Genomic DNA, 71,483 nt, shown 5'->3' on the forward strand with positions numbered 1-71,483 from the left:
TCTCTCTGTGGGAACTTTTTTTTTTTACCCCATAAAACAGTTTTCTTAACCACTAATTAGAAACCACAGGTCTTTATCACCTCGCAACACTATTGTATGAGGGAGCTGTAATCTGGAAGTTACTTGTGTGATCCATTATTCTTTCTGAAAGGTAATCTGACTTGTAGCTGTCCATCTGAATACTGAATAAACTTCCACACACAGGTTTTCAATGAGTGTATATCACCATTCTACAACACAATATCAACTTCAGTGCTTCCAAATATTTCATCATAAGCATTTTTTAATATTTTCTAAAGCTATCATAGAATGTAGACCAAATGTGGTATCTCTTTGTGCAAGTGGAATTGTTTAAGCTCCATACAGGGAGGTTGTACTTAAGGAGGTTCTTTTACTCAATATCAATATAAAAACACATTATTTTAAAATTGCATTTTTTTTTAATATTCTGTGCTATTATTGCCTTTGTTCTTTTTAATTTCACTTGTTAAATGGCTCTTGTAATCTTAATTATTTGGTTTTTAATCACACTTTACATATAATGATTTTGTGTCTTGTGTGAAGCACTTCGTAATTAAAAATGCTAGAAAATAAATAAAGTTATTAGCTTCAGGAACCGAAATTGGGTTCACCACTAAATGACATGCAAGTCACTTTGTTACCGTTTTGCCTTTACAAAGAAACCGCTATGGATAAAAAGCCGTCTCAATATTTCACTTTGGTTATTACAAATATACACAGAGAAATTGGCTGATCCATAGTCAACGGTCTCTAAAAAAATAGTTCTCCACTGACCAAAGCTGGCTTAAAATCAATGTTTTTTTTTTCCTTCTGTGAAAAAAGAAGTTTTACAAAAAGATTTTGGAAGGAAAAAGTTTTAGGTCTTCAAAAGCCAACATGAGTCAAATCGGGGTCTAGAGCCTTGAGTGGACTCATTTCCTGACTGACGGACTGACCTGGCACTGAGGGCAGGCTTGGTGCAGCTCTGGTCGAACACTGCAGAGCTCAGGGTGAGGAAGGCTGAGTCCGGGGATGCCACTGAGTCTCCTCGCATTCTCCTCTGCGGTCTCCAGAGCTCGTAAGCAGTACTCACAGGCTACAAAAAGGACACAGGAGAGCATGTAAGCAGGGGTAAAACATTACTGCAGACCTGGTTGCTTTTAAAATATTCACACACACACACACACACACACACGCGCGTCATATAATTAGAATATCATCAAAAAGTTGATTTATTTCAGTAATTCCATTCAAAAAGTGAAACTTGTATAATGTCTACATTCATTCCACACAGACTGATATATTTCAAGTGTTCATTCCTTTTAATTTTGATGATTATAACTGACAACTAATGAAAACCCCCAAATCAGTATCTCAGAAAATTAGAATATTGTGAAAAGGTCACATATTGAAGACACCTGGTGCCACACTCTAATCAGCTAATTAACTCAAAACACCTGCAAAGGCCTTTAAATGGTCTCTCAGTCTAGTTCTGTAGGCTACACAATCATGGGGAAGACTGCTGACTTGACAGCAGTCAAAAGACGACCATTGACACCTTGCACAAGGAGGGCAAGACACAAAAGGTCATTGCTAAAGAGGCTGGCTGTTCACAGAGCTCTGTGTCCAAGCACATTAATAGAGAGGCAAAGGGAAGGAAAAAATGTGGTAGAAAAAAAGTGTACAAGCAATAGGGATAACCGCACCCTGGAGAGGATTGTGAAACAAAACCCATTCAAAAATGTGGGGGAGATTCACAAAGAGTGGACTGCAGCTGGAGTCAGTGCTTCAAGAACCACCACGCACAGACGTATGCAAGACATGGGTTTCAGCTGTCGCATTCCTTGTGTCAAGCCACTCTTGGACAAGACACAGCGTCAGAAGCGTCTCGCCTGGGCTAAAGACAAAAAGAACTGGACTGCTGCTGAGTGGTCCAAAGTTATGTTCTCTGATGAAAGTAAATTTTGCATTTCCTTTGGAAATCAAGGTCCCACAGTCAGTGATGGTTTGGGGTGCCATGTCATCTGCTGGTGTTGGTCCACTGTGTTTTCTGAGGTCCAAGGTGAACGCAGCCGTCTACCAGGAAGTTTTAGAGCACTTCATGCTTCCTGCTGCTGACCAACTTTATGGAGATGCAGATTTCATTTTCCAACAGGACTTGGCACCTGCACACAGTGCCAAAGCTACCAGTACCTGGTTTAAGGACCATGGTATCCCTGTTCTTAATTGGCCAGCAAACTCGCCTGACCTTTACCCTATAGGAAATCTACGGGGTGTTGTGAAGAGGAAGATGCGATACACCAGACCCAACAATGCAGAAGAGCTGAAGGCCACTATCAGAGCAACCTGGGCTCTCATAACACCTGAGCAGTGCCACAGACTGATCGACTCCATGCAACACAGCATTGCTGCAGTAATTCAGGCAAAAGGAGCCCCAACTAAGTATTGAGTGCTGCACATGCTCATAATTTTCATGTTCATACTTTTCAGTTGGCCAACATTTCTAAAAATCCTTTTTTTGTATTGGTCTTAAGTAATTTTCAAATTTTCGGAGATACTAAATTTGGGATTTTCATTAGTTGTCAGTTTTAATCATCACAATTAAATGAAATAAACATTTGAAATATATCAGTCTGTGTGTAATGAATGAAGATAATATACAAGTTTCACTTTTTGAATGGAATTACTGAAATAAATCAACTTTTTAATGATATTCTAATTATATGACCAGCACATGTATATTCAAACTCCTCCTAAAACACAGATTATTCCAGTAAGTCCATGTTCTGATAATACATACATTCTTTTGTCGATATTTAAATACAGACGACACTGTAGCACTTTGGAGACATCTTACCTTTATATTTATACAAAGAATTCCACAGGAACTGAGCAGAGACCAGAGGCCGCTCAAAGAAAATGGTGTCTCCCTTCTTGATGCCCCTTTTGGCAAAGAGACCTTTGCCCTGAAACACGAATAACAAACCGTTACTGTTGTGCACTGCTGCTCACCAATCACCCGCCTACAGCAGAATCTGTACAGAGTTAGTCAGCTGGTAACAAACAGATCTCGCAAATAGGAGTTAAAACGCTTTAAAATGTTTCAACTGTCAAAGCAGAGTAGTCGCAGAAATATAGAAATAGAAATGTATAAGATGAAAGAAATGTAAGATGATAGAAATGTACTAAGAGATGCTTTTAATCTCCATCTTCCATTTCACCATTAGAAGACATTTTCTTATAAAGTATTGTGTTTACTTTATTTGACTTTAATCTCATTCTTTCACAACTCTCTCACAGAATTTTTGGATGTTAAGTGCAGGATTCCTGCAAAGATAATGGATGGATGGATTTCTTACCAGCAATAAATTACAGCAGACAGCACTGAGTGAAATAATGTGATTTCAGGTCCAACTGCTTTAAATCAATTCCAATAACATACATTATTGGTTTCTGACTTACTTGAATCAGCTGTCAAACTACCCTTCTCTCCTCCTGGGGGTTTGCCCACCAACATAAACCTCAGAGTAAAAAGGAAGATAAATGTAATTCTTTGGATTCTCCTTGTTTTGAGAGCGGGGAAGAAGACAGACTGCCTTAAGTGAGCGTTAGTGTAACGTGTTAACCCCTAAATCAATCATGGCGGGGTGCAATGACGAGAATAAAAAACACGGATTTATGTTTGGGATAAAACTCAGTTGCTTGACAAGTTATTTGCTCCAGGCATATCACATCCTTTTAAGTTTTTTATGGTGTTTAACATGGTGGATGCTGTCCCTTTAGCTTTCTGCACTCACTTTTGATTGTAATGAACACACCAAGTCTACAAATCAGTAACCTTCTGGTAGTTGTGGACACTAGCAGATGTATTATCCTGCCAGAAAACGTTTCATTCATACACTATTCCTGTTCCTTCGGTACTCTCTGAGCCCAGCAGCCTCTGTTCTGCCTGGCTCTGATCCACACTGCCCGGCGCTTCAATGCCAGGCGCCACGTGAAGCCACAGATCTGTGTAAATCTATTTAATCTGACGATCTCTAAACCACCTTACCTTCTTATTGTCTATAAATCGGACTTCCACGCAGGCGGCAACTTTGCCGGGGTCCACGCAGAAGGAAAACATGTCATCCACGGAGGCAGCCATGTTTCAGACGACCTTTTCCCTTTCAACCCTGACGCTGACGTTTTATCTCTGGGTGGAAACGGCAGCGACGTCTGGCGGCGGACATGTGAACTGCAGGTTGTGTCACAGCTCAACATAAAGTTTTTTTTAGTAGGTGAGACACAATAAATATCAGTAAAACGCTTTTTGTGATCTGAAATAGAGCTGTAGTAAATATGCAATAAAACACAGAGGACATTTACATTCACTAAGTCCACGACCTCAGAATAATAATATACTTAACATTGCACATAAACTTTGCTGCACTATTAATGCTCTCACATACCAATACATATTTATACTACTGTTCATACTGTTTATATTTGCTCTATAGTGTATACACCATATTCATATCCAGCTCTTTAATCTTTATATAATGTCTAGTACTAGCATTATTTGTACTTACACCACTGTATATTTACACTTACACCTGCAATGCTCACTCTAACTGCTACACATGCTGTATATATCTCTGCGTATTCATATGGACTCTTCACTGTTATTTATTACACCTCTATAAGTACATTTACACTTTACTGAAATTGAAATGTATTCAAAATATCTAATAAATATACACAAAAGTGACAAAAAAGCAGAGGACTATCTAGAAATGAGTAAATCGCTCATAATCACAACAGGATACCCTTTACATTTGCCTTCACTGGTCACAACTGGTAGCTAATACTACAGGGGTAACAATTATTTTATGATCAATTCATTAGTTGATTATTTTCTTCATTAATAGATTAATTGATTAATCAATAACAATTAGAATATAGTGAAAATGCCAGTTACCATTTTCTGTACCACAAGGGGACAATATCCTGAGGTGAAGAAGTCCTATCAAATTAGTTACAGGTTAAGTTTCTAATTTTCTGTCAGTTTACTAATTGATAAATTAACTTATCATCCCAGCTTTACAAAACACACTTTCCCAGTCCAATAAGTTGCAGTACAGTATAATATTAAATAAAGGGCTATAAAGGGATATCAATCAAGGTACTGAAAATTACTATTACTAATACCGATCAAATTTAAAAGGCATATAAAAACTAAAGAAAACAATCTTCTATCAACACTAAACAGCTGAAGAAGAGTGCCAATTACATTCACTGACATGTCTGGAAATAAAGTCTTCACAAGGAAAGTAAACAGAAAAAGTGTTTATTGTACAGATAAATGTTTTACATTGTTTGACTAGCAAACAAAAAAGTCTAAGTGTTTTACAAAGAATTTAAAATACTATTATCAGTAGTATAATATATAGGTTATACTTTTATATTGTACAAAAGAAGTAATTAATTAGGAATACAACAGTGGTTTAAGAAACAGTCAGTATTGGAGTAAAATGTCCGTCCTACAAGTTAGGAGAGAAAGTTAGTATACAGTACACATACAGCACAGTCTGCACAGGACAGTAGAGCCACTGACAGAGTGGCTTCACATTGGCAAAATTATTCCATAGTGATTAAATTCCCTGTTATGTCATTACACAGAACATATCAGCACTGCAGCCTGTGCTGAGTTTTCCTTGAGATTTCTAAGACATATATTTTGATATCTATCAAAGCTGCTGACAGATACAGTAAATCAGCAGATATTAGCTTATTGCAGATATATCAGTATCTGCGCATTTTGAAGGCTGTTAAGTAAACAAGAAATTGTAAAATAGAAATGCCAAAGATAATTTAGGGACAGGTTCTCCATTACATTTGCTCTCTAGTTTGTCCAGCAGCACTGATGAGATTTTTGTTCAACTGTTAAATGCAGTACAACCAAAACTCTTAACCAGTTTTAAGAGATGCTTGTCATCTATGTTTGTGTATTATATGTGTTTATGTAGAGAAATTAATGTTGGCTTGTATATCATCATCGGTTCAGAAATCCAGTATTGGCCAGGCTCTGAAACGCCCGCAGAATTGTAGATTTAGTACAAATTTCCAACCTGGGGCTTGGGACCACTGCCAGGAGTCACAAGATTTATTTGAGGGGTTGCAATTAATTAACAGGAGAAACAGGTTGGAAAAGTAGGAAAAAAAATTCAGCTCCACAAAATGATGGATTTTTTTACATGCTTTAATCTTGTCTTGTGAAATTACTAGAAAGTTATTTAAGCCTAAAAATTCTTTAAATAAGACACAAAAAAAATATGTATGTTTTTGAACTGTGCACAACTGGTACATATATACTGTACGTATACACTCACCTAAAGGATTATTAGGAACACCATACTAATACTGTGTTTGACCCCCTTTCGCCTTCAGAACTGCCTTAATTCTACGTGGCATTGATTCAACAAGGTGCTGAAAGCATTCTTTAGAAATGTTGGCCCATATTGACAGGACAGCATCTTGCAGTTGATGGAGATTTGTGGGATGCACATCCAGGGTACGAAGGTCCCGTTCCACCACATCCCTAAGATGCTCTATTGGGTTGAGATCTGGTGACTGTGGGGGCCATTTTAGTACAGTGAACTCATTGTCATGTTCAAGAAACCAATTTGAAATTATTCGAGCTTTGTGACATGGTGCATTATCCTGCTGGAAGTAGCCATCAGAGGATGGGTACATGGTGGCCATAAAGGGATGGACATGGTCAGAAACAATACTCAGGTAGGCCGTGGCATTTAAACGATGCCCAATTGGTACTAAGGGGCCTAAAGTGTGCCAAGAAAACGTCCCCCACACCATTACACCACCACCACCAGCCTGCACAGTGGTAACAAGGCATGATGGATCCATGTTCTCATTCTGTTTACGCCAAATTCAGACTCTACCATCTGAATGTCTCAACAGAAATCGAGACTCATCAGACCAGGCAACATTTTTCCAGTCTTCAACTGTCCAATTTTGGTGAGCTCTTGCAAATTGTAGCCTCTTTTTCCTATTTGTAGTGGAGATGAGTGGTACCCGGTGGGGTCTTCTGCTGTTGTAGCCCATCCGCCTCAAGGTTGTGCGTGTTGTGGCTTCACAAATGCTTTGCTGCATACCTCGGTTGTAACGAGTGGTTATTTCAGTCAAAGTTGCTCTTCTATCAGCTTGAATCAGTCGGCCCATTCTCCTCTGACCTCTAGCATCAACAAGGCATTTTCGCCCACAGGACTGCCGCATACTGGATGTTTTTCCCTTTTCACACCATTCTTTGTAAACCCTAGAAATGGTTGTGCGTGGAAATCCCAGTAACTGAGCAGACTGTGAAATACTCATACCGGCCCGTCTGGCACCAACGACCATGCCACGCTCAAAATTGCTTAAATCACCTTTCTTTCGCATTCGGACATTCAGTTTGGAGTTCAGGAGATTGTCTTGACCAGGACCACACCCCTAAATGCATTGAAGCAACTGCCATGTGATTGGTTGATTAGATAATTGCATTAATGAGAAATTGAACAGGTGCTCCTAATAATCCTTTAGGTGAGTGTATATGGTGACAAAGAGTCACTGGCAGATATAGCTTTGTTTTTATGGATCACAAGGTAAAATGGAGAGTTACTCATTTAGGAGATACTGGCCTTAAGTAAAGATAAATCCAGTATTAGCTGATTTACTGAAGGTGTCTAACCCGTGGACAAGCTCCTGTCTAGTACAACAATGTTAATATGTTGACAATACAGCCTCCTATTACTTCCAAGACAATCAGCTATACAGCTGTTTGTTTAAAAAAAATGTGTTAAAGTTGTGTTTGAGTTCACAAAAGAGGATTTTGTTTGATGTAAACATGTGCTGTTCCTCTGGAAAGGTCTGGTGACTACTTGTATGTGAAAAGAGTCACTGCAAAGACGAACCCAAAGTTGCCTGAATCTGCAGTTCCACTCAGCTCTCCACATCTTTATTTTTCTTTCACTTCACTTTTTTGTTAAACAGCCCTCAACTTCACTGTTTTGGTTCTTTCTCACAGCTCTCATCAGGGTCATTTTTGTCAGCAGTTTTTACAGAAAAGGCTTTTTTTTTTTTTTATTAACAAAAAACACTGAGCTACCTGCTTAAAACCAAACAGCAGACAGGCAAAGTTAGTGACTAGCTTGTGAACATAGATGAATGCCATGTCGCTCAGTATCTGCTTGATGTGTGAATAAGCAATTGTTTGCTAACAAGTTTGCCGTATCACAAGGTGATAATATGTCAATGTAGTGTATAGTGCTTGTTGCCATTGAACAAAACATTATTGCAAGTTTAAAGTGTATTTATAAATCTTTGTCACTGGGTCAAAAAGCAGCCATAACTATACTCGAGTGGGCACCAAAGTATAGCCTATAAGTGGGAAACACTGTATACTATATATTAAAATAATTGTATTAATGCTAAAAAACAGATTTTACAGTAAATATCATTATTTCTATTTACAGAGCTCCTTCCTTGCTCTTGAAAACAAGCACATGACGATCTACAGGTTCTGCTATAATGGAGGAACCCTACTGTACGTTCTCCCTGACAGCTATTCACAATGCAGCCTCATTTTCATCCTCGCTCCCTGTCCTATCCTCTTCCACACCATGTCATCCATCATAAACCTTTGTTGTAGGTCACCACCTTGCAGTCCGTTGCCATGGCGATCTCCGGCTCTAGGCAAGACACCTCAATCTGGAAAGAGGAAAAAAGGTAAAGCCTGAAGGTAAAAACATTTTGCTCTACATCTCTCTGAGTCTGCCTTGAAGATCAATTTGACTTTTAATTAGACGTGGGAAGAGACATCTGGAATAAGAGGTGAATACAAGCTTGTGGGCCGGGGCTGTGCATGTCAAGTGGTGTATGTCTAATTTGAATTTTTTCCCAGCTGCTCCCTCAGCCATCCGGCCTTGAATCTACAGTAGAAGCACTTTGAGCCAACGCTTTACTGTACCTGAGACATCTGGGGGAACAGGCTGATGGCCACAGGCAGGGAGAGGCCGAAGGTAATCAGGCACACAACGCTGTGGATGGGTAGCAACAGTCTGCGGTTGCTCTGCAGAAATCGCAGCCTACACAAGTCAAGATAGTGATAAAAGGGAAACGTGAGCCTGCTGTGCGGATCGATCCCGGATGACTACTGCAAGTTATTTTTAGATCTGGAGAAAAGCATGTGCAGCTTTGGGGGAGCTATTTTCCCACATCTGGTGGGTGGGAGATTTATCTGTCTGTGTGAAAGTTCCTGTTCTGGGTTTAATGAGTCAGACTGCAGATATCCTCTTTTATTTAATTTTATGATAGAAACAGAAATTCTGTTTTTGTTTAGTCTTCGAAAACACATTAGGCTATATTATTACAGTTCATTTTTACATCTTTTACATTTGCTCTACATTTGACCTACTAGCTACCCAATTAATATACTGTATGTTAAGCACTTTAGGGCATGGCATATGTTGGCTCAGGCTCATTACACAGACAATATTTATTATTTAGTATTTTTGAGACAGGTTAGCCAAACCGTGAAACCCGATCAAATGAAAATTGTAAACTAAATTATAACTTTCGTTAAAAAGCAGATTATTTAACAGTCTGCCTCTGGACAATCTGATGATCGTAGACAAAAAAAACCTTTAGGATGTCAGAGGCTCCTCTTTTAGATGGACACATTTAGCTGCTATTATTTTTGTCAGGGTTGGATTTAATTCCTGCTTCTTTTATTAGGGATAACAAAACTTAAATAGTTTTGTGTCATTCACGAATGTTTTGTTCAAAAGAACAAATCTTTTGTACAAACTGCTCTAATCTCCTTTGTTACTTAACCACTGATGTAGGCAGTGTTTTCCTTCTGACAAATGCCAAATAATAAATAGCCATTTTTGTACAACAGTAAATTAGAAGACGAAATTAGTCTCCTAAATTAAATTTGTATGTTTTAAAATACTGTTTTAAGCAGAAATCCCTGGCTCTAGCTTCTCAAATATGAATATTTTCTAGTTGTTAAAAGACAGACAACATGAAAAGACATGACCTCTGGCTCTGGGAACTTGTGAGGGGTACTTTTCATATTCATTTTACAGACTAAAAGATTCATTGAGAAAGTAATCAGTAGATTAATGAATAAAAAAGTAAATTGTTACTTGCAGCCCTTGTTAATGTAAAAAATCTGTATATTTCTGTACAAACCTCTCTAGGTAGGACATGATGATGGGGGGCAGGACAAAGATTGGCATCGGGAGGACCACACGTGTGAAGGCTGTCTCTATGATCGCCTGGGGAAAAAGATGGGAACATTGTGCACACGCTTCATTTCAAATACCGCAATGAGTTGGATTTAATTTTCCCTTTCATGAGATCAGATGGGTGCTGAGCAACAGGAACCGGGGCAGGAAATGATGCATTTTCCCCATTATCAGCCAACATCACATTTGAAATTCACAGAGCGAAAAAAAAGAAATGAAAATTAATAAACACATTCAGTGAAGTAACAAGAATGCTGAGTGTGCAAAAAAAAGGCCACTAACATGTCTTGCAGCTATTTTGGAAGATCCCACCACATTTCCGTTGTCGTCCAGCACATCAATACCTTCAGATAGCTCATTGTGTCGCATCAGGCCCACATTACAGATGTTTGCACTAGCTGAAGATGGGAAGAGAAGGGCAGGCACAGATCAAAAGAAATTCCTTTCCTATAAACGTCATTGATGCAATTAAAAAGCTCTGAAAGAGAGATTTATATACATGTTTCTCATTTGTAAGGTGTGAAATCTTAAAAATGAAGCTTGACATCAGTAAAATGTTGTGACTCCAACCATCAGGGGGCAAAATACTGACTCCAATAATAACTGGCACGTTGGGTCACATGAAAACCTACCTACAGCTGGGAAGGGGACAAATCTCTGTATTATCATTCTGGTTGCTGGGCTCAGCTTGTTGGCCTTCTGAATCAGCATATTTAGTCCAACCTATAAAAAAAAAACACTTAATAGATGTAACATCAGGTAATATACATCCGGCTTGGAAAGCAGAAATCGGTACATCATAACATTCTTTAAATACTGTTCAATAAAATGATTCCTTGTATTTGCGGCAGTAGTATTGTTTTTTCTAGACATGTTCGGATCTTACTTTAGTGTAGCTAAACACTGCCATTCGTATTAGAACTGTACTGCCGTATTACAGTTTTTCTCAATCGCTTTGGAACAATCGTTGAATGACTTAAAAGTTGTCAAACTAAATGACTATTTATATGAACATTAGGTCAGAAGTTCACATGACTATTGTTACAGAATTTTCCTTAGGGGGCTTAATTGATGTAAAAGGGAAAGCAGATGTAGCTAGGAGTCATTAGCTGACCCTACAAGTGTTCACTGACATTCCAGCTCTGGTTATTTCTCACATGTAACTGTCCTTGTTAGGGAGACAACAGTTAGACTGATAAGTTAGAGACAGGAGCTCAAGGTTGAGTCTTACAAGAATGTTTACAAGAACTTACTGGCACAGATTAGAGTATAACACATGGATAATAATAGATTCCAATATGACGTAGCATTGGAGTCTAAACATCAGATAGATTTGTTGTTCTAGGTTAAGGCCAGCTAAAGATGACCTAATAGGGAAACCTACAGGAACTAGGGGAAAGACAGAAACACAAAAGGGACTAAAAGATATTATCGTTCAGATTTGGTGTTGGCATTTGACGTGTTCACATGTTTTATGCCGGCACTGTATCTCCTCGGCCGGGCTCAATAAAACATGCTATGCATGCATGCTAAGTCTTCATCAGTCTCCAAAACTTCTTAATCACAACAACATTGTCATTTATAAATGCTTTGGCACAAAATGCACTGAATAAGCCTTGCAGATCAAATTACTTTGCATTGGTTCGCTATTGAATCATACTTCTCTCAAATGCAATTATACACATGTTCATTGTGTAAATCCCTACATGCTAAATAGAGCAACAAACAATCACAATAACCTGTCACACTTATATTAGATACATAATAGTTATGTGGTATTGTTGTCAGGTGGATAGACTTACAAACAACAATTTAATTTCCTCACAATTTAGAACAACCAAACGCAACTGCTGTCCAATTTAGCTGACAGGTAAAACTCATAACACATCAGTTCTCAAACATATTTATACTGCAAGGGTAAACTCAATGTTACAGCTGTGGATTATGGAGCACGCAGAAGACAGACAGGGGCAAGAGTCTGCCCGTGCAAGAGAAAGGGGCGTAAGAGTGTGGGGTGGTATGGTGAGTGGGAGAGAAAGAGGGAGAGGGGGCACAGAGGACGAGGAAGAGCCAGAGAAAGGCAAAGGCATGGAGAAATCTCAAATGAGATACAGGCAACAATTACAGACCATGTAATCAACCACGGCCTAAGCATGACAGAGGCTGCTTGGAGAGTGCAGCTTAATCTGGGCCGGTCCACAGTGTCGTCATATCAATGTTTAAAGTACAGCGTGTGCCGTGGCTAACATCAATACTATTCAGCTGCCTCAAAATACAATGTTAGCAATTAGATAGAATTAAATATTACACAGAGTACACTGTCATTTGACAAAATGTCTTTACATTTTGGCTGTCTTGGTCTAAGCAATGATGAAGACACCTTTTGTTCTGATTACAATGATTTATTCATTTATGGATTTATTTACATTTGAAACACAACTTTATTCTTTTAATTGAGTACTCACCTTTTGCAGGTAACATAGAGTGGTGTGCTAAATATACTACATGGTGTGAGGATTGTACTTAAGAGTTTTAAGAATTATAAGTTTGTTTCAGTAAATGTGCCAAATTGATTGAGGAAGAACTGTAATGTTACTGTATATAAAATACACCCAAAAACATCACTATGAATGCTTCTCTATAGTGGAAAAGCAGCTCATGACTAAATTTACAGCTCTTATGCACAGGTAAAATTCACCATATAAAAAATCAGTCTCTCAAAAAAAAAAAACACACTCACTGCAAGAGACACAGCACTGGTCACAGCTCCTACATAGCCTTGAAGAAACTTGGATGTTGGCGTAGGCTGCAAAGAGACAAAATAAAGATTGTGTCACAGCTTTATACTGCTGCTATAAACTCTCTGCAGTGACGTTTAGTATTTTATATTGCGATTTAATCTTAAGATTGTCTTTTGTTTACAGAAAATTAAGGCTGGAATTGAAAAACACAATGCAATGCAATGTAACATTCTATTGTGGGGATAAAACAATTTAATAAACAAGTCAAAATCTAAAGTAACCGAAATGAATAAATAATGTAATTTTGTAGTTTTTGGAGTTTAAAGAGCTGAATATACATAGTAAATACACTAAACAAAAGTATAAATGCAACACTTTTGTTTTTGCCCCCATTCATCATGAGCTGAACTCAAAGATCTAGGACTTTCTCTATGTACACAAAAGACCTATTTCTCTCAAATATTGTTCACAAATCTGTCAAAATCTGTGTTAGTGAGCACTTATCCTTTGCTGAGACAATCCATCCACCTCACAGGTGTGGCATATTAAGATTCTTATCAGACAGCATGGGTATTGCACAGCTGTGCCTTAGGCTGGCCACAATAAAAGGCCAGTTGAAAATTGATGCCACAGATGTCGCAAGTTTTGAGGGAGCATGCAATTGGCATGCTGACTGCAGGAATGTCCACCAGAGCTGTTGCCCGTGAATTGAATGTTCATTTCTCTACCATAAGCCGTCTCTAAAGGCATTTCAAAAAATTTTGCAGTACATCCAACCGGCCTCACAACCGCAGACCACGTGTAACCACGCCACCCCAAGACCAGCCACTCGGACAGCTGCGGAAACAATCGGTTTGCATAACCAAAGAATTTCTGCACAGACTGTCAGGAACCGTCTCAGGGAAGCTCATCTGCATGCTCGTCATCCATCATCGGGGTCTCGACCTGACTGTAATTTTGCACAGCCATTGAAGAGGAGTAGACATTCCACAGGCCACAATCAACAACCTGATCAACTCTATCCGAAGGAGATGTGTTGCACTGTGTGAGGCAAATGGAGGTCCCACTAGATACTGACTGGTTTCCAGACACCCCAAATACAGTGAAAGATTTTTGAGTGCCCTTTTATTGTGGCCTGCCTAAGGCCCCATCCACACTACTGCGTTTTTGAATTAAAACGGAGACCTTTTGCTACATTTGCACCTCCTGTCCAGACTAAAACGGCGAAAACGAAGACCTAAAACGTAGAAGTTTGGAAACACTGCCGACCCCTGGAGGGCGTTACTTCTGCAAAGCAGAAACACAATGCTACTGACAGAGTTTTGACAGAGCCTATCTGCCTACACTTGTAAGCTACTGTGGATGTCGCCGTTTACTTTGCAATGACTCCCAGTCTGTTTTCCGCCGCCACAGTTCCGTGTTACATTCAGTAACAGTCCCAGCTCGTTATTGGTACGTGCAAAAAAAATCTGGTCTGATTCTTCATCTGGATTTCTTTATTCTTTCGCCAAATCTTCTGTAACTACGGAATAGACCATCTGCTTCATGTTTACATTGGCACGTGCATGCCCAGTGTACCTGAATGGCCAATAGATGTGCGATTTCAGTCATTTTAATGTAGACAGAGATCAACTCTGATACACAACTAAATGCTGGTGTGGACTGAGATTGTATTCGTTTTAATTCTCCATTTGTAAACTAAAATGGAGTAGTGTGGATGGGGCCTAAGGCACACCTGTGCAATACCCATGCTGTCTGATCAGCATCTTGATATGCCACACATGTGAGGTGGATGGATTATCTTGGCAAAGGAGAAGTGCTCACTAACACAGATTGTGACCGATATGTGAACAATATTTGAGTACATAGAGAAAGTCTTAGATCTTTGAGTTCAGCTCATGATGAATGGGGGTAAAAACAAAGGTGTTGCGTTTATACTTTTGTTTAGTGTAGTTCCCACCTTTGTGGCATTGCGGTTGGCATAATTCACACAGGCGTTGTGACTCTGGTTCAGCCACTGTAGGAAAGAAATAAGAGATGGATGAGGGTTAAAAGGAGGAACAAAGGAATGAAAGAAGGCATGTAGAGGGAGCGAATGTAGATAGATAGATAGATAGATAGATAGATAGATAGATAGATCAGCAGAACTTTATTTTACAATGTCTGTATTACAATGTATAACAGGTGTGCTTACCAGATGTTCAAAATGTACAATAAATGCAATGGTTTTACAGTATGTTGGTTGGTTACAGTACCTGCCATATAATGGTAGACACCACAGTCTGATTTGGGAGAAGAAGGCCAATGACCTAGATGAGACCAGGGAATAAGAGCTTATTTTGGCGCAAAATAAGTCTCATGTCTCATTTCATCGGTTCCCAAACATGACCATGAAATGCATGATTAAAATGTATGATTTTCATATGGGACTTACAATTGGTGTTCCAAATGGTACATAACCTGCACGAGCGAAGAAATGATTAAAAAATGATGACAACACGGAGAAACATGAACAACTTTGGCAAAGATCTTCACCTGAGATCGTACCTGACATTCGAAATGGCATGAAGATCTTCTCTCCTGTGTCAGGGTGAATGATGGCCTGCGTGCAGAGAGCATGACATCACCCTCATGCTGCCAGGAGCCCAGAGGCTTGAATGCATGGAGGTGCAGTTAACCTGGGCTGACATATGACTGGTGAGCCACTTACCTGCTTGATCTTCTGGGCTTCCCACAGCTGCACAGGTAAGCAAAGACTACAATTAATCATTAGGTTTATATTTTTCCTTCAGGCACACATTGTCATACTCTATACTGTATCACATCAACATCAAGGATTCACCTGAAGATCAGAAACTCCAGGTGGAAGCGTGCCATGTTTACAGTCATCAAGTAGTTTGATGCATTCTTTCAACTGTTTCTGCAAAGGAAAAAATGGGGATGTTTTTAATGTTTTGACATGTGCATGTTTTATAACCCCAATACAACACAATACCTGCATTTTTATACTGATAGAAACTGGCATTGTTTTCACTTACTTTAAGAAATATAAACATTTTTATCTACAAACCCCTTTTTTAATTAACAAGAGAAGCCAAAGTTGTCAAATGTTTAGAGCTGCAATGACAGGTTATTTGCATCATCTATTAATCTGCCAATGACTTCTTCAATTTATCATTTAAAGAAGTGGTATTATGCTCATTTTCAGGTTCAAAATCCTATTTAGGGGTTGTACCAGAACAGGTTTACATGGTTTAATTCTCAAAAAACCCCATATTTTTTGTCATACTGCACATTGCTGCAGCTCCTCTTTTCACCCTGTGTTGAAGGCTTTGTTTTAGCTATGAGTGATACATCTTGTCTCTAAATGATCTTTGTTGGGAGTTATACATGCGCAGTTCCTAGTTAAGGGCTACTAGCCAATCACATGCAAAAGGCGGGTCAATGAAAAGACTATAGACATGTATTTACTTGTGACATCACAAGAAAGGGAAGTAAATGTTGGACCACAAACGAGCTGTTTTCAGGCAGTTCAGAGCAGTGTTTTCTTTGGGAGATGGGAACTCCCTTTGGGCTGGACTTTGGGCTTTTTCACTTTGCAAACCTATTACATGCACAAAAAAAGATATATAACTCAATAAAGGAGAGGGAAAAAGCCAAAAAGCATAATACCACCTCTTTAATTGTTTTGGTTTTAAAAATGTCTGCATCACAAGTTCCCAGAGCCCAATACCACATCTTCAAATGTCGTGTTTTGTCAGAACAACAGATTCACTATCATAGATTGTAAAACCAACTAAAGCAGTAACAGCCGAAACCAACGTCTTGGCATTTTTGCCTACTTTTAACGATAAATCGAAAATACAATACAAAAAACGTTGTTGGTGGATTTCTTTGTCTATTGACTAATCAATTAATTGACTAATGGTTTCAGCTCTAATGATGATGATAACAATTTAACATTAATATAACACAACACAAGCATCTGTATTAGGCGTGCCTAAATACAATCGGATCATTTCTTACATGACAGCTTATAATATTTTGCGTTACAGTGTGTATGAGTACAGCACAGTACTGTATAGTATGAACACATTTTGCTCTACCAAAAATGTAGTTAGGTTTGATATCCGGAACTAGACAGGAAGGGCAATATGTGTAATTATATGAGTGTGAATACTGGATGGAAGCTCAAACTTTTTAAACTATATTGTGCATACATCTATCAGCAATATACAGACAGTTTAACAGAAGGTTTTACCTCTGACACAAACAGAGTGCTGGGGTCAATGATGTCTATGAAGTGTCTCAGACGACCAAGGAATGAACCCTAGAAAATGCAGTATGACAAAGTTAATTCTTTCAAATTAAGTAAACACATAATAACATCAGACCACCCTCCTCAGTAAATGGATAATTTCTCTGAAATCTTAACTGATTTAAAACTGCTCACTTTGCTTAAGTTTGTGCTTACTAAGTTCCTAAAAGCATCTGTCTGAAATGTTGAAAATGGCATTTATGTATTAATAATGTTGCAAATGTTATTGTTTCCTATGTAAACTTTTTTTTTACCATATGTAAATTTCACATTTAACAATACTGGCATTCTCAATGGTAGCTACTGTATGGCCTTTATTATAAACTATGGTCACCTTGACTTGTCAAATGAATAGGCTAGCCACCTGTGACGGCACCCATGCCCTTATGCATAACTTGAAGCCTTCATATAGTTTAATCGGGTGAGTTATATATTCAATGAGCTGCCTTGGCTTCATTTTTCAGCCGTGCAGGTTGCCCTTTGGGAAATTGGCAGATTGATACCACTTTCAGATATGAACCGTAAAAAACATTACAGCCAGGAGATGGTAAGCTTAGCATAAAGACACAGCTAGCTAGCTCAGACGAACTAGGGTTAGTAAAGCTTCAAAAAATGTTTTTTTTAAAGGTCTTTTCAAAATGGATATAATTCATATTTTTTAAATTAGAACAATGTGTATAAACACGTTTTATTTGTTAAATAACTTTTCAAAGTGTTTAAATAAATTTTTAAAATGTTTTTTTAACTTCACAGCCCAAAAAATGTCAGGTGGCGCAACCAAATATTTGTAGCAATATATATATTTTCCTACTATTTATTCTAAGTTATAGCTTTGGCAAGTATTCTGTGAGTGTCTATAGGCTTAACAAATGATTATTTTGTGCTTGTGATTTGTATTTACAATTATCTAAGATTATTACATTGTAGAGGTCAGTTATTTAGTATATTTAGCATCCAATTTTACATTTATTGATGGAAAAATAATTATACAAAAATACTAATTAACGTTTTCAATACAGTATCCATGATCATCATTGTTTTAAACCATATGTTCGCTTTAACCTATTATTTATCAGTTTAAATCAATATTTTAGCTGGTCACACCACCTGACAACATATTAGTAATGACAGCGAATAAACTGAAACTGCAATTTTCTTTCAAGTACAAAAAAGGTGTTTTAGCCCACAGTCTATATTGAATTAAAAGTAATGAAGTGATTAAAAACAGGATACATGACATCACATTCAGTAAAACAACTGAAACAGGCTACAGTGCAGTGGACACACTGTATTAGATTGTAATGGAACAACAATGTTTTTAATGTTCCTCTCCCTGTGCTTTCACTGGTTTTGCTTCCACTGTTTCCTCACCTTTTTCTGTTCTGGTCTGGGCCGCTGGCTAATTGTGAGCTTCACAGTTTTCCCTCTATCTTCCTCCTCAGATAAATATAATCAGGGATCAAAAAGTGATTGGAATGAATTTTTTCATTTAGTATCTGCCTATTCAGAGTCCTGATCCAATACTTGTATTTTACTAGATAATACAGTTGCACAGTATACACTTCAGGATGGCTATGTTTAATTAAATTTCTCTATCCTTAAAAGTATCCTCGTGTGTTGCTTCGGGGTAGCTTTGGATTGAATTACCTGAGTGAACTTACTGTATTCTGTTTAGTGTTCAATTTTTAGGTGCCTTATTAAATTGGTAGTATTGAACGCAGCTCTTCTGAAGCTAGTAAACACAACCTATTCTCATGAAAAAGCTTAGAGAAGGTAAAATATTTTTAATTTAAAACTAATTTTTAAATTTTAATTATCAATACAAACTTTAGTCACTTTAGAATAACTTTCCTTGCAGTTGCGCCACCTGACATACTGGTTGCACCACCTCACAACTTATTTCAAATGAAACAGGCTTATAGCATGAAACTTTTATTAACTTTTGCTTTTGATAGTAAGTTCATACATATATTGTTGTGATTAAATAAATGGTTTTATGATAAATTTATAATTTTCATGTATAACATTGGTTGTACCACCTGACATGGAAAGTGAACCAGTCTGACTATAAGTTAAACATAGGTATTTTTATCAGTATTTGAAAGGGATTTACAAACCTTTTCACTCAGATATAAAGGTTACTTGGGGTCCTCTGGATGATGCAATAACCTGTTACTGTTAATACATTTTCACTTTGGAATAAATGTCCCATGCTTACCGTTGTGCCACCCTGACAATTGAAAACATGCAAATTGCTGTACAGAAGTTTTTCAATTATCACAGCAACTTTACAACTATTGGTACTTGTAAAATTTGGTTTATTTGAAAGGTTTAAAACATAACATCATGCCACAGTATTTTATTTTGAATTTAATATGCTTAAAACACAATTTAAAACCTTTTCTTAATCTGTTTATTTGCACAGACGGTTGCACCACCAGACATTTTGGAAGTTTTAGATGCCAAAACATAAAATAATATAAATCATTATAAAGTAGTGAAATTGTATTTACACAAAATGGGTTTTGTAGAATAAAGTGATATATGTTGTGAATTGATTAAAATTACTATAACAGAAAAGAATTCACTCGGACACTAAAATATGCATGCACTAACGTTTTTACACATTGTTGAACAGATGAAACAAACGAGATATAACGCATTGATTAGTGAGCTTTAGAGATGCTGGTAGGCGGATTTTGTAACCTCTGGATGGAGCCAAGCTAGCTGCTTCCCCGTTTCGAATATTTGTGCTAAGCTAAGCTAACTGCTTGCTGAAGCTTCACATTTAGTGGACAGACATCAGAGTCATATCAATCTTATCATCTATCTCCCAGCACAGAAAGTGAATAAGTGTATTTCCCAAAATGCTGCTGTGTGTTTAAATTTCCATACAGGACAATGAATCCTTGTTTGCTCTCTTTGCTAAATTAAGACCTTGAGATGCAATTAAAAGCTTTGAATCAAGACTAAAAAGGACCTTTGAGCTTAGATTCTCTTCTCAGTATGTTGTTCCCAAAGGTCAAGAATGGACATCCATGCACAAATCTTTGCTATGTTAATGTAACAATAACATAATAATAAACAGATACTCTGAAATTAAATGAAATAGTTTATGGAAAAATGTTGTATGCCCAAATGCCAAAATATGCAGCCAATTATCAAAAGTATAAAAATGGACAAATCTTTATCATCCTAACTGAACAATGGAACAAAGTACAACTGAGATGTAAAAGTAAAATTATGATATGAACTTGCATTAGTTATTCTTGAGTAAGTTTACATTTACCAAACATATTCTTCAAAGTGAGGCTTGGAGCTGCTGGTCAAGCGCCATGTTTTCTGTTCCCTTCACTGTCTACATCAGCATGCCAATTGCTACGTATGTGTGCCAACAGTCTAAAAAGGCCCAAAAACAGTTTATGCCAAGAGTCTCTTTGGCAAACCAGATGGCAAAAACATGGCAGCTTCAATCAGATTCCCTCTGAGACATTTATCAGTTACGAAGGGCAGAAAACAGTGGAAAGACAGTGGAACAAACCCATCTGTATTTTAATTATCTGTTCAGCACCGGGTGCTAATTGAAATGACTGGAAACAACATTCAGCCCTCCTAAAGGCTGTAGATAAATAAAACCTTGCAGTATATTCTGCAGTATATCACTGGATTTTCTGCCACTGCCATTCCTCCATCAGACGTCTCCTCCTCTGACAGGCCATATGTGCTGCAGTGCTGTTTGGTAAGAGTGGGATAGAGAGGGGATCCATGTGAGGAGCCTGCTTTAATTATGCATGAGTTTCAGCTCCCTGGAGAGTACACAACAAGGCTAGCAGAGACGGAGCGCTGCAGAAAGCACAGACAAAACTGAGCAAGATTTATGCTGATTCAAGGACTGGCCTAATTTTAACTGCTTTGCTACAAGGAACTTAAAGTATGAGAGCACCTTCATTAACCTGTCACGAACTTCAGGTTGCTGATGGAAAAATTAACGATTTTATGGTGGTCAGAAAGAAAAGATTTCCTACTAGAAAAAAAGAATAGTTACTCTCTTCCTTAAAATTATGGGGATCTCAAAGAGGAATTTGTGATCCCTAAAAAATAGTAATTCACATGAGACAAAGGGTGTAAATAAACTGTTTCTGTGAACCCTGCAATATCCTGTGTTAATTGGTGTGTTCATGGAGGGATTATTAAACAATGGGCAGACATGTAAAAGCACCCCCCAACCAAAACCAAAAACCCCAAGACTGAAAGAGACACCAACCAAAATCATGTTGCGTTTCTCTGGGGTCGTTTTGTGTCTCTTAGTAGTCATTTTACATCTCCTTGTCGTCATTTTGCATAGTTTGTAGTCAATTTGCCTCTCTTGGTGGTTGTTTTACATCTCCTTGTGGTCGTTTTATGTTGCTTTGCAGTTGTTTTGTGCCCCTTTTTGCATCTCTTTAGTTGTGTGATTGACTTTCCAACACAACCCCTTGGAACCCTGGGCCTGTACCCAGTAGGCACTTTCAGAAGGCTAATCCATCCACGGTAGTGTCCCGTTTCAATATATACAGAAGTTGGCTCAACATTTAAGATAAGATAAATATCAGCTGACTTATTAACACAATCTGCTTATGGACTTTGCTCTGTGCAGTATCCTACTCAAATAATAAAATGTTCTGAATAAAAAAGCCTCAGAGATTTTAAAGTAACTTGCATGGAGATTCATCAGTTAATGTATCAACGGAGTTAACGTGAAGGTCACATTATCTTTCAGGGATAACCATTGCAAATTCATTTCTGAGGATAGAAAAATGAGTAATGGGCTTCGGGTAAGGATGGAACAGCCTGTTAATCTCGATCCCAGGTTTGGGGAAACACCCTGCAGAAAGCATCCTACAAAACAAAAACAATCCTTGAGGCTGTTAAAGTGTGATTCTCACTAGATTAACTTACAAAATCACGCGCAAAATTAGAGGTATTGTAATAGAACTCTAAAACAATTGCGCTTATAAAGCCTAAAATAAAAAGAGGAAAAAACAAATGCAGTTACAGATTTGTAGTAATAAACTAGCCTGAAAAAATGACGGCTGCCTTTAAATTGACGCGCAAAATGTCAATTTCTTGGCTGCAGACCTTCACACTGATATAATCTCTCACTGAACAGCACCGAGGTAAAGGATGATAAGCAGCGATATGACACCGCCGACAGACAATTAGGTCCACTGCTGAAACTATAATAAACTCAAAACACATCCAATCACACTCGGAAGTTCATAATCACTTTAAAGTTGTCGTGGTTTTATAACAAAGACACGGACGGCAGATCAAAGGCAACTTTCGCTACAAAGTGAAAGCATCCAGCGCTGCCGGAGAGGAGCGAGCAGGGCGGAGATAGGGCTGTTTTTCACCAGAAAGCCTGGAAACAAAATGTTACTAACGCATGTTTTACAGAGGATAGAGATAACTTACCTGGTCGTATCGGGGTCTTCCGAGCTGGAAAGCAGGACATGCTGCAGATTCCGCCATGACACCTAACTATTTATTTATTAATGAACTGAATCATGAACGGATTTTCAAGTAGAGCGAACTACATTCAATGTGTAACTAGTGAAGCGCCGAGCCTCTTTGTCTGGCGGGATGTGTAGTCTTCTCGTTTGCGTTAACACTGGCAAAGTTGAGCCGCATGACTACACATCCCAAATAATCGATAAGGTGAGAGCTATTGCATAACTGTTCGGGTTGATCTTGTGAGAGATAACAGTTGATGCAGCCGTAGGTGTCAGATTGGCCAAATTAATCATTGTGTGAAGAGGTGTGGCCTAAAGAAAGAAACACGTCTGCGCGGACTAATGATAAAGATAAGCAGGGCAGCTTCCAGGTTCACTTGATTTTAAATAACGAGAAGAATAAATGCAAAAAAAATATATTGTTTGTCACCATGCTGGACACTATCATTATGCACTTGTCATAGTGGCCAAGGGCAATAAACTGCTTTCAAACTGACTGTTAAATGTGCATTAGTCCTTCACATTAATCATACTGTATACATATTAACCATTATGTATAACACAGTTTATCCATGGCACGCATCCCAAAGTACTAAGGAACATTTTAAATATGAATCAATAAAGAATTCATAAATAGTTGTGTTTAAATCTCAATAAAACATACCACAATAAAAAGAATCCAAAAACACAGCAAAACGTACATGATAAAACAAAATACCAGTAAAGTCAAATTACACAAAGAGCCAAAAGTCAGGCTAGTGAGCAAGAGTCAATGTTTACAGTCCTCCTTGCTGCTGATGAGAGCTTAATACTTGTATTACATGACTAAGCAGAACTGTTGGAGCGATCAAAAACAGATAAACAACCAGAGGTGGAATGTATGTAACTACCACTACTGTATAAGTAAAAATTTTTGCTTACGTCTACTTAATTTTGGAGACAAATATTGTAGGCTACTTTGTGCTGCACTACATTTATTCGACAGATATAATTGCTTTCCAGATGAATTTACATACAAAACCATCTTTTAATATAGGATATTGTTATAACTACTTAACGGCAACATGTAAATACTTATTAATCTCTATCTAAAATACCATCAGAGGCTGCATAATTAGTACTTTTACCTTTCATTCTTCAAGTAAGTAAGTAAGTAAGATGTTAAGGCCTTATCTGAATACTTCCCCTATGACTGGAGTCAACATTTGTATTATAACATTTTTACCGCTAGTTGGGTAGAAAAATGTAAGGCTCCTGACCTTTTTGTAGGAGTGTGCAAACTGCTCTGTCTAAACAGGAAATGGACCAAATTTCCTGGGCCTATAAACAAAAAACATGCTGCTATTGTTGACTTTAGTGCAGAAATTTGTACAAACCAGCATTTTACAATCTGAAATCAATGTTAAGAGAAGGTGAAGTGAAGTGTCCAGCAGCACAACATTATTAAATCTAATAAATCAAATAGGTCTATACATAGTCTGGAAAGTCATAAGTTGACATCTCTAGTGAATTTGCAAAGCAGAGGACAGCCAGGAGGTTTCCACCCAAACTGTGCAGTAGCCAAATGAGTGCTCTCTAGTGGAGAGAAGTAAGCATTGTACCATACATATCATACACAGAGTAGGTTAAATGCCAACCACTTTACCACCTTCGAGACTTTGGATCATGTGTACTTTATTTTATTACAGTACAGTACTGCAATCATGTAAAGCATTGCAAGTAGCTACAGTGGTGCTAGAGTGATATTGAAGAATATATTATCATGGCAAAAGTATTTTATACAAATAACTTATTACACTCTTATTTAGTGCATTGCTGCTTTGCTATCTCTACACAAAGTGAAAATTGCAGAATGGACAAGAAACATAAAAATATATTAAAACATTCATGTTGTTTTAGCAAAAAACAAAACCTTCATCCTCTTTAGTCTTTTCTGGCACAAACATGATCATGTTAATGCAGAAACATCTCTTTTTATAGTGTTCATGTTGTAGCGCAGCATTTTATGATGTGTTGCTATTTTATGTAGCATTTCTTAAATTCTAGAAGAAAACATGTATTTAACTCAAGTTAACCTTTGCACACTTGGCTTGTAAAATGTTTTTGTACTTTGACAGCTGCAATTTTAAGGTTAATTGAGCTAACATCATATTTTGATATGAGAGGAAGACATTAAATGCTCTTCCAAAAAGTGTTTTCTCTAGCCTGTATTTTATTGTATGCACATGTGAAAGCAGTGAGTTTAAAGTTTAAACAGCTGACTACCTTAAATTATTCTAGCAAGCATGTGTAAAATAATCATTTGAATCCACTTTTATAGAAGCTTTTTTCTCATAGTACTTTGTTCTGTTTTCTGTCCGTGCCAAATTGAGAATAATAACCAGCATGCATTTTGGTTGATATCGTGTCTACATCAACAGGGCAGTATTAGCAGTGAGAAGACCTGGATGATTGTGAGATCAGATTTTGCGTAGTATTCGTTTGACTTTTGTCTCTAGAACAGTGATTCCCAATCTGAAATAACAACCCCACTCTTGAGGAAACAGTATTCTAGAGGATCATACATCATATACCATACACACACTAGCACTGTCGTCACTTGTGTCTAGTGCGCACTTGAAGCAGCGTTGGCGTCTGCTCCATGATCCGCAGTAAAAGATTATCAATGTAGTCCTCCAGGTCTCGAACCTGTAGCTTGACCTTTTTCAGCTCAGCCTCACATTTCTGCAGCTGCGCCTCCTGCTGCTCGGAGGCCACCTGCTGCTTCTGCATGTCCATCTCCTGCTGCAGCAGCAGGGAGATAAGCTCCATGTTGGTCAAGTGCTGGTACTGGGCTGAGATGTCCACTTTCACCTCCTACAAGAGAGGAGGATAGGAACAGTATAGATGTAGCAAGCCATAGGTGTGAATCTGGCTGGTACTAATCTTGCCAAGACTAAGTTAGATGACAACATTAATACCACTCTTATATCTGTCCATTTAATATGAAGATCCAGCCAGTAGATGGTGAGTTTAGCTTACCATAAAGTGTGGAAACAGATGGGAAATCTGGCTTAATCCATAGGTACGCGTCAGTTTTTGTACAGACTAAATAAACCAAATTTAACATGTTCATAAGCGAGCTTTAGAGCTGCTGATAGGAAGTTAGATTTTACTTTTGGACAGAGTCAGGCTAGCTGTTTTTGTCTATATTTAGTCTTTGTGCTAAACTAAGCTAACTGTCTTCTGGCTGCAGCTTCATATTTAACATGCAGACATGAGAGTGGTATCAAACTTCTGATCTAACTCTCGGCAAGAGACATTCCCAAAATGTCAAACTATTCCTTTAACTGAGAAATTGTGATTAAAATGCCTGCCATACCACGATATGAAATGGCTTACTATGTCGTGTTGTAGGGTGTTTGCTGGTGGTAAAAAATTAATTGAGTCACAGGAATACTGAACCCATCACAACAGTTGTGCTCCCGCAGTGTATTCATGAACACCAAGTGCACTGCTGGTGTTAATAAATGCTCGTGGAAGCATTAACTAGTCTGTGGACCTAATTTAGTATGACATGTTAAAAATGCAATTATTCTGCTGTTTGCGCAATGTGAGACTCACACAGCGTTATGGGTACAATTTGAAAATTGAATGTGATTTTTGGATCATGTCTGCTAATTGTTGATAGGCAACATAATGAATGGTGAAGGTAGTCTGTCCACAAATTAACTGTAGTAACACAATTCTCTTGGCTCAAGCAAAAACATTTCATATTAAGGTTACTACAGTTACTGCAGGACCTGGAAACTCCGTTGTCCATTAATTTTGCCTTAACAGCATCAGAATCCAGTCAAATCACCATATACCTTGACATACTGTTACAGAAACAGTGCTAGAGGAAGTATCTTATCTGGGTCAAACTATTATGTCACACTTGAGAGGAGTAATGAGATCAGCTATTCTCTCCCAAGTGTTGAAAGTAACCTCGGTCTAACAGGAAGGTTGTCGGTAACAGCTCCATACTTTAGGTGGAGGAAGTATTCAGATCCTGAACTTAAGTAAAAGTACTAATACCACACTGTAAAAATATGATCTTACAAGTACTCCTGCATTGAAAATGTAAGTAAAAGTATGTAAGTATAATCTAAGTATAACTAAAAAAAAGTTTTATGACAAAAAATAGTTATCTCCAGTTCATCTACATGTATAAATATTCTTTATATATTATATATGGAAGCGTTCATAAATTTATAAAGGTGTGGGTTTTTTTCCCATTAGTACCTGATTTCTCTCAGGTTCTGCTGCAACCTGGTGGGCGGTGCGTCCAGGGTGGATGGTTGACTTCAGCTTCTCCAGAACCGAACGGCCCTCCTTCTTCTCTGACTGGCTGGAGGTTAATGGCTTCACTGGATGAGGTCTGCGAAGTGAAGAGGTCAGCACTAGTATTTCAACACAGGTATAGAGTACTTTTACTTTAAGAACATAACTCTTTCTAAATGATTAATCTTATATGGTCGAATGATGGCAAGTTACTGTATTTCAGCTCATTCAGCAGTTATAATTGAACACACAAATACACACACCCTGAAAAACACATCAAAGCAGATCAGCAAATCTGACCCCTCACTCTGCAAGGGAGTAGTAAGCAACAAAGAGGGAAGTACCATCTACTGTTATTTGAGAATTATAGCAGCAGCGATATGAATCAAGAACTTTGCAGTGACTCGCTTGCTTGAAGTCATCTTGGGTGGGGAACACAGGGTTGGCTATACAACAACAACAGCAGGGAACGTTTAGAGACAGAAAATTGGAGTAAAAAACTAGAATTCAAATTAAAGCTGGGTTTCTAAGCTTTTCTCCTTGTTGCTTTTATTATTGATGAAGGGGATAGTTCAATCACTATCCTGTATCTGCTGTAAATATAGTATAAACAAATATATCATATGTACAGGTATTGCCCTTTATTACCAATATTTTTTGGAGAGCCAAGAATTTAAAATAACAATTAAACTGACTTAGAGACAACCTCTGACCAAGTTGACTGTCTCATGTTCTGAAATAAAAGTAATATAATAAACCCCTACAGGAGAATTGACTGTTAGCTTTCACTTAGAACTTATCAATATCAGACGTAATATATCAGGTGGCCAAAGTAGCAGCAAAGAAGAAAGTGTAAGAAAAACAACAAAATTACAATAGCCAACAAGAAACTGAATAATGAGATGAAAAACATAAATGTGAAGCAAAGGCAAGAACAATGCAGCAGGTATCATCCAACAAGACAGAACTTATGAAGGCGTACATGCATTCAACATCAAACAAGCCAGGCCAACAGTAAACAAAGTAACCAGAGCAACAAAACAAAATAAGAAATACCATTACGTGTTTTGTAGTGTATGTGGAAATCTTGTCTGTTATTCCATTTTAGTACAGCTTGTAAATACCTACATATGTCAGATCCTAGTGTGAGGATTCTCACCTGCTCTCCAGATGGGGCAGGTTGCTAGCTGGCTGTGTCTCCTCAGGCAAAAGTGAGTGCCGTGCATCGACCAGGGGCTGGTCTGTGGTGGAGGTGGTAGAGTAGGAGGACGAGGACAAGAAGGAGGTGTAGGGGGCCACAGCCAAAGTAGTGCTGTCTCCAGCACTGGGCCTTACGCTTGAGGGATGTATGGAGGGGTAACAGACAGGGGTAGGGTGGAGCGTAGGCGGAGCATCAGCTGACAGGGAGAGTGCACAAGGGATGGAGGGAGAAGAGGGTTCAGGCTCTTGCAAAGATTGCCCGATCTTTGACTTTGAAGGGGTTCTCAAGTTTGGTGCTACTTTTGCGTGAAGGTCTTCAAAACTGATGACAGAGGATTTTCCTGTAGCACAATTCTCTGTATGAAGAGACACTGCGTTGTCCTTTGAATATAATTGTGATGTTGTGTTAGACTCATTGTGATGTGTTTGGTCTTTGTTGCCGTTATCTCCTTGCAAATCTGTCTCTTTATTTAATGCCAGTAAGGAAGAAAGAGCTGATTTAGTGGGCTGATATGACAATGGTCCTTCGCTGACTCCTGAAATATTTTGAACGAGGGACATCAACTGTTCAAAATCTCCGTCTCCGCTTTCACTTTGGTTGTATGGGCTGCCACTGCTGTTCTGTCGGGACACTCCTTTTGGTCTAAAACGTGCACTAACCACACCAGGAAATGCTTCCTTCTGGTTAAGTGTGCCTGTTTTAGCTTCAGGGTTTCCATTATTATCAAAGTCATTTTGTGCCTTTTTGAAATTATCACTTCTTGGTATATCTTCTCTAGATTCAGTTTCAAGATCGGGCGGATTAGATGTTTGATTTTGTGATGAAAAAGCAGCGATCTCTCTTCTGCAGTTACCATGTGGTGCCACGTTATTTAGCTCCCTAAGACAATCTTGGCAATTGTCTTGGCAAACTGGAGAGACTTTGCACAGTTTATTAGATGAGGCAGTTATTTCAAAGGAAGAGTTCATCTCAGGTATGTAGGTGTCCTTCAAAGGGAACATATCCTGAACTGTGGTCTTTGTCTCTGCATGGTAAGCAGCTATCTGTAAATTTTCTGACGGTTGTGGAAAAATTCCGCCAAAACTACTGATGCCCTTGGGAGCATCAACTACCTCTGACTGAGAAGAGCCATCAGAATCAATAAAAGTAAAATCTGAATTATTCACATTCATGTTCAGATCTCCTAAGGTTAGTGAGAAAGACACATTATTGTTGATGCATGTGGTTTCAAGTGGATTACACTCTGTCTCCTCTACTGGAGTGGTTGTAATATCTAGTACCTTTGCATCTGGCTTTGAGGGAGTAGTAGATAATGTGTTCAACATCTCACTATCAAGAACTGCTTTAGGCCCAGAGCTCATAGATATGATCTTATTTTCAGCAGTTTCTTCAGCATTCAATGATAAACGATGACTGTTTACATTGGGTTGTCCATAGTTTCCTCTGCACACACGTCCATACAAGTCTTGCTCAAAAAACATCCCTCCCCAGCGGTCAGTTTCATCTTCCAAAGGTTCATATTTGAACTTTTTGAGCTTTTCTTCAGATATGAATCCCGGTGACGTAATATTTGTGTATGGCTGAGAGTTAGCGCTGAGGGAGTCGGAGGTCTCACTGCTCGTAATAGGGTCTGGAGATATACTGTTTCTTTTGCATTCTCCTTCTCTTCCACGTTGCAGCGAGGCCACGCCGGTCTGCGAGAGGAGGTAGGCTTCTTTATGGACAGCTAGTTCTTGACCTCTGTGCAGCCAGCCATCAGAGTAAATCTCATTCACTGAAGTTCTCATAAGTTTCCTTGGAGGCAAAGGTGGAGGCTCCTCTTCACATGTTTGCAGCTCTGCATGAGTATTGGTATTAACTGGAACATAACTATGTCTATGAGATGTTATGGAACTGGTTCTCAGCTGTTTCTGAGGAAGACTCTCTTTAGGTGAGTTGAGCCTGCTGGAGGCAAAGGCATCAAATGAATCATCCCATTCTCCTGTGCTTTCTGACATGGAGCGAGGGGCAGAGTCATTAGGGGAGCTAGGTGTTGCTGATTTGGGTAGTAATGCAGGGAGAGATATTTGTCTAGCTACTGGCCTGGGGCGCTCCCGCTTTATAGAAGCCATATTTGTAGCATTGACATTATGAGCAGGGCTGGGTGTGCAGGGCTGGGAAGGCAGAGTAGTGTAATGAAAGGGGGATGAGCTAGAAGAGGAGCAAGTCCCAAAAGGAGGGGACCTCTGCCACTCTTCAGCTATGAGCTCCTCAAAAAAGGGGTTGCGCTGCATATGTGAGGGGAAGGACTTGGAAGGGGAGATGGGGGTTGAGGAGGGAGAAGGAGAGGGAGAGGGGGTGAAGGGATTGGTGTGATTGCAGTCATCAGGTGAGACATGACCGGACTGAGGGGGTACAGGGGAGCGCGGAGGGAGGGGAGGGGGTACATCTGAGCTGCTTTCTACCTTAGGAGAAACTTCCAGCCTGTAGAGGAAAATAGGGCACAATATTCCTCTTAGTTAATTATGTGCCAGGTTACCATATGGGGAACATGTTTCTTACACAAACAGAATAGACAACCAAAATACTTGCTGACATTCCACAACAAAGTGGGACCTTTCTGATACCTAGAAAGCTCGACTAACATCAGTAGATAGAAACTGGTCAAATGAAACTGTGAAAACTGTAACACATATTAAATCAGAAAAACAAAGCCCATTTGCAAAATAATCAAGCAAAAAATGCATTGTAGCCATTCAAGACCATCTGCACTGGCAGCTCTTCTGTTGGGTGAGTTTGTATCAACATGGAATGATTTTCTGCAAATAGTTCTGCAAGAGCATTTTTCTGAACCGCAGTGATGTTGTGCCTTTGATACAGAAACGTAGACACACGCTGGTAAAGAAAATGGAAATGCTGGAGTGCTATATGTGGAAAATATAGCATGAGATAATGAAACAGCATGGTAAAATGGAGAAAACTATCAACTAAATCCATTCCATTTTCGAATGAGCAGGGAGCAGAGCAAACACTGAACTCAGGACACCCAACTGAATACAGGCCTCCTGTGTGCCTGTTGTTGTGTCTGGACAAAAATTACATTCATGAAACACTGTGGAGCCCAGAGGCCAGACTGAAAATGACCCCACAACTCACCTTGGCTTGTTCTGGGAGTCAGCAGAGCCAAACCAGCCTCTGATCCTCCCCTCAGATGTCGAACCAGCTTGGTTCAGGTCTGACTTAGCTGGGAGTGAATCACTCCTCCCTCCAGAGAATAACGTCTTTCGTAGCTTCCTTCCTTTCTCAGGTGAATTAGCGGCGGAAGAGACGACTAGCACTGCTGTCTCCACAGGGTGACCACCTATCTGAGCTTGCTGAACAGGGGTAGACGAAGCCTGTGCTTCCTTTTCTTCTTCCCTTTCCTCTTTCTTCGTCTTGTCAAAGGACCAGCGTCGGCCCTCGGCAAAAGAACCTTTGTCCTCACTTTTCTTGGTAAGGTTCTGCAGGGAACGAGAGAGCGGGGAGCACTTCTCCAGCAAGACCAGCTTGGACGAATGAACTGTCAAGCTCTTTGGAGTTGATGGCTCGGCGTCATAGATGTGGCTTCCATTTATACACAAGGAAGACTTGGACTGAGTCATGGTCTGACCCTTGAGAGACTCCACTGCAAGATTTGTTCGAGGGAAGGCTGTTGAGATCTTGCTAGCTTCATCGCTGAAGGCTCGCTTGTGAGTGAGAACCTTTGTGGTGTGTTGGCTGGTGAGCACTGTTGGAAGGAAGGAGGAACTTACAAAAATAAAAATTACACTTTTCAAGTCTACATCATTTTATTTGAATGAAGGTGAATCTGATAAATGTTATTTAATCTGTATGTTGAGAGCTTGCTGTGTTGTACTTCCTATGAGGACTTAATGTTGATCTTTCACTGTTGATACCTTTATTGGAAGTGTTGGCTTGTTATATGACTGCTCACCTACATGCCTTGTGATGGCAAAAGATTGTTCCAGCTTTCTTTACAAGTTATTATACTTGTTTGCCACAGTATTTGTGAGGTAATTTAGAAACAGGGTCGCCATTACATATCTTGTCCACCAGAGAGCAATTACAAGTTTATTTTTCTACTGCAAAATGTCCCACGCATGTGACCAAGATAGGGAAAGCATTACATTTCTTGGTCACAATTATGTAATATCCAAATGTAAAAGATACTTATCGTTACTTATACTTATTGTTCATGTTATGTCTATATATTGTTTATAATAGTTTTTAATCTCAAACACTTATAAAAACCACACAGATCCTAACCATCTTGTTTCAAGATCAATTTAGTGACTATATAAGGGTCTCAAACAAAAGCAATTAAATAAAACATACACTGTGTGAAATGATCCTCCTGCTAATTTTCCCTAAGACTAAGGCTTTTTTTGTGGATGTCGTTCTTATATCTGTAGAAGGGGGCCACCTCTGCGATCTTTGAGCTTGCCAAAAGCAAACACTGTTATTTATTATCAGGCAATACCAACAGTCACCTTCCTTCACACCATGCAGATTTCAAAGCCTACCTTTTTTAGCTAAATCCGTCTCTCCATAGAGGGTGTCCACTCTCACTTTGCTAGTGTAGATGGGAGAGCTGGGAGGGTCTGACAGCAGATCCAGACTGGGTGGAGGGCCGGTGTTATCACTGGCCATGGACGAAATACTACTCTCTGAAGCCAGCGATGAGCATGACCTGGTGTCAGATGACTTGCGCAGCCTTCCTTTGAAGAAATCTTTCATCTTGCTCCTCTTCTCCTCTGCTATCTCCACATCTGGTGCCTCCACCGGCCCTCTGCCCTCCTCTCCAAACGGCTGCCCCAGGGATCCTGACAGGGCGGCGTAGCGGCCTGGCACAATGGCAGAGGAAGATTCCATGTCCGCCCGCTTCCTCCCTGTGACGCGATCTTTGAGCTTGCCAAAAGCAGAGCGAGGTTTGTCCTTCATGGTGAGGTCGAACATGCTGGCTGTCATGTTGTTGCGAGTGAACTGGACTGTTACCTGAAGCTCACCACGTTCCTTCTCTTTCCTTCCTGCCTTAGAGTTGAGCTTGAACCATCTGGAGGCACAAAAGAAAAGGGATATCAACATCCACACTGTGACAGTCAATCTCACATCACTGCAGGATATCTGACGTGTATTGCCATCTCTTTAAAGCACAAATTATAGGTTGCACATGTTATCCCCCAGGACAAAACGAGCAACAAAAAAACCCATTGATTTCCTTTTGGCAACAGTTTCAACATATTATGTAATCTGTAAATTCTGCTTTTGGGACTGTACTGATTCTCTGTCATCAAACGGTTTTGCAAACCTCAGAGCAGGAAATCACAACCCAAATTCCTCGAGGTCCACCTTGTGTGTGCTGTATAAGACATAGGCAATACCAAGCCAACCAGTAAAATCCTCCCTCTGTCCCTGCCTCCTAAAGTCCTTTGAGTGGACTGGAGAAAGTGTTGTAGAGCCAAAACTAACAGCAGGAATTCAGTGCGAGTTTCACTGAGCGTAGAGGGGCGGAGAGCCCAAAATGAAAGCCAGATGTGTTGTATTGCTTTACTCTATCCTGCTCTTCAGTGTTGATAGTGGACATGTTTCCCATATTACTGCTGTGCCCCCTGTGGCACAAGTGAGGTCTTCAAATAGCCTACTCAATATCTAGAGGTTCAGTGCAACATTTCAAGATACACTAAAACTATAAACAAAATAACTTATTTATACTGTTAAAAGTGTGACAGATTCAGTTGTAATGATTTATTTGAAGTAGTATAATTTGTTATTAAACTCAGCTGATTGTCAGAAAGTTATAAATGATCTGAATGAAAAATTTACTAAATCAATTACCATAGCAGTCACAGAGAGGTGTTTCTCTTATTTAGCCTTCCATCGCTGATATAAATGGGGAGTATAATTCAATACAGTTAATCAGCACCCCAAACTTCAATGCCGTACAGTTGAATCAACCTCTGTAGAACAAACTAAACTGAACATAACGTTATAAATATACTTATATATAGAAAATAAATGAACCTAACTAAAAAAATGAGGCGGTCGGTTTTTGTTTTGTTCTCAAAGCAACTTTATCCCTGAGGAAGCTTAAAAGCCGTGTCCGAAAGTCACATTCTTACTCACTATGTAGAACCTAAAACACACACAGTACAGACGACTACACATTTTCCTAATTTTCATGTACTGGGCTTCCTTGACCAAACTTTTTTTGACATATTTCCACATCCTTGCCTTTTTTTCAAAACTGAATGTAATGAAGAATCTCTCACTCCTCCTCGGATTCTTGTACTATTTATATCTGTGCACTGATACCAACTTTGATAGGTCTACAGCTAGATAAAGTAAGTACTGTGGAATGCCATTTTCTGGTTACTGTTTTAACCTTATTTGGTGCAGGAAGTAGGTAAAGCAGGATACAGTGTAATATTAGAGAAATTAATTCAGTGGCCATTAAATAAATAAAAAAGATTTTCCTCAATGTCAGAAAAAAATTCTACCACAACTATATTAAAATAAAATATTTGTTGATACATTTATTGCTGTATAAATGGAAATAGAGGATGTGCATTGTGCATTAAGATGGAGGCTTTGTGTGTAAAACCATTTCTTGTTCCACAGTGGAAACTGCGTCTCATCTTCTTGATTTGCAGTGCATTGTGGGAGCTGCTGCTGGAGTAGCCTAAAGGATATCAGGGGGGCAGAATTGAATGAGCCTGAATGTATTCAGGGTTCAAGCTTTAGCAGCTTTCTGCCTCCTGCAAAACACAACTGATTTAACTGTTGAACTCTTCTCCTCTCTTGTGGAAGCTAATCAGTGAAATCAGCTGCTGTGTTTTGAGTTGGGGAAGCACATGTTTGATAATCAGTGCAGGAGATTGTCAAAGCAGGACCAGCTGCCTGACAACCATCCCTATTGAATTATTCATTCTCCTGGAAAGTTTATTAAATAATCTAACCCTACCCTATCCTCAGAGTGTAATTTAAGTACATTCACTTTTTCTCAAGTTCTGTTCAATTTTAACGTACTTACTTTACCTGAGTATTTCCATTTTATGCTCCTTTATACTTTATACTATACTCCACTACTATTTTTGAAGCCAATGTTGTAAGTTTTATTCCACTGCATTTACTTGACAGCTTTAGTTTCTACAAATTCAGATTAATACAAAATATAAATCAACTACTAAATTATGATGTATTATTACGGATTAAGATACAGTATCTAAAGTAGTTAAAATTAGCCCCACCTTTATGAGCTGCATCATTAGTGATCTTTACATAATAAAAATTCATCAACATCATTCTGAAAAGGGCCATTCTGCATAATAAGTAGTTTCATATTTTGATTTCAATACTGGTTTAAGTTTTTTAATGCAGGACTTTTAATTGTATTAAGTAAGTATTTGTATACTGTTGTACTGCTACTTACTGTTACTTATCAGAGTACCTCATCCATCACTGCTTATTCTAGTCTGGCATAAAAACATTTGCATCTTATGTTTGAGCATTAAACTGACAAACTACGCGGTTTGTCATGTAGGCTACACTAAAAATTCAAACACAACGTACTCATCTCGAGGACATACTCCGTCCTGAAATATCTTATCGAGAGGGATGATGGTTTGACCGAGAAACACGTCAAGTCCGATAAGCACCCGGTGCATGACAGTGAGGACCAGGTCCCCGCTCCCGGGGGGGTAGGCGCTCCGGCCGCCGTCCTCCAGGATCCCGGGGAGCAGCTCGAAGCAGCACTCCTCGTTCCACTCGGGTACCTCCGCCTTCTCCACCAACCCGGTGGTGTATTTCTCCTTCCCCACCTGGATGATGGCGTAGAGGTAGCGGCTGCCGTGCTTGCCCTTGGTTCGCAGTCCTCTTGCGCGGAGGACGGTGACATTCACATGGGTGGGCACCCATCGCTGATCATCATCCAGATCTATTAGTGACATCATCTTGCACCGCTACACAGGGCAGCCTATGTGCCCCTTGATAATCGCAGTTTCACTTAATCGCCTGTCTTATCACTTGACCTGGAGATCATCCCCTTTCCGCGCTGCGCAAAAACGCCTCTGCAGAATGTCTCCAAAGTCCGCGGAGCCTCTGGGGGTTTAGGTCATGCAGACCGGAGCCTATGTTTAACTTGAAGCTCTACACGCCAGTCCCAAATTCACTTAATGCAAACTAAGTTAGGCGAGGTATGTGCAGTAGTCACCTCTAAATCCACCCTCCGTCCATGTCGCATCAGTTAGTTTACTGTCCGAAATCTGCTCATTGTGTTCACGGCCCACCCTCCTCCAATGCAGCGGGGGCGCATACAGAGAGAGAGAGAGAGAGATGCCGCAGAATTAAAGAGAAACACCCAACCAAAGCTTGATCAGATCCATCGACACATGCACACGCTGCTATGTGCTGCCAAAGTGAACATAAGTGCGTGTGAGTAGAGAAGAGACGTTCATTCAGCAGCTTGTCTGAGCATGAAACAGCAGAAAAATGCGGTCACTGAAGTTTCTGGGCGGAACCCTCCGTGAAAAGTAGCCTAAATATTTTCCAGATCATCCTGTTAATTATTTGGTTTCAACCAAACCTCTCTGGCCTCGTGCAGTATTGGTGCGAGCAAAATGTAGGTAGAGATAATTTATAAACTAAGCAATATAGGGCTGTTGGACAAATGAACAGGATTATGAATTAAAATGAAAAATGATTGCTTTGTTTTTATTTTAACCATTGATAGGCCCTCAAGGCTGATCAGTCATTTCCACGTTTTTTTATATTTATGGATGGACACATTTCGGTGTTCTCCCCTCCTTCTCCTGGAAAGGATTGTGCATTAACTTAAAAGTACAGTCCTTCATTTATATTGGCTGGAGCACAGCTTCTACTGATGGATAACAGCAGGTTAGTGTCATTCTTGCAACTACGATGCCACCTGGTGGAGATCAGTGTCAGTATGAGAAGAAACAGAACAAAAGAGAGCAATATCATACTGTCATACAAACATATAGTAGGCCTACATTAAAGACTCCCATGTGGAGGTGCTGTAGTCACATCCTGCTATTTCTTTCTAAACTAATACATAAGCCAACACCCAATTCCCTGAAATATCCGCTGTAACACAGAGACAGAAATTCATTTTGCATTTTGGTAAATTTTATTGTGATTTATACATTAAATAATGGTATTGCTATATGACTTATCTGACAATTAACCTAATCTGTATTTGGTTTAATAAGACTTTTATAAAAAGCAGTGAAATGGGCTTCTGCTTTTCTGTGCACAGCAGATCTTTTGATGTGTAAAGAAAGCACAGGTGTTATTAATAACATTAACAATGTCTTTGTTCTATTCACTAAGCCATGACAATGTGACAGTGAGCCAGCCTGCACAACACTAGGACCCTAAAACTGAATCAGCTAAATGGATTCCAGCCATCGTTCATTTTATAATTCACAGCTTTGATTTTCCTACTGTAAGTTTCAAAATGTCTTTCATGACAAATGCCTATGTAGTAAAAGTGTGTTAGGGACTATACCAATAGTTTTTGCAGTTGCTAATTCTGCTTGTGTTGATTGATTTGGTGGCTATGTGAAAATTGTTACGCAGTTAACATATAATGGTTTAAATTGTACACCATCTTAAATTTAGTGTGCATCTTTATTTATTGGTGGTTGTAGCATTGTTTTATTTTGAGATATTGTGAGGAGGGTGTTGCTATGTTTTTCTTTTGGTCAAGGTGGGAGGATCCAAAGAAATTCGTGAAACATAACAATCAGCACCACTTCCAGAAACAGTCCTTAGAAATTCAAAGCCCTGAATTTATGTATTTATGTAGCTTTACCAGCAGATGCTGTCTTGCAAATAGCTGAGGAAAGTAACTAAGTACATTTACTCAAGTACTGTTGTCAAGTACAGTTTTGAGGTACTTCTCATTTGTATGAGTGTTGCCATTATATTTTACTTTATACTTCTACTCCACTACATTTATCTAATGGCTACTAGTTACTTTGCAGATTAATATTTTACATACCTATTCATCTGATCAATATATAAAATATGTTGCAGTGCTATAAATTTAACAGTCCCAACAGGATTTAAAGCAGTTATAGTTCTACATAGTTGTATTGCTACTTTTTCTTAAGTAAAAGTCATGCACATCTTCCACCACTGCTTGAAATTATTTGAATCTCCATTCTAAAGAAAAAAACAAATTATTGTCAAACCCACATAACTACAATCCACCAATCATAAGTTACTTTATATCTTTATACCCAAACTGTAAGTGTCTCAAAACATAATTTAACCAGCCAATGCATGACTATATGGAATCATAGATTTGATGATATTTAATGACACAAAAATAAAACTGTGCTGTAAATAAACACTACTCTCCCTTTAAACGGATCCTTCCCTAAGAATTACAAAATGTGTACAATAATGCAATTTTTGACAAGTTTACATAACTCTATACATGATACTCGACACATGCTAAAATCAATGTAAGATTTCAGCTTCAGTGCTTATTTTATTTATTATAATTAAAAAACAACAGAAGCCATTAGATTTGTAAAAACCCTACTGATGTTTCACAGTGTTAATAACAGCCACTTTGAGGGTAAAGGAGTAAATACAAATAAACGCTCACATTCAGAACAGTAACACAACGACAGAATCCAACTGTTAAAGGTTTCTGTGGCACTTTTCTACTTGGCTTTTTAAAAGAGAGAGACATGGTATTTCAAGAACACCTCACACAATACTGTACTTTATATTACACATTTACACAGCACTGTCGACGTGGCAAACGGACCTAATAAATCTGGTACATTAAAACGTAGAAAAACTGTGTCATGAAGGGAAGTTATTGAGTACCAAAACAAATAAATACATAGTCAAAGAATACAAATGGTTAAATTCAGTTCAAGGACTTCTCACTGTAGGGTGACTTTAGCCACAATGAGACACTTAAAAGTGCAAATAAGAGCTTCGGAGAGAAATAAGTGCTCAATCCCCCCACCATGTGGGTTAAGAGATAATTAGAAGTGGAAAACCCTAACCCTAACACACAAAGCATCAACACTTAATACTGCAGAGGTCTTGAATAAAGTTTAAGGCATTATTATATGGCAACTGCCTTAAACAAAAAGACATAACGTTGATTCATCTCGAGTCAAAGAAACTTCTTGCTAATGACTGACTGAATGTCAAAAGCAATAAATTTACCTTGCGGTTGGATTAATGCAAGACGTTTTGCACCGGGATGATAAAAAGAACTGACAGAGCAAATACTTAATTTTTATAAGACAGTGCAGAAATTAGCATAAATAGTATTTATTGTTGTTTCCTGCTAATCTGCATTTTAACAATGAGAATATCTTCATTTTATGGAACAAACATCAGCTTTACAAGGCTGCCATATACTGTATTTCAAACAAATTTAGGATGTAACCTTTGCAGATGTAAGGAATTCTGCAGGGCCTGTTATTGAACAGTTAATATCTAAGACTTTAAGAGGAACAAAACTTTGGTTGTAGTTGCGTTGGAAAGCAAATTAAGTTTTAAAAGTGTCTCTGTGACTTATTTTATAGGTGTTCCGCAATATGACACGCCTTTTTTTCAGTTGCACACAGACCAACTTTGACCACCACTTATTTCAACCCCAGGGATGCTACATTTGAGCACACTGGAATGAACTTTGAATGAACTTTTCTTTTTCAGAAATAAAACTTGACACATCAGAATTGATACAAATTAAGAAAGCAAAAAACGGGATTCAAAGTGCAAGACTATAGGTAACAAAAACATGACTTTCTTAGAGGCACTCCTGTAGAAGGGCTGCAAGTAAAGGTGCTTCACCAATGATGCAGAATTTAAATAAAAAATGCAAATGCTATTCTCTGTGATAGAGTGTGCAGTGTCAGTGACGGATATCATAAAGTCTCCAGCTTGGGAAACATTAGCACAAAAATTCACTGGGACTTTATCCCAAAAAATACAAAACAAACAAATATACTATTGATAGTGACATACGTGCTCATAACATCAAACCATAGAAAAAGTAGCAAATGGAAGACTCAAATTTTGTGTAAAGTTTAAAACACCCCTTTAGAGTCAAATGTTTTGACTAAACAAAATTTTAGGTATAAAAATGGCAAAAAAGCTACAAAACTGAAAAGAGGAACTGCTACAGAGAGACTGTAATTATATTCTGTTTGATAAACTTCTGGAATGTTTTCTTCACTTTGTAAAGTGACAGGATAAGGTCAGTGTTTTGGGATATGTTGTTGTACAGCTACATTTCTGGCATCTGTCTTTATTTTTCTCCTTTAACTTCAGTCCGATTGGCCATTCTGGCAGCCTTTTAAATACAGTTCGTCCTGTGACAGATGTCCATCAAAGCCGTCCATGTAGAGGCTGCTGGTGCTGCTGCCGCTGCTGCCCAGGAACGTACCGACCGCTCGGCCCTGACGAGCGTGACCGACGGCATCACTGAACACTTTGTTTATCTGCTCCTCGGAGGGCATCCACCAGTCTGGGTTTGAGGCACAGTGCATCCGGATGAACTCTGGCAGGGAGATTTTTCATCATTAAAAATAAATTCCTAATTACAGGAAATAAAAGCAAGCCTTGATATTTATCAAGGTTCGAAAGGAATGAGGATAGATACAAGTTGCGTTTTTTTTCATATTTATAATGTAATGAAAAATATATCACTGCCCTAATACTCTTTAACTTCAATGTACATTGGTCACACAAACCATGGCAGTGGTACTTATTATAATTTAAAAGCAGAATCTCAGGTGACATTCACATTACAAGTATTAATGCTTGATCATATATTTTGCATAGACCTGATCTTTTTCAATCCATATTTAGAAATGACCCACATGTGAGGTCAGTGGAAAACAACATCTGATATGCCCTTCAAGAAGTTATAATTAATATTTTTATAACAAAGTATGAAATGACAATATGACAGTGTGAACGATGGAAAGTTTCAGCTCATTATTTAGCTGCACGGCCACAACTTTGCTGTTCTGGTTTACTCTAACAGCTCTCGTCTCTAAAAACATATTGTACACATGCTCATCACTATACAGCTCACAGACACAGTTAGCGACTTGCTGGTGAACATAGTGGAGAATTTAGCAGCTATAGCGTAGGATATTTCCTTCAGGAGTTGGTAGAGACCAAAAACAGAGCTAAAAGAGAGTAAATATTGGACTTACATTGATCAGCTATGGACACAAACATGATTCCAAATAAATAAACAATGTTGCTTAATGGCTGCAGGATGTGTAAATAACTGGTTGCTAACAAGTTTAAACGCCTCCAAGTGGCCAAAAAAATCAAGTTAATGCAAGTTTAAATAAGAAATATGTGAGACAATTTATAGTGGAAATGAATGGAAAAGGTGTTACAAACTTGCCTAGCCTTGTAACAGTAGTCAACTGGTGTAGGAGAGTAGAAAGGAATAAAAACATGAATTTTAATCAGTTGAATCTGATCGGTTATAAATAAAACCATGTGACCATGATGTATCAGATCTTAGGACAAACATAATTGGGCAGTGGTGGCCCAAAGATTAAAGAAGCAAGCTTGTGACCGGGAGGATGCCGGTTTAATCCCGGTAGGATAAAGTTCTTGCCCTCCCTCATTTAACACCACTGAGGTGCCCTTGAGCAAGGTCCATACCCCAAAAACTGCTTAGTGGCCAGCAGACTAGGATGCGGTTATACTGGGTAGCTTCCAGGTGCTAATGTGTAATAGTGTGAATGTGATCAGGGCCTTCTTGTAAATGAGATGTTGCTCTCAGTGAAGCTCCCTGAATAAATACAGGTTAAATAAAACATAATGTTAAGATAACCAAATTTCAATTTCTATCAGTGTTTCAAACTGAAATTGACTAGACTGAACGCAAACACTCTTCAATATCAACAGACTTTTCCAGGCCATGTACCTCTGAGGCAGCTGACTTTGACGGGGTTGAGGGGTCGCCTCTCCAGGCCTGGATCTCCTGAGTGGACTGAACGCTTCCTTTTGCCCAAACCGCAGGAGAACTTGAGCTCGTCTGTGGTGAAGACGTAGCGAATCAGGTAGCGCAGCAGCCGTCTGCCGTCTTTCTTAGAGGAGTTGACAGCTTCATCCCACTGCTTATTAGAGATGAAGAGAGGGTAGTTCTCCAGGAGCTGTTTGCTGCCCTGCAGGGACGAGGAAGACAGGGATTTCAGGTATATACATTGCCTTACTGCACCATGAGCTGAACTGCTATAGCCTCACATGGTTATTTACTTTTATTCCAAATTTGCTGCATTGTCTAAAATTTTGTCAACTTTGAAACTTACTTTTAACTAGTAAAATGTAATGGATAGTTCTTTCAGGGTCAATGTCACTAATGTACCACCACTTTCTGTTGGTTTCACAGGCAAAAAATACACAAATATACACAAAAATCCTTTTTTTTTTTTTTTAAAACAGAAAAAATTCTAGCCTTAAATAAAAACACAGACCTCAAAGACTGTTTGCCGCTCTTCTTCCTGTAGAGACAGAGTCTTTTTTAATCCATTATTTTCACACAACTTTATTGTACAACTAGCACAATGATGGAATTACTAATGCAGGAGGAATATGATCTGATATTTTTAATATATAAATGTAAATCAAATAGGTGAGAATAATCTGTAGGAGGCTGTTTCCCCACCTCTGTGAGCGGCTCCTCTGGCATCGGTTGGACCAGCTGGTTGTGAAACTCAAGAACAGTCTTGAAGTAGTCAAGAGCATTTTGACATGGAACTGTAAAGAAACACAAACTAATGTGACCCGTAATACAAAAACCTATCGTTGAAAATCCCTGCAACGATGATAATCCTGCGATATTTTCTTCCTTCCCTAAAAGATCATTTTGATTCTAATATCTAGTCATTTTAAATTGAGATGCTGCTCAGTACATTTAATGTGCAGCTTTAGTGCAAATTAGGTTAAAGTGGCACTGGGGAGCTCAGAATGCTTTGGGGAGAGCAGGAAAGTTAACAAAAATAGATGCTATTAAGACTGTTGCCCCAACCTCTGTGTCTGCATTTAGATGTAGTGAGAGCATGTGGCTTTCTGAAAAAGATGACACACAAAAACTTAAACCAAGTTACTGAGGTCTAATGATGACAAACAACAGGGATGTGTAGGTTTGGTACTGATTCACGCAAAGGTATAGCATGAATAAAAGGTTGTGAACTTAACCAGCTTAAACAACTACATAAAGAAAGAGCTTGAATAAATAAGTAGAGTAGAGTTTAGTTGATTAATCATTTATAAAATTAATTGACGATTTTGAGAATTGGCTTTGTTGGTCGTTTGGTCCAGACTGAATATCTAGAATATCTCAACAACTACTGGATGGATCACCATAAGATTTTGTGCAAACATTCATGGTCCTCAGAGGATGAAGCCTGCGGACTTTGGTGATCCCTTGACTTTACCTTTAGCGCCACCATGAGTAAACGTTTGTGGTTTCGAGTGTGATTTCTTGACAACTGTTGGATGGGCTGCTGTGAAATTTGGTACACACATTCATGTCCCCCTCAGGATGTAATAACTTGATCTGATCCCCTGATTTTCCATCTAGCACCATTTTCACATCAACCATTTTATCTGTCCAATAATTTGGTTTATGACCAAATACTTGGTGAACATGGTAAACCTTATACCTGCTGAATATCAGCATGTTAGCATTGTAATCATGAGCATGTTAGCATGTTAATGATGACATTTACCTCAAACCACTGCTGTGCCTGATTACAGGTCTCACAGAGCTGCTAGCATGGCTGTAGACTCTTCGTCTTGTTCAAGCAAAAATGTGAAATATTCATTCCAGCTTTGCAGATGTGAGGATTTGCTCCTTTTCTGGACTGTTAGTCAAATGCAACAAGCAATTCTGAGACATCACCTTGGGCTCTGGGAAATTATTTTTTTCAACAGTTGATCAATTAACCGAGAAAATAATTGGCAGAATAACTGATAATGAAAACAATTTTTAGTTGCACAAGTGGTCCCTCAATGGTTTGATGAGAATGAAAATTATGTAAGTCATTTGCACAATTTATGGGCACAGTCCACCTTGTTGGACCATCATTATTTTACTACTTTATATACTGCTGCGTAATCATATTTTACCAATTGATATATTTTGGATCAAAAATCTTATCTTAGGAGTAGAAATATAAAGCTGGTTCAAGTAAAGAACAAGTACTGCACCTCACTTGAGTAAATTAATAAAGTTGCTTTTTACTGTCAGATCCAGTGAGCAGCTCATGTCAGAGTAAGAAAAGTAAATAATAACATCCATGGCAATCAATAATCTTCTAAATACCATTGGTGGAAAGTAACCAAGTACATTTACTTAAGTATTGCGCTTAATTAAAGTTATGGGGTACATGTACTTTACTTGAATATTTACATTTTGTGCAAAAGTATACCTGTACTCCACTATCTATACTAGGACAGATTTAGTCCCTTATATTTCAGGGGGAAATATCAAACTTCCTCTGCTACATTTATCTGACAGCTTGTTACTTGTTATTTTGTATTAATAATAATAAATATCATGCATTATTATGGATTAAACTAGAGCTGTGTTTAGTCTTTTGAACCAAGTCTTTGAGTGAGCAGTTTTTGTCAATAAAACTGTAGTTAGTTAGTTTGTTTGTTTGTAATGAGTTTGTTTGTTAATGAAGACATTTTACAAACTATTCAGTAATTCAGGTAACTGAAATTTTAAGGCAGTGGTCACTCACATCTTTATGTTGAAACAACTTTATATTTTTTACAGAGTAATGTTGAGCGCTGTCCATGCTGAATGAGGATTACAGATTTATAAAAGGATAGAAAGTAACATCAGACTCTTAAATTAGTAATACAAAGATTATTATGCTTAATGGGCACATTGATGGGTTTAAAACATGTGGACGGCATGTAAAATATGTTACTTCAAATAATTAATAAAAGATAATTCATACAAGAGACAAATGAAAACATATTAAATAATATCTCAAATACGTAACAAATATTTCTAACTAAAAACAGGAACTCGCACATACATAAATGATTTGTGCATCAGCAACATGTTCACGGCTGCAGGGAGGAAAATAATTGATATGCTGGAGAGACATTTATGTGTATAGAGACTTAAGAATTTAATAATAAAAGATAATTTCTTCATTTTATTCTGGTGCCAGCAGCTGCAACTGAAAGTGAGCATTAGGTTATGGAGACATTGCATCCTGGTCATGTTATCAATTATTCATGACTGGTTGGCAGTTTGAGCTCCAAGATGCAAAACTACACACAATATTGCATTTTACAATGTTTATGGGTCGTCAAATCAAGTTTCCTCAGCTTTTTGCTTTCAGATCTCAAGTCAAGTCCAGAATCAAGTCTACAGCCCTGGTTTAAACGATCCAGCAGTACATAAAGTTATATTAAAATAGCCTTAAATTAAAATAGACTTCGTTGACAATATTTCTGCACTTTTGCATTTTTTTAATGTCAATTCAAAAACCACTTCATAAAAGAAATTATCTCATTGCACTTTTCATATAGAGCAGGTCTAGACCATATGCTTTGTAATAATATTTACAGAGACCCAACAGCTCTCAACATCTGAGCACTTCTTCGACCACTGCTAATTCCAATGTTTAGAGAAAGGGTGAAAATACGGCACAAATGGAGACCCCATGCCTGAGTTTGTGTACAGGGCCCCCAAATCACAAAATCTGCCCTGACACTAAATGAGTGAATATAGAATTTAGAAGAATGGAGTTCTTCCCCCCAGTAACTCTCCAGAAACTTAAAGAAATAATGACAAGGAGCACTGACACTGTAGCTTGTGGTGGAACAACACCTTTCTCTGTCAGCACAGGTATGAATTTATTCAACCATTGACCCCTCCCAAAGAATAGATTCAAAACTGAATGGAGTCCTGGCTTTCATTACTGTACCTGGTATGTTCTCCAGCTTGTTGCGGAGCTCCTCATTCTCCTGCTGCAGAGACAGCACTTCCTGCTCCAACTCCAGGCAGCGTGGACAGCAGCTCTCCTCCTCCTCTTCCTCCTCAGGCAGCGTGGACGACGGGTGGCCGTACGACTCTGACGGAGTCGGCGAGCCCCAGCCCCCCAGGTTGTGTCTCGGAGGAGACACCCCTAAGCCGGGTTCCGCCGACGGGCACTGCTCATCTTCCATACCCGCAGCCAGGTGTTGTTGCTGCTGAGGCCCTGAGAGCAGGTAGTTCTGTAGGGAGTCCGTGAAGATGCGGAGAACGGCAGAGGTCTGTTGTTGGCTCAAATGGCTTTGTTGGGCCTCCTCTTCTGGGTCTGTGGTAGAAGAACTCTCTTCAGGTTTGGACTTTCCCAGAGAGGAGCAGTGAAGACCCTGTGCCTCCCCTGGCCCGTCTTCCAGCTTGATGTTAGAGGTAAAGGAGGAGGAGGAGGAGGGCTCCAGGAGACGGCCATTGTTGAGGAGGCTGAGGACTCGGCTACACTGCTGGGCAAAGGCATCCAGGATGAGCCGATTCTCTACGGAGAGAGGAAAGGTCAAGAGGTCAGAGACTGTCTGCAGGTCAGTCATGGTTGTAGTCTGTAGACTGATCAACTATAGATTCAAGGTTCATTCTTGACAAAACAATATCCCTTCAAGATCTTTTGAGTTTGGGTATATCGCATAAAAACAGAGTGGTGGGAGAAGTCTTCGGATACTTTACTTAAGTAAAAGTATTAGTACAACAATGTAAAATAAAACCACCTTTACAAGTCAAAGTTCTGCTTAAAGGTTTTCTCAACTGAAACTATCAAAAGTAAAAGTACTTGGTTTCAGTAAAATGGCCCCTGTGATTGATATATATATATTTATATATATTACTAGACATTACATTATTAGGTTGCAACACTAATGCGTCAATGTGTAAGCAGCATTTTACTGTTGATCTTGTTGAGGTGGAGCTACATAGTTTAAATGGTACATTTTTCCTTAGTGGAACTGCTGACAGCTCTTTCACATCTGAAACATGACAAAGGGCCCCAACTAGACATTACTTTATTATAAGGGGTCACAAGTCAAAGAGGTTGGAAACTACTGGTTTGATTTTTAACAATGGATTCTGTTTTACCATCTTAAATCATGTTTTTTTAATCTAAAATCTAAATCTGAAAAGTAACAAGTATGTTGACTTGTCAAATAACTGTAGTGGTGCAAAAAGTACAATCCTTTCCTCTGTAATGTGGTGAAGTAGAAGCAGAAAGTATCAGAAAATGGAAACACTTTAGTGACGTACAAGTATGTCAACAGTACTTAAAGCGATGTACTTAGCTGATTTCTACCTGTGCTGAAACATAATCTTTATGCCTCCCTTTTCTTTCTTCTTCATGTCTTATTGTGGCATTACAGTAACATACGGCTCATAGAAATGTCAACTTGATTATGTTGATTTATACAGATGTCAATAAACTCTGAAGTCACGGTGTCTGCTGTGACCAAACCCAGCCGAGCAAAGAAAATCCAGGACAGAGCTATTGTCCAGAAACAAGCTTCAGTGTATAGTTTCCCTGGTAGTCTGGGCACGTCTCAATGAGATGATCTCACACATACCTCCATGTAATGATTATGAATCCACTGGCCTCACACACACACACACACACACAAATACACACAGACAAAATGAGTTCTAGGCGGCCACTGCTGCGTTTCCACTCGCTCAGACGTGTCTATCAGCCTGGCGCAGATGTGTCGCATTTATTAATATGCGTGCCGTCTCTGTTTACCCGTCGAGATGTATCTGATATCATTCGCCTTCACCCTGCACTCCCCACCACCCTCCTCTCTTCCCTCGCCAGTTCTGTGGCACTGTGAGCTGAGAGCCTCATAAAATTTCATTAAAAACAACACGCTCGGCAGAGGCAAATTTATGAGCCCCATTTATTTTAATCACAACTCTTTGGGAAAGGCTTTTCAATGCAATTTGTGTTATTGTGTGCCGAGCTGATTGCTGAGTCCCGGGGTCTTCAGTGCCTCTCTTCACAAGAAGGACATCAAGTTTTGTTTGCTTTTTTCCAGCCATGAGAGGGACATTAAGTTGCTCCCATCGTGCAGATAAAAGCACTTTGATGTGTCATTATCAGAAAGAAAGGTCTGGCTGGGATTGGATGACATATCTTGTGTGATTTGGGCAGATTCATTGAAACTAAAATTTTGAATGATTCTTTCATAAGTGGAATCAGGACTGCATGCATGCAAGAATGGATACAAACAATGGGTCATCATCACTGAAACCTGGGCTTTATACTTTAAAGGAATAAAGCTGGCTTTTACAGATTAGAGTGGGTTAAAGATATGATACTAACGCCTATTTTTAGATCAAACTTGTAATACCTCTTGCACAGCACACATTTGTGAATTCTCATGAAGGTGAGTTAATTTGCAGTGCAACCTGAGCTCAGACCGAACACTTGATTGTCTGTAAAGCAACAATAACCTGAAGCAAATTGAGCCTCTGCTGCCGGCGGTGATAAAGAGATTGATATCTGATTAGAGGATGAGATGTCTAATGTTTAATTTTCTAACAGCCGAGATTAGGTTCATTGCTTTCATGTTAATGTTGGTTCCCATGGACGCGCCCTCCACAAGGGGAACGTTTCTTCCTGAGCCTGAACAGCCCTCTAATGAACAGCAGCTGAGGAGAAAAATGAGCCCCGAACAATGTGTTTCATTCAATAAGAGGCCCTTCATGCACATACACGAAAATGCACAAGTAAACACACAGGAGATAGACAATGTAGACGCAATGTAATTTTTAGCACATGCACAGTGAAGATTCAATCAAGACTGCTCTCATTACAGCAGCAAATCCATCATTGCTGACAGGAAGAAAAAGAGGGGAAAAACGGGAACAAAAACATGAAGCAGAGCAAACAAAAGAGATGCTTGTTTTAAATGAAGTATTGTTTTGACTTCCAATCAAGTTTATTGACTCTGTAGAGGGTTTATCTTAATATGTGGGCTGCAAAATCCAAAATTTACACCAGAATCAGGACAATGTGGGAGCATGTAGATCAGAAAAGTCTCAAATCAAAACAGACCAGGAGTCACTCTGATCACTCACTCTGAACAAGTTTGAAACCCACCTGAGCTGATACCATAAGTGCAGTCTGGGGAAAATCTGGGCTCAGCTCTGCCGCTGTTGGCGCGCCTCTGTTGGGTACCAGGAGACGCTGCTGCTGCCGCCACGCAACCCGCCGGCGCCGAGGTGGATGTCGGGACCCTGCTGCTGGGCCTGTTCTCACATGGGAAACGATGTTGCTGCTGCTGCTGCTGCTGCTGGCTACTGCTGATAGCGACGCTGGTTTGATGGAGCTGCTGGAGACGCTGCTGCTGCTGGTGATGGTGCGGCTGGAAATGATGAGGCTGCTCAGGATGGAAAGTGAAGTGATGCCCGTCGCCAAACAGAGGCACCTCGACCACCGCGGACCTGTCAAAACGCGACTTGCCCGCAGAGCGCTTGCTCTGGAAGGTTTTCAGGGTGCTGTACGGCCCCCGCTGTTGTCGGCACATCTTCGGGGCGCAGGGCCCTTCATCTGCGGGCTGCATCTCTCTCTCCATCCCTGCCAGGTGTCACAGCGCGGCGGATGGCTCCGGGTCGGTATTGTAGCGTGCTGGTGTGGCAGGCAGCTGATGACTTGGGGGTGGAGGGGGGGTGGGGGATCAGATCCGTCACTGTCTGGCTCGGTTTCCCTCATGCACACTGGGTGAAGGGTGGGCTAATTTACTGACAAGCCGCCGCTCCAATCCCCAGTCGGGAGTGTCGATACTGAGACTCTTCCAGAGGGAAATGCAGGCGGGACTTGTGCGCCGCTGCCTGCCTCCTTTGTAGCCACCATCCACACAGAGAACAACGGGGCGCTGTAGCAGTTGTACAATCTGGAAATGAAAAAAAAAAAAAACGCTGAACGAAATTCGACAAATGAAAAGGCAGAGGCCATTTTGCTACTGAGCTCAAGCATCAATAGAGCAACATGAGCGCAAAAGAAAGACAAGGCGACCCACGCCCACACATGTAGGAGCAAAGACTCCAACGGGAAATATTTTGATATTATTTATTTTTGATTTCTCTAAATGTTTGTACAATTATTATTGAATGAATAAAATGGAATAAACTGCTTGAAAATAATGTTATAAGCCTATCCCTTTTGTAGTGAATTCCAGACTAAATATTTTATTCTTCGGATCCATATTTATACTTTTTAAAAATAAGTTAAAACTCCAGCTGTCTACACTTTCAGTCAAAATGTAGGCTACCTTTTATGTTTCCCAAGTTTGGTGTGGCAGCAGCTGTTTAGTAGCCTGCAGGCCTGAAAGTTTGCAGCAACACATGGGGGCGCCACATCAATAGGTTACACATTTCATAGACGGAGGAATGAGACCTGCTGCAGCTGTTTAACCCTGTCTTTTTTTTCTCCTATCTTTTCAACAGGCCAGACAGATCGGGAGTTTCTTCTGCGTAATGTTCAGCAAAACACCAACAAGTGCTTGATCAATATTGTTTCGATTTGTAGACAACAAACTGAACACTGCTGCAAGCCAAGAATGGAAAGATATTTATAATAGTCTACTAATACAATAACCGTTTAATGCTGATCTTTACAAACACCGTATTTACACATATTAATGCATCAATATTTATAATAAAAAATATAATATAGCCTATGTTACTTTGAAATGGGACAGTAGCCTACTTTTAGCCTACTTTTTAGACTGAAAGATCTGAATAGTGGCCTACTTCTTCCACCACTGAAAACAAGCTCAGTTTTCATTTGTAACAGAACATGCAATTTAGTTATTTCTTTTTTCATAATGTAGCCTACTTGGTCTCACTTTAAATGTCAGCAAGCATGTCATTTTCTTGTGTTTTTTTCTCTGAATTTGACCGTTTGTCCTTCTCGTTTTTACATTTAGGCCTACTGACATTTAACGTTACACATTAAACTGCAGGTTATCCACCAGTCTACATATGCGGCACTGAGCCCTTCTCTCACCCAGAATAAGCTCATTAAGATAATGTATGCATGTTACTTGAGCACACTCAAGGCTTTGAATAATTGGCATCCCTGCAGCGCTGCGACCACCGCGCCACGTGAACGCGCACGTCTTGTAAACGGATGCTACGTGCGGGGGGTTCAGTCACCGAGTCACAAAAGCAGCAAGTCTGCAATGAGGTGGCCGCACAACTTCTGCACCGACACCAACAAACGACCTCAGGAGCGGCCAGGTGAAGAGGCAGAACAGAGGGAAACCCGGAACAGACTGTTTAACTCTCGCATGTTTCGCAAAGTTCAGTGATATTTTAATAAGTGGCTCAAAGAAAAGTGTCAATTAAGGATTTGCTCACTTTTCAGTTTGGCGACTTGTTGCTCAGAACGGTGTGGATGGTGGGAAGATGACGGTCACATAACGTGTTTGGGTCAATTCGCTGAGCTTCTCTGTCAGTAACTTATGAATGAAGAGTCTCTAACCCGGACTGACACACTCCGGCGCCCGGGAGCTGAAGCCCACAGGACGCAGGGAACCGTGAACCCCAGCGGCTTGTCGGGATGGTGTGCCTGCTGAACTGCCTACTGCTGGGATATCTGACCTGGAATCTGCGGATATCGGACGCACAGGGGGAATACTGCCACGGCTGGCTGGACGCTAATGGGAATTATCATGATGGCTTCCAGTGTCCGGAGGACTTTGACACCATGGACGCCACCGTGTGCTGCGGATCCTGCTCGCTGCGCTACTGCTGCGCGGCCGCGGACGCACGGCTGGACCAGGGCAGCTGCACCAACGACCGGGAGGTGGACAACACAGAGTTTGCAGCGCGTAAGTTTGGTGGTTTTAAACTCGTGTTTAAAAATGTTTTCTCAGGTCTTCCCAATTGCAGAATTTTAGTAAAACTTAACATAAAAAATGCAAAATAGTTCAGAGTTGGTTTAGGTCGGATGAACACCACACATATGATTTAATTCTTAAACTACTTGCATTTAACCTAAATGTAATTGTAACAAATGCAGTAGGCCTACGATGCATACCCATGTTAAGTCTAATTTGTGGTTTATATAGTCGGACTGATCTTTAGGAATGTTGGTTTCTACATAGAGGTCAGCTAAACAACACCAGTAAAAACAGGTTTCAGTGCCTTGCTCTAGGACATTTCCACCAGACCAACCTGCTGTTATATGAAATTATGAGAAATGAAACACTATGCTAAAGATTTAATGCAAGAAGAAAACATTGTGTTTAAAAAAAAAAAAAAAAAAACTAAAATTGCAGGAAACTAAATTAGACACTGATGATTGAAAATTACACTTTTCTTAGAAAATTTTAAAGACTGAAAGTTTTGTCTTATCTATCTTTTTCTATGCTTTAAGGTTTTCGTGTATTTCCAAAATTAATCAGTCAAAGTATCCAGTTTCCAGTTTCTGGCTACTCAACAAATGTTCTTAAAACAAATTATTTACAAATCAGAAGTCAGTGTTTTCCAGAGATGTATTCAAAACCTTTTCTCACAAGCGGGGCTTATAGTGCATCCAAACATAAAATGCATTAACTTTGACAGCTCACAACATTATGAGACAGAAACTAATTTTCCATTGGCCTCTTTAAACATTTAACAGACTCAAAGTGTTGCATTAACCCTCTGTTAGTAGTGAAATCTTTAAATAATAGATCCCTTTAACCCTCAAGGATTGAGGATCAGTTTTCTTTAAATTCCCCTAACTGATAAGCTTTGTGGCTTTAACTGAGTGGACAGTGTACTTGCAATTTCCTTATTTTTTCCTACCAAAATAAATAAACATTCTTTATTTCCTCCCAGGGTGCAAATGGGCTTCATAAAGTGTAACCTGAGCTGTTTAGGTTTTTCAGCAGGAATGTGTCTGTTAGGTTTTGTTAATAATACTATGAAGGAGTTAAAAGAAATGACCTGATGAAGCCATGTTTAGCATTACGATTTTAGCCTCCATAAATAGTAGCATAGGTAGTTTTTATAGACCAAGAAGGTAACACTTAACTTTAACCTCCGTGTTTAGGATATATAAGCACTACATGCATATTTAATATTCTATAACACACTATAATGTAAGCAGATATAAGTGTTTATTAATGTATTTGCTTAATTCCTTTAATTCCACCCATAAGTGGAGGCTGGTGTATATAAGATAAATGACAATATAGTAAAACATAGTAATACTATATGTCTTCATAGGAGAAGTTAGAATTGTTGACAAATACTATAGATGAATAAATGTCTTATGCGTAAAACCATAAAAAATCATACACCATTTATTAAATGTTTATATACTACTTGTAAATTATACATAGTTGGGTTAAAGTGTTACCCTGTTAGAAATAATGTATTTTATCTTTGATTTATTCAGTTTCTCTGAACATTTTTCAGCAGTTAAATAAAAATGTATCCAGGGCAAAAAATATAGAAAATCACAACACTAATTATGTTTTTTCTTATATGTAAACTCGTTTTAATACCCTGCAGCTTTGTCCCATGAAGGAGCTTCATCATTATTGATCCTAACCTGCCTGTGTTTCCTCTGCCCTCAGAGCCCATCTACGTGCCCTTCCTGATGGTTGGAAGCATCTTTGTTGCCTTCGTCGTGGTCGGTTCCCTGGTGGCTGTCTACTGCTGCACCTGCCTGCGGCCCAAGCAGCCGACCCAGCAGCCCATTCGCTTCTCCCTGCGCAGCTGCCAGGGCGAAACCATCCCTATGATCCTCACCACCGCTCCCCCGAGCCTCCGCTCCCCGTCGCGACAGTCCAGCACAGCCACCACCAGCTCCAGCTCGGCCGGAGGCGGCAGCTCCATGCGAAGGTTTTCTCTTGGAGGTCAGGGGCAGCAGCACGGCTGCCTGGTGTCTGCCACCATTTCCTCCTCAGCCTCCACCCCCACCCAGACCCCTCAGACTCTGCCCCCGCCTCCACCTCCACCCTACACATCCCCACCAGTATCAATGTCAGGAGGAATCCAACACCCCTCCACCCATGCCCAGCTACAGCTCCACCAGCCCTCCATGGCCTCTCACCACTCTCAGAGCGCCGGGTTCCTTCTCCCACAGCAGTACTTCTTCCCCCTGCAGGCCGACGCCTTCACAGCGGCCAAGGGCTTCACCGACTTCGGACAGAGCTGACGAGGAAATGGAGGGATTACAAGATTTTTAGATGGCAGGATGTGAGCCCGCGAGGACATACCTACTGCAACAAAAGCTGGTGGTGTTTGGGTGGAAGGGCTGGGTCAGATGAACGGACACAGGGAGTGCGACAGGAGGACGAGGGATAACAAAGCAGCGAGGCCTGATGCGTTTCCCTCTCTGCATCACAGGGCACATCAGCAGACCTGTTAGAGGCAGAAATAGTTATGAATCTTGTGCACTTTTATCTGATATTGTAAACACACCTCATTGGCCAACATTTATTTTTTATACATGTTGTTTTTCAAAGTGAAAGCTTACAGAACAGACTAAAGTCTTGCCAATTTATCACACACCTTCCTTAAAACGAAAAAACAGAAATACAGTAGAGGCAGATGGCACTGAAACTGTCACTCTGAGACTCTGAGCATTGTTACATTATTAGAAATAGATGTTGGAAACCAGGGAAATATTGTGTTTTTTGACAATCGCAAGGACCTTTGAAAGAGGACACAAAGGACATTTTATGTTGGAGGAAACTGACTTTTATAAGATGATGTACAGGCATTATACTCACAGCAGGGTTGTCAGATTGATTCCCTAATTTACAGTAAATAAAATGTTGTCTCTACCTACCTTTGTGCACTGGTAAATGTAAAGAAAAATCTGTTAAATTACATTTTTGACAATTGAACAAAAAAAAAGCGTGTGGTCTGAAAGAAGCCCTCATCATCGCTCAGACAAAAAGGAAACCGGAGCGGTCGGGTCTGCACAGCATCTCCCTACCTGCCGCACATTCTTGCGCCAGACTTCACAGCAGGAATGCAGCGCTGAGATCAGTCATTGTCAGTGTTCAATGAGCATGGCATGGTCACAGTGTTAAAAACAACTCGCCCCAGAAATAAAGGTTTAGGTTGCACCAACAGGTATGAAAAAATCTGAACAAAGACTGTTCTGTTCTCCGGTTATCTGACTGTGAAATAGACTTGGCAATGAGTGTCTTGTGGAAATGGTTCAGTTTTCTGGCTGTGCTGTTATCACTGGACTCTTCTATCACCAACACAACTCCATGATCGGGTTATTTGACAGATTCCAGTGTTAACTTTTTCAGGTATTGTTTATACTTGCGGCTGTCAGTTCGGACGTCAGTTCTCACATTCCACGCTCTGCTTATAAAAGGAAAACACGAGTTGTGAACTCGTTCTCATGACATTTTCTAAATCCTTCTGATAGGTATCACCTTTCATGTCTTTGCCATGCCTCGAAAACATTTCCAGCTTCTTTTCCAAGTTATCCAAGAAGGCAGAAATTCTGATGATCACTCCTCACACTTAAGGCTTTTACTTTGTTCTGCCTCACAAGTTCCATCAAAATTCAAACTTTTTTCTGGGTCTTTAACTTCTAAAACCACTCTTATTCTTCTCATAACAAAATCCATCTTATATTTAAGTCAATGTGAGATCAACAACACAATAAAGTTGCAATCGTTAAGATTTTCAGGAAATCAAACCACGTTTTTGAACCATTTATGGTTAGCATTTTTTCAACAATACCCAGCCGATGTAGGTTCACTTATTATTTCTCTGTGAAGTCTATCCATCTATCATTTCATGGGCTCGTGCCTGTTGGTGTCCAATGCATTCCCGAAAGTCCACCTCCATGTAACGGTCTTGTGCCATCCACCTGAGTGTGTGGTTATCGGTCTGACACCATTCCTTGATATCGTCCAGCCACTCTCTGTTCAGTCTTCCTGCCCTCAATGATCCATTTTTTGTACCAAACACCAGTCGACCATTTTCCCTTCTACAGATATGTCCTAACAAGCCAAGTTTCCTTTTCATGATGATGAAAACACCAACCCAAACACAGTGCTGCTGGAGATCACACTGAGACAGGAAACACCCGCACTGTATTTGTCACAGAAGATAGCAAAACAAGAGAACTGTCCTATTTGGCATTTTTCGTCAGATCAGTTTTAAATAATGCAGCGATGAAACAAGAAGGCTTGAAAGCTGTAAACAGACACACCGGCTGCTCTGACTTGCAATAACCTTTGACTTCTTCAGTTGAGTCTGTTTGGCTGCACTTTAAGCAGATACACCAGTTTCTCTTCTATTGTATTTCTGACGATTCCTTTCTTGATTTATTGTTTGGTATATACAATGTTAGATACAGTCTATAACAAGTTCCTAAAACTCAAGGTGTCGCCTTAAAATATTGTTTTGTCCGATCAACAATCCAAAACCCAAACATGTTTTATCTGTAATAGTAAAACAGAGAACAGCAGAAAATGCTCACATTTGAAAAGTTGACAAATAAATTACAGATTATCCAAATAGTTGCCAATAGTATTTCATTCTTTCAGATCAAAATTAATTTGAACATCTACAAGATTTACATCCCATAAACGTATCTTAATTGATAAATAAGAATAAATGTTAAATTAGTCTGGACACTCGACGATTATATGAACAGATTCCTGTCTGTTTGGGATGCCAGATAGTCCTCACAAGTAGGACGTCGATTAAACTTCACCATGATAACAAATAAGGTATTTATTGGTATCATTTGTTTGTCCTGCGTGTAGACTCATGTTTCTCCCTGCCTTTTCCTGTTTAGTTTCTCACTGTGATGTTTGTCCTGTTAGTCGCCACACACAGACACAAGATGACAGTGATTACAAACCTGCAAATACACACATTGTTCCTCCATGATTGTTTATTTCAGTAGTCCTTCATGGCAGTTAAAGACAACACTTATACATTTGCAGTCCCAACATGCAGAACAATCATTGAACAAAATGACGTAAAAGAAACAAATACTGAAAAGAAAAGTTAAAAGGTGCATTTTTGTCTCTTTTGTGAAGTGATCAACACTTGAGGGAGAATCAAAGTAGTACAGTTAACATTGCAGATAAACAGTTTGTGTTATCCATTCATGCAGCCCACGACTTTCACAGACAACAGCATGTTTTATGTTTTCTGGGAAAAGAAAGCAACAGTCCAAGCCTTCCACAACGACGACATCCACATTCAGCGGTTTGGACATTTTTGACGAAGATGACGACCAATGAAGTTTCAACACCAATGACCAGCAGAGTAATTTAATCATAAACCCTCACTTAGCTGTGAAACACAAAAGAGCTTTCCTGTAAAGCAGAGGTACACTGCATGAAGAAAACAAGTTACAAACATGTACACTCAAGAGAAATAATAATCAGATAATACCAGATATCCACTACTGGAAAGGTACATCGAGTGCTTTGTGCAACATCTCCTGTCGAAGCAAGCTGAGCATCAGAAACTCCCACAGTCGAGGCCAAGAGTTTGACCACAAACACATTTTCATACCACACACTAACACTCATACTTTCCCATACTGGCCATGCATCAGCACACAGTAGTACACCATAGCTATACCTGGAGTCGTGCAGACAGACAACTGGAGCAAGCGTCACCATACACACACCCACACACGATAAAAGAAACACACCATGAGGACTGACACGCCAGAAACACCCAGTCTCACATAGAGGACACAGACATGCAATGCATACATAGACATTATCCACGGTAGAGGTGACACACACACTCACACTCGCACTCGCACTCGCACAGCACATGCACATGCAGGCAATAAACGGACATACACAATCACACCATCAGAAATCTGATCTCCCATAGGGAGAAGAAAGCAACCACACAGACATTAAGTAGTCAATTATAAATAAATCAAGCCATAACAATATTAATATTAATAATAACAAGACATTTAAGAAAGCTCAGTTTCCTCATTCGATCTATTCTATCCTGCCAGTTTATCAGAGGAAGAAAAAACTAAAAGTTACAGACAGTTCATTACAAAGCCAGTCAATGCAAAATTCATACATCTCCAATATAAAAATACAAATCCACAAAATAACTATAGAGACAAAGTAGTTTGATATTGTCGTGGAGTTTTCCTGGCTAATACTTCTTTCTCCCTCGAGCTAATGGCACTTATGTTAGAAGGATAAAATCTCCATTTTAAGGGAGACGCTTATCACCACTGTAAGCTTCAACAAGACCATCAGAGAACCTCCTGTTCACCTCTGCAGGAACAAATCTTAGTTTATACATGTGCCACAAGGCACTCTATAGTTTTCACATTGTACGAGTGCAATACTGTGGTGGGGAGTGGGTGATTTTGTCTTCAGTAGGAGTGTGTGGAGCACTGGTCTAAGCTAGCTTGCTAAACTATTCTTAGTTATGTTTTTCGTCTATGAGGGAAAGGTTCTATGTAGGCACCGTTGTGATTGTTGAGACAGGAGTGATGTGTGGAATGCAATTATGTGTCAAGAGCAATGCTTCTGCTGTAAAAACGGTGGACACAGGACTACGGTAGGTTGCAGGAGGCAACTTCTTAAAAAATAAATTTAAAAGGAACGACCAGGCACGATATCTACATACTTTAAAAATGAACCCAAAGAGAAAAAAATGCGTTTTAAAAGAAACGAGTATGAAGGCATGAACAAATGTAAGGCTTTACATAACAGATGCTTCCTTAAGTGCAAAAAGAAAATTAAAACATTACAAATGTCTATTCTGAAGTGGTCCATTTAGTGCTGAAATACACTCAGGAGTGTGAATCCATTTGGTTTAAAGTTTTCCGAATTCACTAGTGTTTGGAAGATTGTATATACGACTGCTCTTTGGCAGTTCAAATCCTCTAAAACTAATCATCGTCTTTTAACTTCTATAATAACAGTGTTTAGGAGTTTGATTTCAATTTAATTCACTGATTTTAGATGATTTTCAATAGCGAAGGAGGAGTTCACTGCAACAAACTGAGCGAGAACAGTGAAGAACTTCAGATCACAGACTGCTAAGAAAGCACGGTGCTCATCACTACAGCTGATAGTGAACATGTTTTGTTTTGTTCCTGTTTTTTGTTTTTTTTCTCCCTTTTTCAAAGACAACGCCATGTCCCTCTCCTCTGTCCATTTCATATTCACGTCCAAAACTCCCTTCAGTGCTGGAGGCACATGCTCGCGCCTCGTCTTCTCCCCGTTAAGCTTCAAATACTGCCGTTAGAAACGACTGTTGTGGCTCCAGATTAGCCGGCGGCTCACCACTCGTTCTCGGTCCTCTGTTTAGTGGTGTCGTATGCTCTGATGACCTCAGACTGAGACACCACTCCGTTCTCGTCTTGAGAGAAGGCGTAGCCATCTGAAAAAAGATCGAAAGATTTTAAACTAAGATCATTTAGATCAGTGATTAATGTAATAAAAACATAAAATATAAAGACTAATAAATATAAAGAATGAAAAACAACTGAATAAATAGAACAAAGAATTAACGAAAACACAAAACTTAAAGGAATAGTTCAACATTTTGGGAAATACGTTAATTCACTTTCTTGCCAAGAGTTAGATAAGATCAATACCATTCTTGTGTTTGTATGGTAATTATAAGGCTACAGTCGGTTAGCTTAGCTTAGCACAAAGACTGGAAACATTCGGAAGCAGTTAGCCTGGCTCTATCCAAAGGTAACAAAATCTGCCTATCAGCACCTCACTAATTAACACGTTATATGTTGTTTGTTTAATTGGTACAATAACAGTAAAAGCAACAATGTCTTATGGGGGCTTATGAACGAGACTATTTCTTCTCTGTGAGGAAAAAAAACACAGCCTAAGGTAAGCTACGTGGCTGCTGGCTGGCCCCGGTTTGTGCTTTTCATGTATTAATGAGTCAGAGAGCTAAGCATCAGTTTCTCTGAAGGAAAATAACCTGGTGATGTCTGAAGAATACAGAAGGTCAATTAACAACACTTAGGAGAGATATTTCCATAATCCTCAAAGACTCAAACAATCTGGATTAAAAGAAATTTGCTCCGCGGCAAGATTAAAATTGATTTTTAACCAGTTTTCCAATTGTGACACTGTTTTCTATCCAGTTAGCCAGCAGCTACCATCTTTGTAGAGTTACAACTAGAGAAACAAGTTAAAAATAGTTTAAACTTGTTCGAACTGCGGCCCTTTGCTGCGTGTCATCCCCTCTATCTCTTTCCTGACATAAAAATAAAGGCTAAAAAGCCCCAAAACATACTTTACAAATTTGTTTTTATCATGCATTGTACAAAAGCTTTTTTCATAGAAATGGATGCTTATTGGATGTAATGCTAATGCTATATTTAACAAACAGACGTGAGTGCTATCGATCTTCTTACTCTCAGCAAGGTAGCAAAATGCATATTTCCCAAAATGTCCCACTATGCCTAAAATTAATCATGTGATGAAAATAAAACGAAATACACTAAATAGAGTTTTAAGAAGAAATCACAGCTCCCCCAAAATCTGCAGTATAAAAGCAGCCCTGTGATCTACCACCTAAACTTTCCTACAGGGTTCCTTTCTGACGTTTGACCCCTGACTCACCTTCAGGTGTCAAATGACTCGCTCAGTACCTGGAGGCCAGCGGGGAAGCTCAAAGGACCCCGCTGAGGCGAGTGCATTGTGGGGGAATAACAGCGCAACATTTCATCATTTCATCTTTATCTCGCTCTACTCAGGACACACAAGGCACGAGAGGAAGGACAGGAAGTCAACAATGGGAAAAAAGAAAGGGAGAGAGGCCTCTATCAGGGAGCTAGAGGGTTCTGGAGTTTTAAACAGGGTGGGGTTTGAATAATGAAATTTTTAAAAAAGGTATCACACAACAACGGTCTCATCCCCACCTATGAGACAAACAAAAAACAAACTGATCAGACAAAAGACAGAACAGAGAAAAATAAACAGAAAACCAAACCCATGCTTAAGAGTGTTGTTGGAAAGTCTTTGATGCTGGGTCCAATGTGACAACTGAGTTTTTTTGATGCCTTACGACACACTTATTGAAGCCCCATTTGAACACGACTGATTTCTCTAGGGGAGGTGGGGGAAATTCAATATCACCTGTACTGGTCAGTTACTTTAATCCGGTGTGAAGTGCATATGTCTGTGATTTTTTACCTCACACCACAGTAATAATTAACGTGCAGATTACTTTCAGGTTTTTGCTTGTCCTCCAGTAATTTAAGCCCAGTCCAGAGGGAATCTGTGCATTTCAGTGTATCCATGAGTTTCTATACTGTAGAGCTGCATTTACTGTCCCTGAATTTCATCATCTCAGCATAGTGTGACAACGGCAGAAGGAGAAAAGGATTTTGACGACTCGTTAACACTGGTCAATCGAGATGATGATGGGAAACTTGAACATACACTTTATGAGAGCGAGACACCCCTTTTGTAAAGTCATGTTACAGGTAATTCTCTCTGCTGCTCTACCTTTGTACAGCCAAACTAATTTTATGCGCAGTATGTACTGTTGCACACTCAAGTCCCTTTCTTACCGTTTATGAAGGCCTAATCAATATTTAAAAAGAGGCACTTAAGCAGTTTGCAGCTGGCTGTGTTAATAATTTAATTACAGCTGAATAATTACCAGTAAATAATACTAACATTCAAAATAACACTAAGCCTGTCGGTGAACTGAAATTATGATTATTTTGTTACCAGCCTCCAACTGTAACATTAATCCTGTCTGAATGGAGCCTTGGATATATTAGTGGTTGATGTTGTTTTATCCTAAACAACGACACAAGAAAATCAAACAGAAATATATCTTTAAAAAATAAAATACAGAGAAATATTGACATACATTGTGATTTAAAATCAGGCAAAATTGAATGAAAGACAAATCCTTCAACGACAACTGAATTTTACAGATGATAAAATGGAAGTAGAGAGACTCGATATCCAGCGCTATCCAAACTGTATGTATTCATGTCTCCAACTGCCATGAAAATAACTCATCTAACAGCTCATACAGGTAGTTTAACATGTAGATGCAGAGTAGGTTAAAGGAACTGTGGGGCTGCTTGCAGACACGGTTACTGATGTGTGTTTCCTGCAAGTATTTATGAAGAGAAGTTGGATGAACAAGAGTGTTCATGACGAAGGGTGAGTTACTCTGGAGGTTTTAGAGATACAGTATGTGTCAGAGGAGAAGTAATGATGCTCGATCGGTTCCCCTGACGAGGGAACAGATTTAGAAATGTGAATTTTTTTTTCTTTGGGGTACGAGTTAATGGCCTCATGCCTCTGTCTTGAGGCATGTTTAGTGAGAAAGGATGTAAGAGAGAAAGAAAGATAAAAAAATTAAATATTGTGTAACTTACGGAGCAGATTCTGCTGCATGGATTCAGACCGGTACAAACTGACTGTGCTCTTCTTGAAGACGTTCTTCAGGAGCTGGGCCCTCTCAGTCAAACTACACACACACACACACAAAAACAGGCAATGTGTTAGCAGCATGCTGAGCACCACAGGCAGATTTAATGGCCCATACATCAAGCCTGTGTCCAAGCACCTCCAGAGTGGACGGACCTGCCAACTGCTCTACCTGCTGGTACAAACACCATGTAGGGAGACAAAACTCTGGAGATACTGGGGGGAGAACAAAGCAAGCGTGTGTGTGAGTGTGCTGAAATATTTGAAACAGTATGTTGATCAAAAGGCATTCCTGTAAAGCCAACAAATGTGTGTACATGACTCCGTTATATATGTCTTTATGTGCATACATAGGTCGTCCAACTTGCATATATGCAAAATCATCCATGAATCTATGTGTTTGTATCTCTACATGTTTGTTTCTGTAGAGTGTGTGTGTGTGTGTGTGTGTGTGTGTGTGTGTGTGTGTGTGTGTGTGTGTGCGTGCGCTGCAGCCCGCTGGGTCCGGGACAGTGGCCAGGCAAGGGGATCACTTTCAGCCAGCAGGAGATCTCACACTGATCTGCTCCATGTTGATGCCTGCTGCAGGCCTCAGACCCCAGAGAGCAGAGCAGGCCTGGCTCGACTGATACATTTTTATAATATATGGCTTTTATATAGGAGGACTGTTACTCTAAAATGAGACATTCACTATTTGGAAGGGAAAAAATGGGACATCTACTCTTATGACATGATTATTGACATTACAGTCAAACTCGTGCAATTTAGCAGCAATTTTAAGATTTCTGTCTTCCACATAGGAATATTGTTGGCAGTGGAGTATTTCTGACACTTTGAGGGATTTGGGAAATTATAGATGATTCTTCCTCCAAGCTGATCTTGAGAATTTGCAAAAGATGCTTTATATTTTGTGTACCAAAAGAATAATAGCCAAGGCATCAACTCTGACAGTGCTGTTCATAACAACATTTATAGATCTCCCTTTGTATATCTCTAGTGTTGGGCCACTGTGTACAATGTTGCAAATCGATGAGAAGGACTGTTTAAGGCAGTATTTGATTCTTTTTTTTTTGTATCAGTGTAATGAAGAATGTTGATTCATCATTTAATGAATTTGCTAGATTAACCAAAAACAGACACTGTTGTCTTTATCCATAAATAGTTTCTCAATTAATCTCACCCAAAAATGTATCACAGTATATATTAGGGCTGAACAATTAATTGAAATTGTATCGAAATCACAATACAGCCTACTGCAATTTTCAAACTGTAGGAGGTGCAATATTTGTTATAGGCAAAATGTGTGGCAAAATACCATTTTAAATTAAATATTTGTGTGCTGCAGAGACTGGCTTAAAAATTATATTCAACAGACTGCAAAAATCACACCAAAATCCTTTCAATATGATTTTCAATTTAAATGAGAATAAAAATATAAAAATGATTATTCCCTCCAATATCGCAAATCACATTGCGATTGCAAATTCAGTCAAAATAATCATAATTAGATATTTTTTCATAATCGTTCAGCCCAAGTATGTTACTATAAAAAGACATATTCTGTGATGTTATGTTTTATTTATATTACTACACTGACCCACTGAAACTGACACAACGCAAAACAGTTTTTTTCCTGTGACACAAGCAATTTCCTTCTTGAGTATTGTGTAACAACAGGTGATGCAGGACAAACCCGCTATCAAAAGTGAAAAAACGTTAACTTTATGCAAATTAAAGAGGTCATATTATGCTTTTTGGCTTTTCCCACTTCTTTATTGAGTTAAATACCTTTTTTGTTCACGTAATAGGTTTGCAAAGCAAAAAAGCCCAAAGTCCAGCCCAAAGGGAGCTCCCATCTCTCACAGAAAACACTGCTCTGAACTGCCTGAAAAAAGCTTGTAAATAGTCCAGCCTTTTCTTCCGCTTTGCTGCGACGTCATAGCAAAATGCCTGTCATAATGCTCGCCAAGCGACTAGTGAGACACGCCCTGAAAAACACCGCTGGAAAAACACTGAGCTGCAGCACACAGCTCCTCTCCCTTCCAAACACTAGCTACCCTCCAGGCAGTCAATGGATATAAAGTTGTTAGAGACAGAGCTCAGTTAAAACTTTATGGATGAAAAATACATTTGTTACAGATTCATAACTACTCTGAAACTCTTGCTCCAGTACATGTTGCTAAGATGTTAAGGGGAAACATATACAGCTAACCCGAAGCCGTGTTTACCGGCTTCTCAGGACCCGCCCTACTCTGCTTCTGATTGGCTAGAAGTCCTTAACTAGGAACTTCGCATGTGCAACTCCCAACAAAGATCTTGTAGAGGTAAGATGTATCACTCCATAGCTAAAATAAAGCGTTCAACACACAGGGTGAAAAGAGAAACTGAAACCATTTAAACCTATTCTGGTACAAATAAATAAAATCATGAACTTGAATATAAGCATAATATGACCTCTTTAAGTTAAAATTTGCCTAAAAGTTTAGTAGTGATTTGCTGAAAACCTAACAAAAATGAATGAGTGCTGGGACAAGAAGTTTGGCTTTTGGCAGGTGAGGATAATGTTGGATTAATGTGTTATAGGATGAGTTGTAAAGATGGGAAAGATTCCCATATTAATTGATTCCCAACTTCATATCATCGGACAATCAATACGGCTGTATGTTTAGAGAGTTAGTAGTGAGATATTTAACACTATATCGCTTACATTTGGGTTTAATTAACTTGAACAACAGACTTTGGCTGACGTGAGGCATTCTTCACTCATTAGCAAATGTTTGTTTGGTTTTCAGGCATTCCCATATTATTAAGTGCCTGGTTGGAGTCATAATTAGGACTTGTTGACATGAACACTAATTACACATCAGGATCTTGTAATTACAATAACCCCAATACGATATGAGCGCGGTCAAAATGTCCATGGAGGAGAAGATTATCATTACCACACTACAGGCACAAACAAAACAAAGTGCTGCTTGGAATAAAGTTGTGTAAATTGAAGGGAAAGTCATAGGCTGCTTATCTACACAATGTTTGCTACTGAAGAAGCTACTTTGACGTGGAGGAGGTGATGCGCGCAATTTGCCTGCTTTAAGTGGGCCTTCAGCATAAGCCTTGATTAACACTACACTTTAAATGTGCTTATCACTAATGGTACAAACAAACAGGAAACAAAGTGCAAACTGATAATGTATAGAAAAACTAGGACATCACTGTTGTTATTACATTACTCTCAATATTTCAATGTATTTACATTTTTTTCAACAATGAAAAAGATTTGTTGAAACCATTTGTTTTTGGTCCACTTGACAAAACATTACGTCAATAAATCTAAAATCATGAAACAAAGAATGGTGAAGTGGTGTGTAACTGTACCTCTTTCCATGCACCACTGCTCCAGGGTCTTTGGATAAAGCCTCGAGCTCCTGCACCTCATCCACCAGGGTCTTGAAAAACACCCTCTTCACCCTGTACATTAAACAATATTAAAAACAAAATCACGAGACAGATGCTTTAACATCATAGAACGTTTAAATACTGACATTTATATACGCCATCAACCAATTCAAACTGCTATGAGTACATAAAAAAAAAAAAACTTTGCAAATTGCTCCTGACACCTTGAATCTGCTGTGGGCTGATGTCAACCAGACCCAGGGCGGAAGCAAACATTTCTCATGGAGTATGCACAGTATTGAAAGGCTACACTTCCTTGTAAGTCTGTACAAAAACCTAAAGAATTTCTTTAGGAGATACAAGAGATTTTGTAGGAATGTCCTGTATCGCATGTGTATTGCAGTGATGATGAGCTACGAGAGTGGAGAGGAGACTCACACTTTGTAGGCCACGTCAAAGACCAGCGAGGTGATTGGGATGAAGACCAGGCCCGTCCAGAAGACCCCCGAACTGAACATCATTTCCGCCTGCCACATACACACACACATACACAGACACTTACTCTGTGGTCATTGTAGACAAAAAGAAGAGCTCTTCAAAAGAAAAAAACACCTGATTATGAACAGCCATTATCATCCTCTGTAGTGCCACATAATAAAAAACATACATGTCAAAAGCAGCCCAAAACAAACTGTTATATTGTGGAAACAGAGGAGAGGAGATGGAGCCAAATAACTTGCTCAAAGTGGGTTAATCCTCCATGACTAAATGATACCATGTTTTTGTTTGGATCTTTTCCACCTCTCAGCCCTTCAGGGCGGAGGAAGTACCTGTGAAGTATTTGGACAGTGGTATCTCTTTCACAGGAAAATCGCTCAACTGTTTGCGGTGTTGAGAGCTCCTGTCAATACATCACAGGAGACGCAGGGCCGTGCTTTTAGTGATACATTCACTACAACAGCCTCACTGACTACTGTTTGTAGCCAAGTCTTTGTCAGTGGCTTTAGATGGGTTAAAGAAAGCTAAAGAAAAAAGCTTACTGGAGAAATTCATACATTTGAATGACCTCACATTCAAAATATGGATAATTGTAACTTAATTCCATTAATACAAGTCAGTGTTTTGCAATCGCGATGAAAAAACCTATTGAAAGCTACAACCAAAATTTTACATTAACGATTTGTCATAACACGACCCTTTAAACAAGGTTGTTAAATTATCCGCTAGACCACTATGTTTCTCTTTGTTCACTAAATTAACTTAAACTTAATTATTTAGATCATTTTTTGAAGCAAAAATTTCAAATATTCTCTGGTTTTAGTGAGGATTTGCTGCTTTTCATTGTCAAATGTGAAAATAAACAGAATAAATTTAGGTTTTGAAGTGTTGGTGGTGGTAAAAATAATGATAATAAGTGATTTGATATCATCGCTTGGGCTTTAGGAAATGATGATAATGTTTAGCAATACTAGCAGCAAGGATCTAGAGCCGTGGTTCTCAAAGTGGGGTCTGGGATCTCCCAGAGGTCATTAAGGTCCCAGCAAAAAGCCAGAAAAAAGGGAAATAATTTATTTTCTTTATAATTAAGTAACACAATGACAATGTGTATGACTACTTGAGTCATGAGTTTAATACTCTTTTTGTAATAAAAATCCTATCAGATGGAGGAAACTGGGACAGAATCTTATCAAATGGGGGTCCGTGGTCTAATTTGTTTCAGGTTAGGGGTCCTTGAAGTGAAAAGGTTTGAGAACCACTGATCTAGAGATGGCAACGTCAGTCTGTCGGTCCACAACTCATTCCCATTAGATTTAGCTGTACGTTGTGTTTTGTGCTCATTTGCACAGTAAACATTGTAATGTGAACGCAAGTACAGCCTCACAGAGCTGATGCCATGGCTGAAGACTCTTAGTCTTGTTCACTATTTGCTCACCAAACCATTACTATTTTATAGACCAAACCATTAATATGCATAATTAGCAGATTAATCAATAATGAAAATAATCATTAGTTTATTGTTAAAAATAAAACTTTCCAATGCATACTGACATAAAGAAAAAACCTGGAACCAAAAACTTTGCCAACTTCACTACTCTGTAATTATTATATCAGGTTGGAGTTTGACCCCAAAATACAAAAATATATAGATGTTCTTTATTAAAGTGTATACAAAATTTTTGTCAGCAATATATCATTATCATCAGCCAAGTTGGCTAAAAGTTCACAGACAGAGATGATTTGCTGTGACATATCTGAGTTATGCCTGACATCCTCTGCATTATAAACAATGAGCCGATGTTTTATTTTTTAACGCAGTGTGAAACAAATGTTCACGTTGAGTTCATGAGCAAAATAAATCTACAAATGAGACAGCTGTGATGTTCATTGAGACTCATTTATCTAACTGGAAGAAAAACACATTTGGAAATGATTGAAAAACAAGTCAAGAAACAGCTTCTTCTCCATACTCACTATATTTTTAGGACATATATTATTAGTTAGTAGCAGACAGTCGGCTGTTAAAAAAAAAAAAAAAAAACAATCAAAAAACGGCGGCCATGTCAGGAAGTTGTTTTGGGTCCAGAGTGGAGGGGATTTGGTGGATCTTGTTGGTGGGGATGAAACCTTTCAGCTTTCTATGTGAGTATGATGTTTGCTTTGGCCCACTGCATTGAAACTATCTGTCATTACATGTCAAAGTGCAAAACTCACGCTCCTTGCATTGTAATGTGCCACTTGTTTAAACGGCTGGGGCCCCCTCGACAGTGTCCTTCCTGTAATGTGACACAGGCAGGGCCCTGAGGATGCTCACACACACACAGATCAGTGTCAAAACTACGAAAGCGCTCAGGTTTGCTCAAATTAGCTAATCTGTTCACCATTACCTGCAAATTGACTTTGATGTCTGACAAAACATTGGGGGACGAGGAAATCCCAAATGACAGGAAATCAAAAATGGCTTTTTCCTACAGTTTAAGATGGGACGTGGATGAATGGAGCTTTTCTGTGTCGCTCAGAGGCTGCAAATGTATGAGATGAGGGAAAATTGCAGCGAAGCACGGGATATTTTCATGTCAATTTTTGAAATTGTGCAGCCCTGGTGGAAACATTTACTGTTTTATGTTTTTTTGGTTGTTGCTAGTCAGTCTAATTATTTTAGTTTTCATCCAGCGTATCATGCATTTTAATGGGGGCGTTTTAGCTGTCTTGAGAGTCTTCTGAAAATAAACCAGGGATGTATACTCTGCATATTAAAGTTGAGAAAGCTTGAAAAATAAACCATCTTAGTTCAATGTATGAACAATATTTATATATCTCCATACATAACTCCAAGCCACAAATGATGTGTATACAAGATACTTTAAATTTCCAGTTTATCATAGAATTCAATAATATTGGTAATATTAGGCACTTCAGTAACACAGTAAAACTAGACCTAAATATACTGCATTGATTCATTGTTGGGTTACTTTGACTTCAAAGTTTTAAAATCCAAACAAATCTGACCAGTTACAATCAACAAATGTTTGTCTTCAGGCATCTGGACAGGCTCCATGACTACAAGCACTGTTGGTGGATGCTAGCAGTGTCTCATACCAGGGGGCCCCTGGGAGATGGACGGGGTGAGAGAGGTCCAGGGAGCGAGCCTGTATTTTTAGGACAAACTAATAAACTTGTCTGGCTGGACAGACAGTAGTGTTCAATGGTATGGAGGAGTGTATTTTGACAGGCCACCAAACAACACCCCCCCCCCCCCGGCCCCAGACAAGGCCAAACAAGGCCAGACAAGGCCAATCATACATGCACATGTTCACACACGTAAAACTACCTTCTATACGGCTGGCTGTAAGATAATAAAGCTAAAAAATGCCAAAAAGGAATCTTTAATAAACAAAGAGCAGTGGATTTTTGACTTTACCATTTTAATTCTGGTTAGAGATAAGCGATTGACCAAGCTATGTAACCCCCAACTGCTCTGATAAAGGAGTCAGTGGACAACAGATTGATCTATGGTCTTACTTTGCAAGCTTCAAGGTACAGTATCTGTGTGAGTTTGGAACAGGTACGCTCTGGGGGGAATAATTAATGTTCTGCAAATGTGCACTGTTCAAATAAAGGTAAAACTACAGAAAATCAAAGAAACAACTTTATTAAAAGATATAAATCCTTAAATTTTAGGGAAAGTATGTGGAAGAACATGAAAAAAACCAGACCAAGTGTTTTATGCGTCCTTTTCCAGGAAGACTTGATCAGGGGAATCTGGCACCTGGCTGAGCATGCCTTACAAAGCCTACAGTCTCAGCATCTTAAATTATGTTAATGCATGCTATTGTAATGGTAAACGTAAATTGAGGTGATCCACTACTTCACTATTCACACCACAGGTCTACAGTATGCTTTGGATTCAACAAACAAACAAGGCAAGGAAAAACCAACTTCATAACCCTCTGCCAGCTGTAAGGCATCCCAGAGATGCTAATATTCAAACACTAGCTTCCTGAATGCACAGAGCTCCTTTGTACAACATTTTTTATTAGGTAGACTGAGAAGAGAAGGGTTGGACTAAGTTGAATCCTGTCTGAGACATCACTTTGGTCTGCATCTATCCACGTTGATTCTCCAATTGGCTAATTTCAGACGGCTTAACCAGACAATGCTGTACATGCTGGCTTCAAGTAGAGGAGGGAAATTGAAGGTGAAATTATACATTTGGTCAAGTGGGGCTCCCAGGGCTTAAAGCTTTTCTGTGCCCGAAATGTGTTTGGGGTTTACAACAAAGATGGAAGTTTGGGGGCAAGAGCGTAACTTTGTTTTGAAAAGTGATGGGGACACACGGGCTCAGATTAGGGGTGAAAAGAGGTCACGAAACATGAGGAAACACGATACACAAGAAGATAATTGTAAATTTCTTTGATGAAATGTTCAATGTGGTAATATAAAAGGGGTCGCAGAATATTTTGAGCTACTTAGGGCTGGGCAAAAACGTTTGCATGATAAAACATTTCATATCATTCAGTATTGATTATTCTCAGGATGTCAAATCATTTTTTTCTTTCAAGTTTAAAGGCAGATTTTTGCTCCTTAGTGAAAATTGAAGAAACCAGATGGTTAATTGTGGTTTTTTAAACTATTTTTTATGGTCAGAACAAACACTTGATGCCAAACAGTGGATCACTTAAAGAGGTGGTATTATGCTCATTTTCAGGTTGTAAATCCTGTTGAGGGGTTGTACCAGAACAGGTTTACATGGTTTAATTTTCAAAAAAC

The 71,483-nt window shown here is 39.3% G+C and overlaps 6 protein-coding genes across 12 annotated transcripts in view; 1 reads left to right on the forward strand and 5 right to left on the reverse strand.

The window, feature by feature from the left end:
- Window positions 1–4,191, reverse strand: part of smyd5 (SMYD family member 5) — a 10,031-nt gene extending 5,840 nt beyond the window's left edge. The window contains exons 1-3 of the mRNA XM_038698933.1: window positions 4,052–4,191; window positions 2,858–2,966; window positions 957–1,096 (exon numbers count right to left, since the gene is read on the reverse strand). Of these exons, the coding sequence (XP_038554861.1) occupies window positions 957–1,096; window positions 2,858–2,966; window positions 4,052–4,144 (342 nt within the window). The 5' untranslated portion in view covers window positions 4,145–4,191. The remainder of the gene's footprint in view (window positions 1–956; window positions 1,097–2,857; window positions 2,967–4,051) is intronic.
- Window positions 4,192–7,957: 3,766 nt separating this feature from the next.
- On the reverse strand, window positions 7,958–23,127 carry sfxn5b (sideroflexin 5b). 2 transcript variants are annotated; one of them, XM_038698934.1, is made up of 14 exons: window positions 22,800–23,127; window positions 17,289–17,357; window positions 15,870–15,947; window positions 15,738–15,764; window positions 15,563–15,629; window positions 15,462–15,487; window positions 15,283–15,336; window positions 14,988–15,044; window positions 13,027–13,092; window positions 10,919–11,009; window positions 10,569–10,684; window positions 10,231–10,316; window positions 9,002–9,119; window positions 7,958–8,742 (listed from the first exon to the last, which is right to left on the reverse strand). In XM_038698934.1, the coding sequence occupies exons 1-14, from the start codon at window positions 22,854–22,856 to the stop codon at window positions 8,665–8,667; spliced, it is 990 nt and encodes a 329-aa protein (XP_038554862.1). In that variant the 5' UTR covers window positions 22,857–23,127; the 3' UTR covers window positions 7,958–8,664. The 2 variants fall into 2 exon arrangements, with proteins under 2 accessions (XP_038554862.1, XP_038554863.1); XM_038698935.1 differs by having other exon boundaries at window positions 15,575–15,629; window positions 22,800–23,126.
- Window positions 23,128–24,490: 1,363 nt separating this feature from the next.
- On the reverse strand, window positions 24,491–36,824 carry LOC119888368 (rab11 family-interacting protein 1-like). The gene is made up of 6 exons (XM_038698919.1): window positions 35,928–36,824; window positions 32,882–33,411; window positions 31,476–32,085; window positions 28,299–30,803; window positions 27,101–27,236; window positions 24,491–25,693 (listed from the first exon to the last, which is right to left on the reverse strand). Exons 1-6 carry the CDS (start codon window positions 36,305–36,307, stop codon window positions 25,433–25,435), a joined length of 4,422 nt encoding a protein of 1,473 aa, XP_038554847.1. The 5' UTR covers window positions 36,308–36,824; the 3' UTR covers window positions 24,491–25,432.
- A 1,560-nt stretch (window positions 36,825–38,384) lies between these two features.
- On the reverse strand, window positions 38,385–50,347 carry LOC119888371 (BEN domain-containing protein 4). Its single transcript, XM_038698929.1, has 6 exons — window positions 49,514–50,347; window positions 46,340–46,912; window positions 43,051–43,142; window positions 42,860–42,886; window positions 42,310–42,550; window positions 38,385–40,914 (listed from the first exon to the last, which is right to left on the reverse strand). The coding sequence occupies exons 1-6, from the start codon at window positions 49,986–49,988 to the stop codon at window positions 40,682–40,684; spliced, it is 1,641 nt and encodes a 546-aa protein (XP_038554857.1). The 5' UTR covers window positions 49,989–50,347; the 3' UTR covers window positions 38,385–40,681.
- A 1,240-nt stretch (window positions 50,348–51,587) lies between these two features.
- shisa3 (shisa family member 3) lies at window positions 51,588–55,204 on the forward strand. Its single transcript, XM_038698936.1, has 2 exons — window positions 51,588–52,247; window positions 53,985–55,204. Exons 1-2 carry the CDS (start codon window positions 51,977–51,979, stop codon window positions 54,566–54,568), a joined length of 855 nt encoding a protein of 284 aa, XP_038554864.1. The 5' UTR covers window positions 51,588–51,976; the 3' UTR covers window positions 54,569–55,204.
- Window positions 55,205–57,268: 2,064 nt separating this feature from the next.
- The window catches only part of atp8a1 (ATPase phospholipid transporting 8A1), a gene marked incomplete at its 5' end in the record, with an annotated part of 101,898 nt that continues 87,683 nt past the window's right edge, over window positions 57,269–71,483 (reverse strand). For all 6 annotated transcript variants that reach the window (XM_038698923.1, XM_038698925.1, XM_038698920.1 and 3 more), the window contains 4 exon segments: window positions 57,269–59,775; window positions 62,768–62,859; window positions 66,195–66,287; window positions 66,654–66,742. In XM_038698923.1, the coding sequence (XP_038554851.1) occupies window positions 59,675–59,775; window positions 62,768–62,859; window positions 66,195–66,287; window positions 66,654–66,742 (375 nt within the window).

The sequence above is a fragment of the Micropterus salmoides genome, unplaced genomic scaffold (assembly GCF_014851395.1).
Source record: "Micropterus salmoides isolate LMB-PRFRI ecotype aquatic unplaced genomic scaffold, ASM1485139v1 Ms_hic_scaffold_5, whole genome shotgun sequence".
NCBI lineage: Eukaryota > Metazoa > Chordata > Actinopteri > Centrarchiformes > Centrarchidae > Micropterus > Micropterus salmoides.

Coding starts and splice junctions, on each gene's coding strand:
- LOC119888368 (XM_038698919.1), bottom strand. CDS start 36,307: ATGATGTCACTAATAGATCTGGATGATGATCAGCGATGGGTGCCCACC. Junction 27,237..28,298: donor CTGCCCCATCTGGAGAGCAG/GTGAGAATCCTC, acceptor TTCACTTCGCAG/ACCTCATCCAGTGAAGCCAT. Junction 25,694..27,100: donor CAGAACCTGAGAGAAATCAG/GTACTAATGGGA, acceptor CCTCTCTTGTAG/GAGGTGAAAGTGGACATCTC.
- shisa3 (XM_038698936.1), top strand. CDS start 51,977: ATGGTGTGCCTGCTGAACTGCCTACTGCTGGGATATCTGACCTGGAAT. Junction 52,248..53,984: donor CAACACAGAGTTTGCAGCGC/GTAAGTTTGGTG, acceptor CTCTGCCCTCAG/AGCCCATCTACGTGCCCTTC.
- sfxn5b (XM_038698934.1), bottom strand. CDS start 22,856: ATGGCGGAATCTGCAGCATGTCCTGCTTTCCAGCTCGGAAGACCCCGA. Junction 15,948..17,288: donor GCACTCTGTTTGTGTCAGAG/GTAAAACCTTCT, acceptor TTTCCTTTGCAG/AAACAGTTGAAAGAATGCAT. Junction 9,120..10,230: donor ATCATGTCCTACCTAGAGAG/GTTTGTACAGAA, acceptor TGACTTGTGTAG/GCTGCGATTTCTGCAGAGCA.
- LOC119888371 (XM_038698929.1), bottom strand. CDS start 49,988: ATGGAGAGAGAGATGCAGCCCGCAGATGAAGGGCCCTGCGCCCCGAAG. Junction 43,143..46,339: donor CAAGCTGGAGAACATACCAG/GTACAGTAATGA, acceptor GTTTCTTTACAG/TTCCATGTCAAAATGCTCTT. Junction 42,887..43,050: donor CAGAGGAGCCGCTCACAGAG/GTGGGGAAACAG, acceptor CTGTCTCTACAG/GAAGAAGAGCGGCAAACAGT.